Raw genomic sequence first — 72,089 nt, forward strand, 5'->3', positions numbered from 1 at the left:
TAACTTTGACACGCGATTGTGCGGTAACTATTCGGCCTAAGGGGGTACGGATTGCGTTGTCAGGTGTGTAAATTCTTCCTCTTTGGCCAGAACATACTCAATTTGCCCTTGGTGAAAGTCACCAAAACACCCCTGATTTGCGGTTCTGGGAGGTACCCTGCCTGAAACAATTGCGAACTTAAGGGGTTAACCCTGCCAGAAACCCCAATTGTATGGTTACCACCCGGTGTAGTAAATGGTTTCCTGGGTACAGGAAACCATTTAGCTTGTCACTCAGTGTAGAGATCATATAGCATCTTTATACTGAGTGAGTGGATGATGGGCACCCCCACCTTCTTTGCAATAATATATATATATATATATATATATATATATATAGATACATATATATAGATAGATAGATAGAAAGATATGTCTAAGTTACACAGTAATGCAAGAACAGTTATCTGGTAATTGTTTATCAGATCTATCATAATGCAAGACGAGTGCATTAGGTAAAATTATGCTTCATTCCAATGGTACTGTATGAGCAGGGATATAATTAAAATGGAAAGCTACGTCAGTGATAGAATAATGCACAAATAGTCATTATTTCAAATGGTACCTCTTTGCTGTGGTAATATGAGAACATAATATGTTCAAACTGTAGAGTACCTAGTGCTACAGTAACGCAAGAATAGTATATTAGTATAAATTATACCTGTGTTTAACCCGCCCCGTCCCGTCGACGTATGGGTACGTTGCAATATTTTGCATTTGCCAGTTCCGACGATGTACTGGTACGTCGTGCAATTGCAAGGTCCCTAATTTGCACAATTTTCAATTTCCGCGCATGATTTTTCGTACGTATACACGGGACACCTTCCTCTATTCCTCTACAAGATGCCAAGCAGGGACAATGCCTTACACCGCATAACCTCAACCCCCCCCCGCACGCCATTGTCTCGGCAATTCACCTTTTACCAGTGACCTGGCTAATAAAGACATTCAGGGCCAGAGTGATTCCCCAATCGATGACAATGTGGAGGACAAAGTTTACATAGCATTAGAGGAAGAAACAGTCAGAAATGATGATCAGGTAATGTGGTAAAAGAAGGTCATTAATGGTGATGAGTTAGTGAGTGAAACAATGCTTATAATGCCTATATTTCTGTTTGAAAACGAATATACTCTCGTACTACATATAAATTCATACCAAGTAAATAAATAAATACCGTTTATGAGTGGTGTGAAATAGTTACCCTCCCATAGAACTCGTTTTCTTTGGTACCAGCCTGTTAGAAAACCCAGTCAGGGAAGGAGGTACTGCTATCTGGATCGAGTATTTTAAACCTCAGGTGAGCGATTTCTCTATGAAATTTCGATGTTTCTCACCAAAAGTGGAGGTTTTAGCAAAAAAAAATATTTTCGAAAATACCTCGGGATTGAGGGGTGTCGGAGGTGCGAAATAGCTCAGGACGTGACGGGTTAAAGTAATGCAAGAATAGTATACAGTAATCCCTGTACTATCCGAACGTCCAAAATCAGGATTCCCCACCTTACTGGACATTTTGGGCCGGGGCCTTTGGAACCCAAAAATGGCCAACCCCCCCCCCCCCAAAAAAAAAAAAAAAAAATCCAACAATTTTCCAACCATACTTTGAAAGTGGCATGCAGCGCCAACCAGCTGTGTTTACCCTCGCTGCTTGCTTCTCCCATCCCTCCCCAGTACCACCTAACAACCATCCTGACTAGACACTCATTCAATGGATGCCGCACGTGCTCGTTTTTGTGAATAAACAGTGAATATATTGCAATACCTCACCACTAGACCACAAGGAAATTTATAGTGTTGTGCAATGTTATGAAATTAGAAATCAAAGTGCAAAAATTAAGTATGGGGTGTAAACTGGTGGTTGAAACTAGCATGGTGCAATGAAGAACAGTATGTGCAGTGTTAAACAATTATAATTCATAGCACAAAGGATTAAGTGAAGCACAACACTGGATTACTGTATGTGCTTCAAGAGCATTTTCATCACTGCCAGAGCCTTAGAGGAGACTGGTTAACCTTCGTAACGAACGGCCACAGACGTGTTGAAAGTTCCCTATACACTGCTAAATATTTTCCCCACTCACTTCTAATTCATCATTCTTTGGTTCCTTTTCATTTATTTCATACTTTGTATCCCTTATTTGTGTGAATAGGGTCTTAAATAGGTGCTATGCATGTCCGGTAGAGAGTTGTGTATGTGGTTTTCTGAGTTAGACTGGGTTAGGGTCCATAAGTACCAGCCCAGGAGGCAGGGGCCCACTATCTGGAAGGACCCACATTCCGGACATGCCTTTGCCTCTGTTACATCAGGTAGTGGAGGGATTACCGTATTAGTTTAAATTATACCTGTGTCATAGTAATACAGAATGTGAGTCAGGTGAAGTTGTACCTCAGTACTGTAGTAGTGCAGGAATAATTCAGAAAGATGTTTTCATCCACTTACTTTGAATGGACATAACTGCACCATCAGGCAGAAAGTTATTGACAATGTACTTCACCATTAGCTATATGATATATTTTATTTATTGCTTCAGTCAAACGAGATACTGAAAAAGAAGAAATTTCGAAACTACTAATGACAAACCGAAAAGGATGAAAAACATCATAATCAAGCTACTCAGGCTAACTGTTTCCATATAGTAATGTCAAAAGTATTAATAATGTAACATTTATGGCATCTGTATATTTATTGGCACCTGCTTCTTACAGATAGTTATAAAACCCCTACTGCCCACACACACCTTGACCCCCTCGGACTCCATCAGCACACTACTGTACTTGTCGAAAATTTGCTCATAAAAATGTCCAGATGAAGGCCACTATATAAAGGACTGACACCGTAAAGTTTAGTTGCAAAAGCAAGAAGTATGTAGAGAAGGAAACACAAAACTAGCAAAATATATATTTGAAAGAAAATTGCGCACATAAAAGTCCAACACTTACAAGCGCACCCATTTACAGGTTTCCTGGTTTATGATGTCATTATGCCACAGTAAAGATGTTTTGCTTAGAGATAAAATATAATTAGAAAAATAACAAGTGTTAGCTGATTCAGAGAAATGCTGAATGATTAGGTACAAGAAGACACCTTCCTGACAACTGCAGAAGGATGTAATGGAGTGAAAAAATGAAGTTAAAAGCAGATTGAACCAATTCTCCCCCTTGATTACTGACTTTCTAAAAAACATGACCATTCAAAGTCAGTTTTTAGATGCAATTCAGATATAGAGGTAGGGTGGGTTGAAAGCATAAGAAAGTAACCAGCCGGAAACACTCCCAGTCAGCGATGCCAATAGAACAAATAAGGATTTGGATAGCTTAACCCTCTTGTGCACGGATAAGTTTTAGAAAGTTTTCCGGTGCACAATTTTATTCCACCACCTTCCCCTCCAGCCCCACCCCCCGTGTACCGCTGAAAACATGTATTCTCGCCTTATTTTCGCCACCCAAACATCTATATATTTCAATGAAACCTATGTCATCTTATTCCCCGATGTTTGTTCTAGCCGATAAGCAAAAAAAAGAAAAAGAAAAAGAAACGAATGAAAGTATATTAGGCCGGTGTGAATAAACAATTTGGAACGTCAATCTCACCTCCCAGCATCCTAGTACGAATTTTTTCCATCAAAGTTTTGATGTAGAATTTCATCAGCTTTGTAATGAGATTTGTCCGGTTGTGATACGATTTGAAATTTTTGAGAAAACCGCAAAAAAGCTAAAAGCTATATATATATATATATATATATATATATATATATATATATTTTAACCCCTTAACCGCGGGGCATCACTTTCGTGATGCTTGGGAGCAAGGGATCATACTGCGGGGCGTCGCTTTTGTGATTCTGTGTTATTTTGAATTCACCCGGGCTTCCAAGTGGGGGCTTGTATCATCTATCAGTACTGCCAATGTCCAACACTAGTCAGCACTCCTAATCTCATCTGTACTCCCATCCATTGTTGACAATTTAGCTATTTCTCCCCGTTCTTGACTCCCCTCCCTACCCCCCCTCCATTACCCTATCCTCTCGCCTGCCCAGCCGTGCTACGCTAAGTAAATCTTCCCTGGAATTTTTCACTGATTTCATCCATTGAAATAAGCCCTATGCCCTATTCTTATACCAAATAATATATACAAGAAAGAAATAAGGTAAGTGAGAGTGCCATACACCTGGAATTGGCTAATTATCACCTGACAACACCTCACGTGCACTCGTTCACTAATTTTCGCTGTTTTTTTCCCCTTGAAATATGCCGTATTATCTATTTTCGTAATAAATATACATGTAAGGAGGGAAGGGAGAAGCCTAAGTGATATTTACATTCACCTGGAACTACCTAATTTATAATGTATTGTCTAGATTTCCTGCCAATCATTTCAGTGCTAGACATAGCTGTTTCAAGAGCTAACATTGGTAGCACTGAATATCCCCTAAGTAGGCCTCTACCCCGGCCCCCTTTATCAGTTTACTCTTATCTTCCAAAGTGAGGGTACGTATGTTTCTTCTTGCTGACTTCAGGGACTTTTTCACCCCCATGCAAAGGGCCCTGTGACCTTTACCCCCTACTAAACCTCGTGTGGAAAGAGGTAAAGGGCTGACAATTGATAAAAGAGTAACTACGATCTTTCTATTGAGTAAAACAGTGCAAGTGGAATTGTAAATGTGTAAATAATGTGTAAACAGCAAGTGAAAGTAATGAATGTAAATATATGTGAACAATGGAAAATAGTTTTATAAGTTACTTCAAGTGACAGTGCATAACACAGTGTAAATAAAATAGTAATGTAAATAACGTAAATAAAATAGAGAACGTAAATAGAAATGTAAATGAGTAGTATTATAAGAATACGAGTATATACCCTAGGAGTAATGAAAGTGAAAGTTTCACTCTAGCATGTCTGAATACTATGAGTTATGAGAGTGAAGATGAAAGTGACATTCACTCTCAATGCTAGTATACAGGACGAGAAAGTGAATGCTATGTATTTTACTGAAAGAAATTGACCCTACAGTGACAATAAACTAATACTACTGAAGGAAACTTATGGATAAAGACTGTAGATATATATAAGTGTTATATAGTAATAGAAATATAAAGTGTGAGGGGTTTTATGAATAATAAATGACAGAGTACCAAGAGCGAACTAGTGCCATTGCAACGGTCAGACACGCTCGTAATTTTCATTGCTTTCACAGTGTTTTTTTTTTTTGGAGTATGGATCCCAAACTACTTGCAAATCATAGAGTAGTGTTTATAGTGTTAATATCTGGCTGTGGTAATCATATTACGGGTTGTCAGGAAGTGTAAAGTGGAGACTTCGTTACCCAACTTCAGAGGTCTCCACAAGTCTTACGGTAACTGACGAAGGCTCAACAAACATTCCAGGAGAAAGCTGAAGGTATGTGCCATAAGCATATGTAATTTTAATATTCTAGGACTAATAACTGATTTTTGGCAAATATTTTTTGAGAGTCTGTCAGAGCCCAAATAACCCCGCGGCACATGCAAAACATCGGTAAACATGCCCGCGGTGTAGGGGTTAACCAAAAATTGATTTTTTTTCAGGGAGCTCTACTTCAAAAGTTTTCATGCACAGGTTGTTTTTATTTCATAATCTTGTGTAGAATTTCATGAGCTTTCTCATGGTACCCGCAGATTTTTCATGTGCCTCGTAGTTTCCGAGTAAATCACAAAAAACTACTGGGAACCCACGTCATGCTGCACTTTCGTCATGCACGCACAATAACAGTTATATTCCCGCCTATGTAACAATGACTTTTCATCAGAGATATTACACTGGTATGTCTTGTACATACGTAGAATTCACTGAACTCTATCATGGTTCTTACAGGAAATCGATATGTCCAATACTTTTCGAGTAAATGGACGACAAACATAGAATACTCCTCCGAGTGCTGCATAGTTTTACTGCAAGCCAGAAAAAAACACTCTCTTCCCCCGCCTTTACCTTAAAAATATTCTCGCAACAGCTTATATTTTGGTTATATTCATATATAGAATTCACTGATCTCTATCATGGTTCTTACAGTAAATCGATAAGTCCAATACTTTTCGAGTAAATGGACGACAAACGTAGAATACTCCTCTGAGCTCGGCGTAGTTTTACCACAAGTGAGAAAAAAGAAGAAGAAAACTTTCTTCCCCTGCCTTTACCTAAAATATATGCTCCCAAAGGCTTATATTTTGGTCATGTACATACGTAGAAGTCACAGATCTTTATCATGTTTCTTACAGGAAATCGATACATCCAATATTTTTTGAGCAAATGGATGAGAAACAAAGGATAGTCCTCCTCGCCTGCAAGCGACATAAAAACACTCTTTCCCTGTCTCACCCACGCCTACACATTTTTTCTTGATAAGTTTTATTATTTTCTTTTTTAACTCAAAATATACACGTAAAATATTATAAGCTTTTTGATAGTGCTCTCGGAAACTTGACATGACCACTAGTCTTTTTGCTAGGTTCTAATACTGAAGCTAAACTTTCTTCCATCTCATATGTGTATATGTAAAAAACAATACTTATTTGTGTAAGAAGTATAGAAATATAGAAACAGGTCAAAATTCAAATCAACAAAATATGGATAACTCACTTCCTCCAGAGGTGTTGAGATGCTGGCAGGACTTTGAAGGGTTTGAAGCTGAGGAGTTAAGTAGTCTGCAGGCGTGTGTGTGTGTGTGTGTGTGTGTGGTGTATTTGTTCTCTCCTCCTTGCGCTACATTTGCCTAACACATGCAATGCACACAATAGGTTTCTCCACAAACATTCGCTGCACGAGATACGTACATATATGTGGCTGTGTGGCGTATTTCTTGTCTCTCATCCTTGTGCCAGGTTTGCGCTAAGTCAGTCAATGCATGCAATATTTCTCCATGAACACTCACTGCACTATTTTATAAGTATTTTCACACTAAACATGTGCAATATAGTGCTGTCTGAGACTGGTACAATATCTTTTACTGAAGTCTATGATTGTGTGGCATATTTGTTGTCTCTGATACTTGCGCTAGGTTTGCGCTCAGTCAATGCATGCAATATTTCTCAATGAACACTCGCTGCACTTATTTTATATGTATATTTCACACTAAACCATATGCAATATAAAACAGTATCACATGATTCCATCCTAACCTCCTTTATTATTCCCTTCCTGACTCTACGGTGCACGTGACTGCCTGTTCCCATAGCGAATATGGCATATCTCTATGGCGTACATAAAGCCTGCTATGGTAGGTCAGTTATTTCACTAATCCAGTCACAACATGTTTCACATACTGTATATAAGTATTGGCTTCACAATAAAGATAAAATACACACAACATTTACAGGCAGGGTGAAGTAAAGTGGAAACCCCACTAGGACAAACCAGACTCCTGCCTCTAGGCTTAACAGCTGATAACGAGCCCCAATGTTATACAGACAACATATCGATTTTCCATAGACACAGTCACTTCACAGTATAGTCAGATACACTGTACAATCACAATATTTCAATAATGGCTTCTGCTGCGAGTGGGAGGGGGAAAATGGCAGATTTAAAGGGACTACTGAGAGCAGCGTTACCTTTCAGCCTGGCTGGTCGTAAGGTACTGAGGTTTTTCTGCGTGACTTGTCTCATTATAGCCATCACAGTGTTGCCAAGTATTTACTTTGGAGGCGAGACTGGCGTGCTAGAACGCACCAAAATTTGAAACAAATTGACCGAAAACTTAATTTTTGATTTTTTTTTTTCTCCTTTTTCATGTGATTCGTGTCAAGGTGCGTATATCAGGAGAAAAACATGGAACGCAATTTGCATCAAAGTGCTCGGCAGGGTTAAACCACAGAAATTGTTGCAGTTGGCAAGTTCTCCTGGCACAAAACTTTTGTGGCTAAGAGAACGGGATAGTTAGTTACATATTATTTTCATCATCATCATCATCATCATCAGCCGTTGAGGTCCAATGCAGGACCGACCTATCCCTACCGAAGCAGGGATGATACAGCCTATGTATCTCTACCAAGTGACTTAGGCTGTCTGGTAGAGATTGTATGTAGGGTGAGAAGTGCTTGTGTGATTGTAGTGTTGTAGTGGCTTTGGATGAGTGTGTAGTCTGTGAACCAAGTGTAATCGGCCCACGCAAGCCGACTGGGTGCAAACATACTTTACAGTATACGACACTGCTTCAACCACAGCACCCTTGGTGCCCACTAAAGCAGTACATGGCCAAGAGAATGCTTCCAAAGTGTATTTCCCTGGCGGGATGCAAACCCTCACTCTCCAGCGTACAAAAATGCACATTTACCACTGTACCACAGAGGCTCCTACATATTATATATATATATATATATATATATATATATATATATATATATATATTAATTCTCTCTCTCTCTCTCTCTCTTTATATATATATATATATATATATATATATATATATATATATATACATATATATATATATATATATATATATATATATACATATATATGTAAATATATATATATATATATATATATATATATATATATATATATATATATATATATATATATATATATATATATATATATACATATATATATATATATATCTATATATATATATATATATATATATACAGATACATATATATACATACATATATATATATATATATATATATATATATATATATAGATAGATAGATAGATATAGATATGTGTATGTATATATATATATATATATATATATATATATATATATATATATATATTCATATCTATATCTACATCTCTCTCTCTCTCTCTCTCTCTCTATATATATATATATATCAGACCGTTTTTATCCATGGAATTTGCATCCGTGGATTTAAGATTTCTTGGATCAAACTTATTTTACTACTGTACTATACACTGTAACCTAAATTTAAATTGGTGCACAACGCACACTTCTTTTGTCGCTACAGTATGCATACCCGCACCCATGGGCATTCCCGCCACTCCTCCATTCTTATTGTAAATACCAGTCAGTTCACCCTTCTCGTGTTTACAACTCTATTGTACTTTCTTTGTGTAAGTGAAAAATGGCTCTCTAGAAACAATTAATGGATAAAAGCAATCCTTCTAAGCCAAAAAGAGAGTGTAAGGTGTTATCTGGCGTCCTGTCAGAAGGGTCAGCCTAGACTCACAGCTTACCTACAGTGCTTCCACACATCTCGTCACCTCACCACATTGGCACTGTAGGAACTGCACTACAATCATCGTCGTCATCATACAGCAATCATCATCATCTATACAGCAATCATCGTCATACAGCAATTATCATCATTGTACGAAGGTTATAAAGAGAACACACACACTCTTTTGGCGAGTGTTAATATGTATTTGTAATATTTTTGAGTATGTTTTTATTTTTTCAGGGATGTGCTTAGCTTATGTGGAAATAATATATCATTTTGTGATGATGACTTGAGTATCTGCAGAATCTGCCTTCCGAGGGAGGTTCTGGAACCTAATCTCTGCGGATAACTAGGGTCTACGGTAAATATATATGTATGTATATATATATATATATATATATATATATATATATATATATATATATATATATATATATATATATATATATATATATATATATATATATATATATATATATATATGTGTGTGTGTGTGTGTGTGTGTGTGTGTGTGTGTAAGGGTTAGTGGATGAGTTTGGGAGAGTGTGTAAGAAGTGGAATCTGAAGGTGAATGTAGGGAAGAGTAAAGTGATGGTCTTTGAGAGAGGTGAAGTCAGTGAATGTACAGCGAGGTTGGATGGTGAGGAACTTGAAAATGTGAGTACGTTTATGTACTTGGGTAGTGTGATGAGTAAGGATGGAGGTTTGGAAGGTGAAGTGCTTGAAAGGGTACAGCAGGGAAGAATGGTTGCTGGTTCTTTGAAAGCAGTGATAAGAAACAGGGAATTGATCATGGAAGTGAAAAAGTTACTACATGACAGAATTGTGATACCAACTCTAACGTATGGAAGTGAAGCTTGGACGTTGTTGGAAAGACACAAGTCAAGAGTGAGAGCAGTGGAAATTAGTTATTTAAGAGGAGCCCATGGAGTCACATGGAGAGACAGGCTGAAGAATGAGGATATAAAGAAGCGTTGTGGTGTGGATGTGGATGTGATAGGAAACATTATGAGGAATACACTGAGGTGGTTTGGCCATGTGGAGAGGATGGAGGGTGAAAGACTGACGAAGAGAGTGTATGTGAGTGAGGTGGAGGGGGGAAGAGGGAGGGGGAGGCAGAGGATGAGATGGAGGGATGGGGTGGAGAGGTATATGAGAGAAGGGTGTGAGTTGGCAGCAGGGCAGTGAAATGGTGGGGGACAGGGCGACGTGGAGGCGTTTTGTTTGTGGCCACCCCAAATGGGGTTGAGGCTTTTGGCCATAGATAGAATATATATATATATATATATATATATATATATATATATATATATATATATATATATATATATATATATATATTATATCCAGTAATCTTCCCAATATCCAATGTAATACTGCCAAAGGCATATTCGGGAAGTGGGTTTGTCTGGATACTGGGACCCTGCCTCCTGGACTGGTACTTATGGACCCTAATCCAGCCTAGCTTTGAAAGCCACCTAAATATCTACCTACCTAACATGCATAGCACCTATTTTAGACCCTATTCACACAAATAAGGGATATAAAGCATGAAATAAATGAAAAGGAACCAGAGGATGAGGAATTGGATGTATGGAAAATATCTAGCAGTGCACAGGGTACTTACAGCATGTCTGTGGCCGCCTCCTCTACTGTAAGGCTCTGGCAGTTTTGAAAATGCTCTTGAAGTACGTACAGTAACCCAATGCTGTGCTGCACTTAATTCTTTGCAATGTCAGTTGTAATTGTTTAACACTGCACATTCTGTTTTTAATTGCACCACGCCAGTTTCAACTGTCAGTTTGCACTCCATAACCCGTAAGCTTCGAAACACCCAAATCTGGACATTCTTGAGTGCGTGCGATACACCCATATCTAGCCCGGACCTACTTCCCAAAGTGGGACAGATTGTAGGTCACAGTGACTCCTGCCAATCCCTTCTCACCGTCTCCCAGGTCAGTCACCTGCCAGTCACGAGGGAGGGTGGATGTAACGAGCAGTCATGGGAGTATTCTACCTCCAACCATACTGTTCCAATACATGTTATGTTCTAGGTTAAATTTTTTATGGCTAGGAGAGTCTAAGGGTATAAAAAATAAATAAAATAATAAAATAATAACTAAGATTATATTAAAAAAAAAAACATTTCGGGTTCTTCAAACACGTGTAATTTTCCTGAAGAAAATGAACTCGTGTCATTTTCCTCAGGTAAATTACACGAGTTTGTAAAAAAAAAATCAATCGTAAGACAAAATGATAAAAAACCCTTGATGCACTTCCATAGCCAACCACCTCTCATTGTCACAACTCAATCATTTACCACTGAGCTACCACGGTCCTTGGAAATGAAAGTCAGACATTCAAACCGTAGTTTCCTATATGCCTTTCAGTGAAAAAAGAAAAGAAAGTATAATGAGACTCTTCCACCATTTCGCGATTTACAGCTAGCTATTCTCCCATGCACGGTTATGTATGTGTGTATGACTTGACCATAACCCTGTAATCCATAGCCATGCTTATTGCATTCAGTACTGTACAGTTTCAAATGAACCTGAGGAAGGCAGGATACTTTATCTGAATCTTGACCCAGTTTTAGTGAAACCACCCTTATATAAGCCACAACGATATAATAATGACAGCTTTTTAGCCAGATGTTATCCCATCTATATGCATGTGTGCCGACATGACTTGAACATAACTCTTTCATCCATATCCATGTCTTCCGTACTATACAATGTCAAAGGAATGTGAGGAATGCAGGAAATCTGAAACTTAACCCCACTAAAGTGACAACCCCAATATATCACCAACAATATTTGAACATTAGGCTTCCTCGACTTCATCCGACTGCAGATTGTTAGTCATGTTCTATATTCACATCTCATGAGTATGGAAATGCACACACACACACACACACACACACACATATTATATATATATATATATATATATATATATATATATATATATATATATATATATATATATATAATTATTTATTTATATAGACTGTAGCACCAGTCGAGCAGGGTAGTACTCCCAAGGTGTGTGGAAAGCTGATGACAGGGAGAGTTGAAGCTTCCGTTTCATCAGTCCTCGGGACTAGGTCCTTACCATCCCCCTTTGTTGAACTTTTTCAGTGTCTCAGTAACACAGAGAGTAGGCCAGCATGCTCTCTAATACATATTTCTCTAACTATCAGCACCAAACAACATGCACAGTACACATTACACTTCCTTTTGAGAATTGTAAAATAAAAAATGGCACATGCTGCTGATGCCTCGAACTCCCCAGGGGGGGGGGACCATAAATGCCTCCATCATCCACCCCTCTCCCGGTAATGACTCTTTGAGCTGCTTGGAACCACTGTCTGACTTCTTCACTTTTGCAACATTCGCAGCCTTTCCTCTAACTTTCTCTCTGTTGAACATCATCTCTCCTCTAAACCTCACCTTCTCTTCTTTACCGAGACTCAGCTGTCTGAGGTAACTGACAGCAAACCCTTTTCTGTATCCTCCTACTTTCTCTATACTCATTTCAAAGCCAAAGGTGGCTCTTGTGTATGTGAATGCAAAGACTTATCTTGCTCTCGTGTTCCTGACCTTGATTCTTCTGAAATCTTTACTCTCTGGCTTCGGCTCTCCTGTCATTCTCTGACTAAATATATCTGCGCTCTTTTTTTATCCCCTACTTCTACTGACTATCAAAACTTCTCTGACTGTCTTACTTCTACGATGGAACACATTCTATCCATTTCTCCTTTGTCTGAAATCACCATTCTAGGAGATTTCAATGTTCACCACCAACTTTGGCTCTCCTCTCCTTTCATTGATCCACATGGTGAACAAGCCTTCATCTATTCTATCCTTAATGACCTAGAGCAGCTTGTACAGTGCCCACTCTATATCCCTGACTGCCTTGGAGAGAGCTCCAATATACTTGACCTCTTCCTTACAACCAATACTTCTGCTTATGCTGTTAATCTTTCCTCTCCATTGGGCTCCTCTGATCACAACCTTATTACCTTAACCTCTCCTCTCCCTCCGGTACGGCTTGCGGACCTTCCAAAGAAAAGTCGACTGTGGCACTTTGGAGCTGCAGATTGGGAGGCCCTCAGGCAGTACTTCTTTGATTTTCTATGTAATGATTAGTGCTTCTGTGATCGGGAGCCATTTGAGTGTGCATTGCGCACTACGAAGGATATTCTCTCGGGCATGGAAGCATACATTCCTTTCTCATATTCTTTGACTAATGCAAGAAACCCTTGGTTTAGTCATGCTTGTTCTAATGCTGTTCGGAACAAGGATAGGGCCTATAAAAGGTACCAGAGCCAACCCACCCCTGAATTTCATCTTTTTTATGTTTCTGCCCGGAATCGTGCTAAGTCTGTTCTTCACTCTGCTAAAAGTAATTTAATCTGTACTAAATGCTCTTAATTCTCCAGCTTGAATTCCTCCTGCATCTTCTGATACCTTGCCAAAAACCTTTCTAACAACTTTACCTCATCATCCTTCCCTCCACTTTTCTACTCTGATGGCTCTGTAGCTATTTCTTCTACTGATAAAGCAGATCTCTTCACTCAGACTTTCTCCTCCAATTCCACCTTTGACGATTCCGGTGCTGTTCGTCCATCACTTCCTCCCTCTGACTTCCTCATGGCTGACATTAAAATTTCTTCAGCTGATGTATTTTCTGCCATCCCTGGCCTCAACACTAACAAGGCATATGGGCCTGATGGAGTCCCTCCTGTTGTGCTTCTGTGCTTACACCCTGCCTAGGTAAGCTCTTTCGCCTTTGTCTTTCAGCTTGTACCTTTCCTTCTTGCTGGAAGTTTGCTCTCATTCAGCCAGTCCCAAAGAAGGGTGACCATTCCCAACCCTGTAACTATCGTCCAATTGTTTTAACATCGTGTGTCTCAAAAGTTTTCGAGTCTATTCTTAATAAAAAATTTTTTAAAGCATCTTTCCTATCACAACCTTCTTTCTGATTGTCAGTATGGATTCCGTCAGGGACGTTCCACTGGCGATCTTCTCGCCTACCTTTCTGACTCCTGGTCATCCTCGTTTTGGGACTTTGGTGAAAGCTTTGCCATCGCACTTGACATCTCAAAGGCTTTCGACCGAGTCTGGCATAAATCTTTAATTTTCAAACTGCCTTCTTACGGTTTCTATCCTTCTATCTGTGCCTTCATCTACAGCTTCCTTTCTGGTCATTCTATAGCTGCTGTTGTAGTTGGCCATAGTTCTTCTCCTAGATCTATCAACAGTGGTGTTCCTCAGGGATCTGTCCTTTCACCAACTGTCTTCTTTTGATTCATCAATGATCTTCTAAGCTGTACATCTAACCCTATCCATTTGTACACTGATGATTCCAACTTTCATCTTTCCATTCGGTCCCCGCAACGTCCATCCCAACAGTTACTTCAACAAACAAGGGATGAGGCTATGGCACATCTAATGTCTGACTTGGTTCGTATCTCTGACTGGGGTAAAAATAATCTTGTTGTTTTTAATGCATCAAAGACTCAGTTTTTACACATATCAACGAGACAGAATCATCCACAGGGTTACCCACTAAAGTTTAATAATATCCAGCTCAAGCCTGCATCATCCTTCAACATGCTTGGGGTTTCATTCACTCGGGATTTATCTTGGAATGATCATATTACATCTCTTGTAAAATCAGCTTCCAAGAGATTAGGTGTGCTAAGCTGACTCCGTGCCTTCTTTACCCCTGCACAGTTGTTGACTTTATACACTGGTTTTATTCATCCCTGTGTAGAGTACAACTCTCATGTGTGGGGAGGCTTCCCACATAGAGCTCTTCTCAGTATGGTGAAGTCAAAGGCTTTTCGTCTCATTAGCTCTCCTCCTCTTACTGGCTCCCTTCAACCTTTGTCCCTTCACCGCATTGTTGCCTCTTTATCTCTTTTCTTTCGCTACATCCATGGTCACTGCTTCTCTGAACTGTCTGCTTGCATCCCTCCACCTCTACGATGGGTGCATAGCACCCATCTAGCAATAAACTCTCATCATCTTTCTGTTCAACTCTCTAATGCAAGAGTTAACCGTTACTCCCAGGCCTTCATTTATGCAACGGGTCATCGCTGGAGCTGTCTCCCTATGTCTGTATTTCCTACTTCCTATGATCTCCAGTTTTTCAAACGCAGTGTGTCCAGGCATCTCGAAATTAACAGATCTTGATTTTGGCTCAGTTTTGTATTTTTTTTTCTTGGAAGATATTGTATTGCGGGCTCCTGGCCTTCGGTTCCTTCTTATTCGCATATATATATATATATATATATATATATATATATATATATATATATATATATGTATGTATACCTAGGCTGCTTCCCCCAAGGAAAGGGAGGTAGCTGAGACAGGACGACACACTCCCCATTTACTCATCCATTCAAACACATTCATTCGCATCTTAGCCCCAAAGGGGAGAACGGACAGATCCTCACCGCACCACACCGCACAAGGGTCAACTGCGCAATGCAATCAGTGACATCCACAGCAGGGCCCGACAGCAGAACTGGTTTACCCCTGCCACATCATAACAGACCCATCCCCTTACCCGCACCTGACCTGACTAGCTGATCAGACCAAAATGCGGGAGAATATCCCCTCAGGGCTGCGTCATCACTTATTCATTCACAATTTCTCTCCATTTATTTCTGTCACGCACAGCCACTCTTCCTTGCTCAACAAACATCCCTCTCGCATCCAGCGCTCTCTTCACACTGTCCATCCATCCTATTCGTGGTCTTCCTCTCAGCCTTACACCTCTCACATCAGATCTAGTTATCTTTTTCACCAATCGCTCATTATCCATTCTCTCCATATGCCCAAACCATCGCAACACCCTCTGCTCAACTCTACCAGCCATCTCCCGAACAACTCCAGTTCTCCTTCGCACTTCATCATTTCGCACCCGATCCATACGAGTCATTCCACACATACTCCTCAGACACCTCATCTCCATTACATTCAAACTTTTCCTCTCTGCTACACCCATATTCCATGTTTCAGCCCCATATAACGCAGTTGGTACCACAACACCCTCATACAGCCTTCTCTTTACATCCATTCTAAGCGAACGACATTTAAACACTTTTTTCATTCCTCCCAGCACCTTTCCTACTTCATTTATTCTAAACTTCACTTCTGCATCTATTCTTCCATCCACAGCAACATGTGACCCTAAATATTTAAAACAATCTACCTCCTCAAGCAACTCACCATTCAAAACTATATTCATCCCCCTACCATCTATCAACCTCGTACACTTCATCACTTTACTCTTATTCTCATTTACTTTCAATTTCCTCCTTTCACACACCCTTCCAAACTCCTCTACCAACTGTCTCAATTTCTCCTCTGAATCAGTCACCAGTGCAGTATCATCTGCAAACAGCAGCTGCTTCAGATTCCACTCTCCACCATCAACATTCACTAGACTCTGACCTCCACCTAAAACTCTTGCATTCACCTCCCTTACAACACCATCCATATATATATATATATATATATATATATATATATATATATATATATATATATATATATATATATATATATATAGTGTGTGTGTGTGTGTGTCTAGGTCTGCCATAGCTCAGACGTCTTGCATGAGGGACGTGGTTTAGCCAGTGGGCTTTTTTCTTTTCACAGTACACTCTAGCCTTTTCATCAGTACTCCCCTTTTTCCCGCATGGTTTGTGTTTGCACCGACTTGCACAGTTTAGTGGCTGTTCTGGACGTATAGACACACACATATATAAGTTTATATCAGGGAAGGAGAAAATAGACATAAATGATTATTTAACATATGGAGAAGCATCAGCAAGAGGACACTGCAAAAAACTGCATAAGAAGAGAGGTGATAAAGATGTAAGGAAATTCAGTTTCCCAAACAGAGCAATTGATCAATGGAATGCACTACCGAATGAAATAGTGTGTGCCAAAACAATTCACAAATTTAAGGATATGTACGATAAAAATGGTTTAAGACACGGGACAGTACGAGCTTGACTCATTCCTGTAAAGATACAATTAGGTAAGAACAATTAGGTAAGAACACGCCCATACCCACACCCACACCCACACACACACACACAGCAAATTCTCAGTGTCACTAACTAGCTAACAAACATGCCATCGACGAGACATCGCTTTGGCATCAAACTGATTGTGCTGTGTGACTGTGAGACAGGATTTCTGCTCGACATGATCGTGTACATAGGGACACAGATATACCAAAGGTCAACAAGAAAGACCCAAAGGGCACGTCTGGTGCTGTCCTCAAAAACATGATGGCAGGCTCCACGGGCAGGGGTCATAGTCTTTACACTGACGGTTGGTATACTAGTCCTTCTGTCTGTCAGTTTCTACTTGACAACAAACCTGGGTCATGTGGAACTGTACGGACATACAGGAAGTTTATTCCAAAGTTCAACGGAGAGAAGACCCTGCTTGATACCCCAGTTCGAGTGATACATTAGATGATGAAGAAGCAGCTCAAGCCCACCACTAGAGAAGACGGAAGCAACGAAAGGGACGGGAAAAGAGGGATCTATTCATCCAGAGCGAGAAGTTTGGGAAAGCTGTCACTTTGACGCAGCATGACAGGCGTGCAGCGCACCTACTCTATGTGTGTGTGTGTGTGTGTGTGTGTGTGTGTTTGTGTGTGTGTGTGTGTGTGTGTGTGTGTGTGTGTGTGTGTGTGTGTGTGTGTACAAGTGTTGTATAGGTGGGTACAAATCTGAGTGAAGTGAGGGGAAAGGATGGATGGGAAGGAAAGAGGGGTGATGTTTTGAGTTTAGGGGTGGTGGTGTGAGGAACTTCAAAACATCACCCGTCTTTCCTTCTCATCCATGATTTCTCCTCTCTTTACCCAGATTCTTACCTACCTATACAACACTTGTATGCACACACACACACACACACACACACGTTACGTTATAATGTACATATTTTAAATTTGACTTTATTTCCACACCACCCAGGAGGTAAAAGTCTTGGCGCGTTTTTTATTAAGAGGTGTCCCCAAACAGGTCCCCGGGTCGGACTGGGTCTGTGTGAGTGTTGCCGCTCACGAGGGTTTAATGTATTATTTTTTCTTTTACTAAAAGTTTGGCATATTTTTACTTATATTCCTGTACATTATCTTATAATCATAATTGTGACATTATTACCAACCCCAGAAATACAGTAACCGCCAATAAAAGTGACTACTTTTTTTTTAAGCAACACTGTAAAATATTTATGCCACGTTTCTGTACTGTCGTATAAATATTTTATGCATAATAAGTTTACTGTTCTTTCATATATTATAATACACACGTTACCATTATATTCTTATGTGTTTATCTTATTGTGATGCCTTTTACATATATCAGAGCCGTACACATAGCGGGTATGGAACACGTGGCACACTGTACAGAGGTTCGTGCCCCACCCAAACCGCCACTTAAGATTGGTACCACCATAGTAAAGTAGTTGCTGCCTCTTCCATTGAGAGTTTCAAGCATAGGCTAGATAAGCATATGACAAATAAGGGGTGGGTATAGAAAAAAAAAATCTTATAACCAATACTAATTCATAATTTTTCCTTTTCAGGTTACACAATCATAGTCTCTATTCTCCTTTCACACTTTCCTATAAAATGTTCACGCCAGTTTTTCTATACTGCGTGGTGTTCTTTCTGACTTTTTCCTGCCGGTCTTTGCTGGAGGGTTTGGACGGCGGGGGAGAGCCTTCTTCTTTGCTATCCTTATCTCATTCTAGTAGTTCAGGTACTCTTCTAGGAGCTGCCTAGCATGGGCCAACCGGCCTACTGCAGTTATCCTCTCTTATTATGTTCTTAACTTTTATTGCCAAACTGAGGGGGTGGCTGAAGTGACCTACAGCCCTAATGGACCCAGGTTCGAGTCCCGGCTAGGGCAGGGAAAAATTTAAGGATGTAAATTTCGTTAAAGCAGACTTTACTGATCTGCCAGAAGGCCCACCAATATGTCATAAAAATACCCCAGCTAATACCAATACACCAGTCTTGTATGAGACAGCCCTGGCATGTATTCAATATGAACGGTGGGTGTTAGCGCCGAAGTGGTGACGTGGAGGTTTATGGAATATAGGAGGACTACTGGGCCTTGAGAAAGGGCTGTGGAGCCTAGTCCCAGAGCCGGACACATTAAAAAAAAAAAAAAAAACATTAACTCAGTACACATTTCAATGGATAGTTAAGTGCTGTAAATAATTGGTAACCTCTCGTTAGGAAAAAAAAAAAATGTTTATCCAGGCCCAAAACACTACCTTCACACACACACACACACACCAGGCAGTGAAGACGTTCGCCGAGTGTTCCACCGAGCCAGCAAGGCCAGTGGCATTACCTAAATTAGTATCTTTATATGAGTCAAGCTCTGTACCAGGTTAGACTAAATGGTTGTTTATTATTTAAAAAAAAATAAAAAGTTTAAACAAGACTTGTTTAAACAGAAAAGAGAACCGAGTGGTGAAAGAATGCATTCAGTCAGCCGATGTTTGTTTAGACTACAAAGGCCCCAGGGAAGGTAAGTACTCCGTACTTTTAGTATTCCAAAATGGACACATACTTTAGTGAAGCAAATTTGGAAAAGAAAAGGGATAAAGGTAGAAAGCAAGATGACGATTTCTACCAAAAACTGGTTGAAATGGAGACTCACAATAGACTGGTTGAACGTGTACACAAACTAGAGATGGCTTTCAAAAATGAAATTGATGAAATAAAGACGCAGAGGTACTTGCAAATGGAAGAAATAGAAAAACTAGGAAGGGAGGTCAACAAGAAAGACACAACCATCAGTGAATTAACAGTGGAACTGAGTACACTTAGGAGGAAAATGAGTGAAATGGCAAGTACAGTAGTCAATCACAAGAGTATTATGGAAGAATTCAAAAATGATATGGAGACAATTAGGCAAGTAAGCAGTCTGATAGACCAGAGCAGTGATACTGAGGAGAAGATAACACAGGTGAATGAAGTTGTGCAAAGCTACAAAAATGATGTGGAAACCACGTATGCTGAAATGGTGAAAGTAAAGAAAGACTTAGAAACAAGGGTGGAAGAAAAAAGCATTAAACAGAAGTGCAAAGAATAATCCCAAACAACCCAAAGTTAGTCAGAGATTTAGTAGAAATCAACAAATCTATAGTAATCACTGGTATAGAAGAGGAAGAAGTAAAAAACAAGATCACAAGAGACAAAAAGGAGATGGCAAATGTAATGAGCTTACTGAAAGAAGTAACAGACGAAATCTGTAGTAAAGACATAGAGGAACACAAAAGGTTAGGGAAATACAAGAAAAGCAAGTCAAGACCTCTAAAGGTGACTTTCCAGAGTGTAAACACTGTGGAGGAGATACTAAACAATGCAAAGAAACTTATGGAAAAAGAGGAGTTCAAAAATGAATGGATAAAAAGATGCCTAACACAAGAGGAACTGGAATTACTGAAAGAGAAGAGGGAGGAAGCAAAAACAAAAAATGAGGGAAGATCAGAGAAGGCGAAGAACACATTTTTTTTTTACAAAGTACAGTAATAGGATTGCAGGTACGAAAGTGGTACACAACCAGGAGGAAATAAAAAGGAGGAAGGTAGTAGAACCATGTCATGACAAGTATATAAACAAGATTATTAAGTTGATGTACTCAACTATGGATGGAATGGTATCTAAATTACTAGAGATGAATGATTATGTCAGAGAAAATGAACCACATATAATCTGCCTAACTGAAACAAAATTAACACCAAGGATATCAAATGACATACTAAAATTAGAGGAATATAATATATGGAGAAGAGACAGAAATTTAAAAAAAAAGAGGAGGAATTATAATATTAACTAAGAAAAATCTAAAAGTCAATGAAATAAAGCTAGATATACCATCACAAGTAGAAATGAATGCAGTAGAGATCAACACATCTGAAGGAAAAGTAATTGTAGCCAATATGTACATGCCACCCAGATCAAACACATGGGAAAGAGACGAATATGAGGACTTGGCGGAGAGTACAATTCAGAGTTTTGCCACCCAGATCAAACACATGGGAAAGAGACGAATATGAGGACTTGGCAGAGAGTACAATTCAGAGTTTAAGAGCATTACTACATAAAATGGAAGAGAAATCGGAAAGAATTATACTAACTGGAGATTTTAATACAAATATAAATTGGAATACTCTAGATATAATTAGCCAAGACCAAAATCTCCTGGATCTCGTACAAGAGTTTTTCCTAAAGCAACATGTGAGGGAAACCACCAGAAAAAGAGGACTCGATGTACATTCAATGTTAGATCTCACATTTAAAAGGCAAGAAAATGATATTGACAATTTAATATATCACCCACCATTCGGCAAAAGCGATCATGCAGTGCTAAAATGCAACTTCAGGATAGCTTATGACATAGTTAACAGCAATGAAAGATACAAAAAGAGTCTAAACTATAAAAAGGGAAATTATCATGACCTAAAGAATTATTTCTTAGAAGTTGATTGGGAAAATGAGCTTAGAGGACAAGATTTAAATGCTGTATATAAAAAATTCTGTGAATTTTATGAAATAAGAGTCCAGAAATACATCCCACAGCACAAAAGAAGCAGATAAGAAAATACAGAAATGGTTCAATACAAAATGTAAAAAGTCAAAAGAAAGAAGAGATTTGTTGTGGGATAGATACAGAAGACACAATAGTGAAAGGGCATATAATAATTACAAATAGGCAAGAAACGATTATACAAGAAAAAGGAGGGAAGCCCAAAAACAGTTTGAGGAGGATATCATAAATAAAAGTAATGATCAACCGAAGCTATTTTACAGCTACATCAGAAGCAAAACCATAGTAAAAGATAAAATACAATCCATTACGGATGAGGGAATCACCTATACACAAGAGAAAGATATTTGTGAAGCACTAAATAAGAATTTTCAATCAGTTTTTACAGAAGAAAAATTTTTTGAAAGGGACTATGTGGAACATGCATGCCCACACATACTACCAGATATACAAATATCAGAAAAAGTAATACAGGAGGAGTTAAGTAAATTAGACCGAGGAAAAGCAAGTGGTCCTGATGAAATTTCATGTTGGCTACTACAAGAATGTGCAAAGGAGTTAAGTAAACCATTATGTTTAATTTTCAAGAAATCCTTAAGTCAAGGTAAACTACCTGATATTTGGAAGAAAGCAAATATTGTCCCCTTATTCAAGAAAGGGAATAGACAAAATCCACTCAACTGCCGACCAGTATCACTGACCAGTGTTGTAAGTAAGGTATTAGAAAAGCTTATAAGAAAAGCTTGGGTAAATCATCTAGAAGAACACAATATGATAACAGAAAGACAGTTTGGTTTCAGAAAAGGAAAATCATGTGTTACTAATCTGTTGAGCTACTACGACAGAGTAACAAACACAATACAGGAAAGAGAAGGATGGGTGGACAGTATCTATTTAGATTTCAAGAAAGCATTTGACACAGTACCACACCAAAGACTTTTATGGAAACTGTACCATCAAGGAGGAATTCGAGGCAAACTGTTTTGTTGGATGCAAGATTTTCTTAAAATAAGGGAAATGAGAACAGTACTAAGGGGAAACTACTCATCATGGAAAGAAGTGACTAGTGGAGTACCACAGGGTTCAGTGCTGGCACCTATCATGTTTTTAGTGTATATAAATAATATGGACAGTAACACTGGAAATGAAAGCTATCTAAATATGTTTGCAGATGATGCAAAAATACAAAGGAGAATTACTAACACAGACTCTTGTAAAGAGCTACAAGAAGAATTAAATAAACTTCATGAATGGAGTAATACATGGCAAATGGAATTCAATGTGGACAAGTGTCATGTAATCAAGTTTGGTAAAAGTGGACAAAGACCTGATCGGGATTATACGTTAGGAAATAAAACCCTACACACATCAGAAAGAGAGAAGGACCTAGGTGTGATTATCAATAACAGACTATCTCCGGCTGACCACATCAGTGAGAAGGTACGGAACATGTATACACTGCTTGCAAATATGAGAATAGCATTCACATACATAAATGAAGACATGCTAAGAGGGATAATAACATCACTCATCAGGCCAACCCTGGAGTATGCATCAGTAGTCTGGAGTGTACATCACAAAAAACACATAGACAAGATTGAAAAAGTTCAAAGGGCCTCTGCAAGATGGATACCAAGCTTAAGGGATCTAAGCTACGAAGAAAGACTAAATAAACTGAATCTACCAACACTACAGGAGAGAAGGAAAAGAGGTGATATGATAATGCTATATAAATACATATCGGGGAAGGAGAAAATAGACATAAATGATTACTTAACATATGGGGAAGCATGAGGAAGAGGACACTGCAAAAAACTGCATAAGAAGAGAGGTGATAAAGACGTAATGAAATTCAGCTTCCCAAACAGAGCAATTGATCATTGGAATGCACTACCAAATGAAACAGTGTGTGTCAAAACAATTCACAAATTTAAGGATATGTACAATAAATGTGTTGTAAGACACGGGACAGTACGAGCTTGACTCATTCCTGTAAAGATACAATTAGGTAAGAACAATTAGGTAAGAACACACACACACACACACACACACACACACACACACACACAGCACACACACACAGCCGGAGAGAGAGGACGTCCCAGGCATCGCTCCTGACCTTGAGTAGTTTCAGGAATTTTGTCTGTCCTGTCTCCTAGGGTCTTTCTTTAAATTTAAAATAATGAAAGTTGGTAGACTACCAAAAATGTAAAGATTTGTTGGCAATAGTATACATGAATGTTTGTGGCTTATTGGTAACAGCTGTTTAGGTACTTGATCGGTACGTTAAAGATGGCCGAAAATGTAAACAATGAGGGAATGGAATTTCAAGGATTTGATGCTAATACTAATTTCATGGACCTAGTGAAAACATTAATTATGAGGATTAGTGAACTCGAAAAAAAAGTAGAGAATCTAGTGATAAAGGATGTGTCAGTAAATACGGAAAACACCATACAGAGTCTAATCAAGTCCAACGAAACAGCCAATGAAGAGATTAAGAATTTGAAAGGGGAAAATGTTGAACTGAGGAGGAAACTTGAAGAGAGTACTAATAAAACGGAGAAGGTGAGTAATGTACTAGAAGAACACAAGGCAAAGTGGGCACACGTAGAGGAAGAACAGAAAGAAGTGGTCAGCTTAAGAGAGATCATCCAGGAAGAAAGGGAAATGAACAAGAAAGAAATGGAAGAAAATGTAGTGAAAATACTGAAGAAAAAAGAGAAAATAGTGAGAGAAACTGTAGAAAGGAACAGATGTGTGATAGTATTTGGAAAACAGGAAGAGGAAGAAAAGGTTAGGTTCGCAAGACTCGAGAGAGACACGAACATGGTGAGAGGAATATTAGGCAAGATTGACCCTAAGGAAACAAGTGGTAAAAGAAATTGAGGAAGTAAGGAGGATAGGGCCTTATAAGAAAGGGGAAACAAGACCAATGAGAGTCAAGTTTACATCAGAAAGTGTAATAAATGAGATACTTAAAGTGACCTGAAATTAAGCAAAGAGGCGTGGGATGGAAAATATTATAATAAGAAAAGATCTGAATGAAGAAGAAAGAGAAGCTTTAAAATCATTAAAGGAAGAAGTAAAGGAAAAAATGATAAGAGGACAGAGGAAGAACGTAATACTTTTTTGGAGAGTATTGGATATGAAAGTAAGGAAATGGTATTTAAGGAAATAGAAGTGAAGAAATTAGGGGGGATGGTTGTGAAAGATCAAGAAGTTGAGGAAGTGGTACGGACAGAGAGTAGGAGAGAAGAGGTATTAATAATGTCAAAAATAATTTGAAGGTGATATATACTATTAATGTTGATGGTTTCATACTGACAAGGATCGAAATTAATGATTTCTTGAGAGAACATGAACCTGATGTCATGTGCTTTGTAGAGACCAAATTAAGAGAAGATATTGATGTTCATTTGGGAGATGGTAAATACAAACTGTGGAGAAAAAGACAGAAAAGAAAAAAGGGAGGAGGAGGAGTGATGATAGCAGTGAAGAACAACATAAATGTAGATACTGTGGAAATGGGAGAAGGCAGGGCTGAAGTGATATATATGAAATTAGAAACTGGAGAGAATGTTAAGAGAGATATGGCGGTAGTGTATGTTCCCCCAAAGACGAGAGCATGGAAGGATGACGAATACCATGAGATGTTGTCAGATATGGCTAGCTACTTGCAAAAAATAATTGAGAAAAGCAATAATATAATTTTGGTGGGTGACTTTAATTGTAAAGAGGTGAACTGGGAGGAATGGTACTGGAGGCGGCGAGGATTCGTGGGGTACTATGTTATTAAATATAATAATGAATAATGTGATGACGCAGTGGGTCAAAGAAGAGACACGGTTTCGAGGTGGAGGACACACCAGCAAGGTTAGATTTACTGTTCACCAAAGAACCTGATGTAATAGAATCATTGGAATATCTCTGTCCTTTGGGAAAAGTGATCACGTGGTCATTGAGTTCCAGATGTTAATAGGAAACGTCGAGCCAAGAGACGAGAGCTTCATAGACAGGGAAGATACAACTTTGGCAAAGCAAATTTTTTACAGGATTGAGAAACTTTTTTTGAAAATGCGGATTGGAGAAAATTCAGAGAAACAAGAGAGATACAGAGGAAGTGGGATATCTTTCTAGACCTCTATAATTTGGGAGTGGAAAATTTGTACCAAGAGTAAGAGGAAAGAAAACAGGAAAAAGGAGTGGTTTAATAGAAGGTGTATGATAGCCAAAAAAGAGAGAGATAAGGCGTGGAACAATTGGAGAAAGAGAGGTAACGACAGAACAAAGGAAGAATATAAAAGAACAAGAAACGAATACACAAGAATACGTAGGGAAGAAGAAAGGAATTTTGAAAAAGGTATAATTGACAAATGCAAGGATGAACCCAAACTGTTTTATAGATTTGTTAATGGCAAACTGAAACAAAAGGAAGGAATCACCAAGCTGAAAGTAGATGGAGAGGTCTTTAATGATGCGGCAATGCAAGCAGAAATAATGAACAAACGTTTCCAGTCAGTTTTCACTAAAGAAAAGGAGCTTGTGGAAGGGGAGGGAGTGATTAGAAATGTTCCGTGATGAAAGATATAAAAGTGGAGGTGCAGGAAGTGTATAAATTACTGGAAACTCAAGATGTAAGGAAAGCCCCAGGACCTGATGGAATTTCTAATTGGGTACTGAAGGAATGCAGAGAAGAACTGGCGGATAAAATTCACAGCTTAATTGTATGCTCACTGGAAGAGGGGAAAGTGCCAAAAGAATGGAAGAGGGCAAATGTGGTACCAATTTACAAGGGAGGAAACAGGGAAGAACCCCTGAATTATAGACCAGTGTCTCCTAACCAGCATGGTCGCAAAATTGTGTGAGAGAATCCTGAGGGACAGATGGATAAAATATCTGGAAGAGATGAATATTTTGGCTGAATGTCAGTTTGGATTCAGAAGTGGAAGGTCATGTGTTTCAAACTTGTTGAGCTTTTACTCAAGAGCGATTGATGTGGTACAGGAGAGAGATGGTTGGGTGGATTGTGTGTACTTAGACTTAGAGAAGGCCTTCTTGACAAGGTACCTCATAAGAGACTAATGTGGAAACTAGAATATATAGGAGGACTAAAGGGGAAACTTCTGGAATGGATGAGAGACTTTGAGAGACAGACAAATGAGGACAGTAATAAAGGAAAAGATGTCTGGATGGAGGGAAGTAACAAGTGGAGTCCCTCAAGGCTCAGTGTTGGCGCCAGTAATGTTCCTGATTTATGTAAATGATATGGTAGATGGAGTGAACAGTTATGCGAGTCTGTTTGCTGATGATGTAAAGATCTTGTGGAAGATAGAGGTTGAGGAGGATTGTAAAAATACTGCAGGAGGATTTGGATAGGATACACAATTGGAGCCGGACGTGGGAAATGAAATTTAATGTAAAGAAATGTAAAATATTGGAAATGGGTAAAAGTACCAGGAGACCATCACTAAATTATTTTTTGGGTAATGAATTAATCACAAAAAGGAGAGAAGAGAAAGATTTGGGAGTGCTGGTCCAAGATAGTTTGTCACCAGAAAAGCACATTAACAAGATAGTTGGAGAGACTTATAAGCTCTTGACTAACATAAGAGTAGCATTTCATTATATGGATGAGGAAATGATGAAAAAATTGATAGTGGCTATGATCCGCCCCAGGTTAGAATATGCAGCGGTAGTGTGGTCCCCACACAAAAAGAAAGATATAAACAAGATTGAGAGAATACAAAGAACAGCAACCAAGATGGTCCCCAGTCTGACAGACCTGTCATACAGAGAGAGGCTGGAAAAACTGGATTTGCCTTCGTTAGAGGAAAGGAGAAAGAGGGGAGACATGATTGCGGTGTTCAGGACCATGGTGGGAGTAGATAAAATTGACAAAGAAGATCTGTTTGTATGGGATAAGAGAGCAACAAGAGGACATGGAATGAAATTGAAAAAGTCAAGCTGCTTGAAGGATATCAAGAAATATAGCTTTCCTTACAGAAGTATAGACTTATGGAATAGCCTGGACAAAGAGATCGTCCAGTCTAAAAACATAAACGAGTTTAAAGTTAAATTCGACTTATTGAGAAACAGCGACGGAAACCCACGAGCATAGTACATTCCGTATATATCACAATTAGGTATATTCTTAAATATTTGGAACGACTTAGACAAAGAGGTGGTGCATGAGAAAAACATTCATGTGTGTAAAGGTAGACTTGATAAATGTGGATATGGAGACAGGACAACACGAGCATTGCTCAATTCCTGTATACTACAAATAGGTAAATACAAATAGGTAAATACACATGAAATATAATTGTGAATGTATGAGTAATTCTGCACCAGATATGTTTAAGCACTTTTATGATGAACATATCTCTGTTTAGGGATACGAATAGCCATTCATTATTGATAATATACTTTGTCTTCATTAGTTGCACAGATAGTGCGGAATATATAAATAGATAAGTATACTGAGTCATCATAATGAAATTACTTAGAGCCTTTTTATAACATAATAGCGCCACATGTTCTAGATGTTTTCATCACAAATAGGCTAGTGTGAGTTTGCCCTTTGGTTTTGTAGAACCATTCCTAATTATCATTTACTTTTTGCTTTGGTAGAGTTACTTTCGAATATCTTGTTTTGTATTAAGTAAACTTTTAATCTGATTGACAAAAGTACTCACTGTTTCTTTTGTGTTAGTCATTATTTGACGTTTGCATTAATAAAGCTATCATTGCAGAACATCCATAGCTGCTTTCCAGTGTAAGCAGCAGACACTGTGCTACCTCATTTCATTACAGTCAAACATACCATTATATTTCCATTCCCAGATGCTAAATTCTGCTTTTCATCTAAACTGACACTGTGTGCTTATTATAGGTTTTGGTAACATCAGCCTATTGATTTCAAAATTCATAGTTCACACGTATATGTATTTCAAGTATTTAAAGTACAGTTTATCAGTTTCTTTCAGTGTGGGGTGTTGGCTTCCTTGAATCATCTTGGATCAATGTCACATTCTCTCGTCAGTGGAATGAGGACCTTTGCGTTAAGATCCAGTGCAGTTGACTAACTTAGTTCACGATTAATGCGAGTACAGGGTTATATCATTGTAAAAAATCTCTCCTCCAAACACATAGCATGGCTGCATTTGCCAACAGATACCATTATGTGTTGCCAGATTTATTGTCCTGACCAATTTATGCCATTAACTGAGCCAGCTGCATAGGTGTGTGTTGTTCGTTCATTACTGGACTGAGGAGCATTAAATTAGAATAAGATACTGTCTTTGTTTAGACTGCAGCCTTGGAGAGGCACTAGAAAGCATATCTCCACGAAAAGCGCGAGAAAGCTGGCGATCCATCCTCCCGCCAGCAACAAGAACATTCCCTGCAAGAATAACATTAACAAAGAATTAGTGATTTATTGAGTATACATATATTCTAACTCTCTCAGTACGATAATGTCTGTTTAAGTTGCTCTTTTTCAACATCTTGATGATTGTATTCAGCTTTGAGTAGATTCGTCAGTCTAAAGAGGATGTCTTTCAACTAATTGCGATCAGGTGGCAGCAAGATGTTATTTAGAGACGTTCTTGTACTGAGTAGGCTAAATACCATAATTGCTAAGTCATAAAAAATAACAATACGGAATGATGGATTTGGCGATGCTCGCAGAGTACAGAGAAACAAGTATGTTCCCAGGTCCGTCTGAAGAAAATTGACAACTGGCGAAATACAATAAAAACCCTGTCTACCAGTGAGTTTTTCAGATGGTTCGACTTTTCCGCTATGTATTCATCAAACTTTGAGAAGATATTAGTGTCTCTGACTGTACAACACATGAAGAAAATGAAGGAATTCGGTGGTGTAGACTTACACCATTAAAAGTTTCATTAATCTTGCACGAATTCGCTCAAAAAGGCTAAATGCGAGTCGTTTTGATATTTACAATCTATTATTAAGTCAATATGTAAAATTTTTTACGTTTTTAATATGGCACGAACCTCTCCGACCTACATGCAGTGTTACAGAATGATAGGTCATTTCCAATTCTGTGTTTTAAAATGTGCTAAAATAGTTAACATACCCCATACGTAACTGACACTGAAACTTGGATATATTATGGCGGGTTCCGAGGCGCCGAGTCCCAGTAAAATGTAAGGCATATAGTAAAACATATTATCTGAGTAAAAACCTGTTTAATACAGGTATATAGTCATGCATTCCATGTGATTATTCCCTGCACCAATATAATACATACGTCGGGTTTTGTTAGGTGTACAGACATTACTTTATAATTCATCGACTGATAATTCCTAAACACACACACACACACACACACACACACACACACACACACACACAAGACCATTACAAATATTTGGTCGAAATTCATTAATTTTTTATTCATTTGCACAGTATGTTTAACATTGTCCCAGAAACTAAGGATCTCTCTCTTTCTCTCTCTCTCTCTCTCACACACACACACACACACACACACACACACACACACACACACACATCCTAATTTCAAGTTTGATCACACATTATAACTTACCCAGATGTTCCTAATGGCCAGAGGAGTGGTAATGGCAAACTTGGTGGGTGAGTTGAGACAGCTGGTTAGATTAGGGAAGAATTTTTTCTGCCAGTAGTCGTACAAACCGGACTGTGTCATCTGCACGATCCTGAGACAAAAACAGGTAAGTGTGTGTGTACAGCTGGAGTTCAAATAGTCCATTAATAATAATATTAATAATAGTAATAATGAAAAGTAAAATAAATAATAAATAATAATAATACTAATAATAATAATGAGTAATAGCAGTCCGTTCACTCAGCCTTTAACCCCTTAACTGCGGGGCGTCACTTTCGTGACACTTGGGAGCAAGGGATCATACCGCAGGGCATCACTTTTGTGATTCTGTGTTATTTTGAATTCACCTGGGCTTTCAAGTGGTGGCTTGTATCATCTATCAGTACTGCCAATGTCCAACACTAGTCAGCACTCCTAATCTCATCTGTACTCCCATCCATTGTTGACAATTTAGCCATTTCTCCCCGTTCTTGACTCCCCTCCCTACCTCCCCTCCATTACCCTCTCCTCTCGCCTGCCCGGCCGTGCTACGCTAAGTAAATCTTCCCTGGAATTTTCCACTGATTTCATCCATTGAAATAAGCCCTAAGCCCTATTCTTATACCAAATAATATATACAAAAAAGAAATAAGGTAAGTGAGAGTGCCATACACCTGGAATTGGCTACTTATCACCTGACAACACCTCATGTGCACTCGTTTGCTAATTTTCGCTGTTTATTTCCCCTTGAAATATGCCGTACAATCTATTCTTGTAATAAAAATATATATACGAATGGAAGGGAGAAGCCTAAGTGATATTTACATTCACATGGAACTACCTAATTATTGCAGGCCACCACACTGTATTCTACGCTAAGTAAATCTTCCCTGGAATTTTCCACTGATTTCATCCATTGAAATTAGCCCTATGCCCTATTCTTATACCAAATAATATATACAAAAAAGAAATAAGTGATAGTGCCATACACCTGGAATTGGCTAATTATCACCTGACAATACCTCACATGCACTCGTTTACTAATTTTAGCTGTTTATTTCCCCTTGAAATATGCCATATAATCTATTCTCGTATTAAAAATATATATAAGGAGGGAAGGGAGAAGCCTAAATTATATTTACATTCACCTGGAACTACCTAATTTATTATATATTGTCTAGATTTCCTGTCAATCATTTCATAGCTATGTATTAGCAGCTGTCAAAAGGCTGACGTTGGCAGTATTGCACTCTTCCTAGGCAGGCAGGCCACCAGTATCAGTTTACTGTCGTCTTTCAAGGTGAAAGTACGTTGGATTCGCGCCTGCCAAATTCTGCCACTTTTTGGCCTGATGCAAAGGGCCCTGTGACCTCTACCCCCTACTAAACCTCGTGTGGAAAGAGGTAAAGGGCTGACAAATGATAGAGAGTGACTTCGATCCTTCTAATGAGTAAAACAGTGCAAGTGGAAATGTAAATAATGTGTAAACAGCAAGTAAAAGCAATGATTGTAAATATACGTGAACAGTGGAAAATAGTTTTATAAGTTACTGCAAGTGACAGTGCCTAACACAGTGTAACTAAAATAGAAATGTAAATAATGTAAATAAAATAAAGAATGTAAATAGAAATGTAAAGAGTAGTATTATAAGAATAAGAGTATATATACTGTACTAGGAGTAATGAAAGCGAAAGTTTCACTCTAGCATGTATGAATACTATGAGTTATGAAAGTGAACGTGAAAGTGACATTCACTCTCAGTGCCAGTATACAGGACGAGAAAGTGAATGCTACGTATTTTACTGAAAGAGAAATTGAATGCCTACAGTGACAATAAACTACTATTACTGAAGGAAACTTATGGATAAAGACTGTAGATATATATAAGTGTTACATAGTAATAGAAATATAAAGTGTGAGGGGTTTTATGAATAATAAATGCCAGAACACCAGCGGCAAACGATCGCAAGTGGGAAGGTCATACGCGCTCGTAATTTTCGTTGCTTTCAGTGTTTTTTTTTTTTGGAGTATGGATTCCAAACTATTTGAGAATCATAGAATAGTGTTTCTAGTGATAATATCAGGCTGTGGTAATCATATTACGGTTTGTCGGGAAGTGTAAAGTGAAGACTTCGTTACCCAACTTCAGAGGTCTCCACAAGTCCTACAGTACTCACGAATGCTCAACAAACACCCCAGGAGAAAGCTGAAGGTATGTGCCATAGGCATATCTAATTTTAATATTCTAGGACTAATAACTGATTTTTGGCAAATATTTTTAGAGAGTCTGTTGGAGGCGAATATGCCTGAGGGAGCCGCAAGTCAAAGCAAAACAAGCCTGCGGCTTAGGGGTTAAGCATTATGATAAAAAAAGATAATAAATAAGGTGCATACTTGTGTCCGAGGGCAGGAACGAGGGGACTGTCCTTACGACCCGCCATGGCCTCCACAGCAGGTATGTACCGCATATTGCCCAGGCTAAATATACACCTGCCTGTGAGGTACCAGAAGTAAAGAGTGGATTGTTAATATTATACACCAGTCTCACACACAACATGCTATAGTTGTAGGTTAGAATCGGTAGAGGCTACCTGCAGTCCTAATGGACACAGGATCGAATCCCGGCTGGGGTAGGGAACAGTTAAAGGATTTGAATTTCCTAAAAGCAGACTTTCTTTATCTACCAGATGACCCGCCGACATGTCGTAAAAATACCCCCGCTGTTACCAGTACACCAGTCCATATGAGACAGACCTAGCATGTATTCAATATGGATGGTGGGTGTTAGCGGCGAAGTCGTGACATGTGGAGGTGTAGGAGGACCACTGGGCCTTGGGATAGGTCACTGCCTCCGAGAAATAGGCCCTGAAGCCTTTACCCCGAGTCGGACATGTAAAAAAAAAATCCTTCATGAAACGAACAAATGAATGGATGAGAAATAGGGGCGTGGAAGAAGTTCAGAGGCGGAAGTGAGAGTTATATGTGGAAAGAAAGAGGTGAAAAGATTAGTAAGAGAGAGCAAGAAGAGAATGGATGAGGAATTTGGAAGGAATTTGAGTGTAAAGTGGAGGGACTGTAAGAAAATGTTCTGGAGAGAGGTGAAAAGAGTAAGACAGGGTGAAAGTGAAGTTAGCAGGGGAGTGAAAGATAAAAATGGTAGATTACTAGTGGAGAAGGGAGAAAAAGTGAACAGATGGAGAGAACACTTTAAGGAATTGTTGAACATAGAGGATGGAAGTAATGCGAGTATAAGTGGCTGGGGAATGGCTGGGAGAAGGAGGGAGGTGAGAAGACAGGAAGAAATCAGTAGGATAGAAGTTGTGGAAGCAATGAAGAAAGTTAAATCGGGGAAAGCCCCAGGAATTGATGGAGTGTGTGGTGAAATGCTGAAGCATGGGGGAGAGATAGTAGTAGAATGGATGTGGAAGATGTGCAGATTGGCCTGGGAGGAAGGTAGAGTCCTGGAGGATTGGAAGTCGGGTATAATTATTCCCTTGTACAAAGGAAAAGGGGAAAAAGAAGTGTGTGGTAACCATAGGGGCATTTGTCTTCTTAGTATAATAGGAAAAGTGTATGGTAGGATACTTATAGACAGAGTTAGAGAAAGAACAGAGAAATTAGTTGGAGAAGAACAGGGAGGCTTTAGGAAGGGAAGAGGTTGTGTAGATCAGATATTCATTCTTAGATCTTTAGTGGAAAAGTTTCTAGAGAAGGGAAAGAAGTTGTATGCAGCTTTCATGGATTTGGAGAAAGCATATGACAGGGTGGATAGACAAGGATTGTGGAAAGTGTTAAGAATATATGGAGTAGATGGGAAGTTGTTGAATGCTGTGAAGAGTATGTACGATGGTGCGAAGGCTGCAGTGCGTGTGGATGGTGAACTAAGTGAAATTTTCTCTTTGAAAGTTGGTTTGAAACAGGGATGTGCCATGTCTCCATGGTTGTTCAATCTGTACATGGATGGGGTAATAAAAGAGGTACAAGGTAGGGTAGTGGATGTTGGAGTGGCCCTGGTGAGAGAGGATAGTGTTTGGAAACTCCCTGTACTGTTGTTTGCAGATGATACTGTGTTGTTGAGTGAAGACGAAGGGGAGCTGCAAGGCTTGGTGGATGAGTTTGAGAGAGTGTGTAAGAAACGGAACCTAAAGGTGAATGTAGGGAAGAGTAAAGTGATGGTCTTTGAGAGAGGTGAAGTTAGTGAATGTACAGCGAGGTTGGATGGTGAGGAATTGGAAAATGTGAGTACGTTTAAGTATTTGGGTAGTGTGATGAGTAAGGATGGAGGTTTGGAGGGTGAAGTGCTTGAAAGGGTACAGTGGGGAAGAAAGGTTGCTGGTTCCTTGAAAGCAGTGATAAGAAACAGGGAAGTGAGCATGGAAGTGAAAAAGTTACTACATGACAGTATTGTGATACCAACTCTAACGTACGGAAGTGAAGCTTGGACATTGTTGGAAGGACACAAGTCAAGAGTGAGAGCAGTGGAAATGAGTTATTTAAGAGGAGCCTGTGGAGTCACGTGGAGAGAGAGGCTGACGAATGAGGATATAAAGGAGCGTTGTGGTGTGGATGTGGATGTGATAGGAAACGTTATGAGGAACACACTGAGGTGGTTTGGCCATGTGGAGAGGATGGAGGGTGAAAGACTGACGAAGAGAGTGTATGTGAGTGAGATGGAGGGGGAAAGAGGGAGGGGGAGGCCGAGGATGAGATGGAGGGATGGGGTGGAGAGGTATATGAGAGAGGGGGGTGTGAGTTGGTAGCAGGGCAGTGAAATGGCAGGGGACAGGGCGACTTGGAGGCGATTTGTTTGTGGCCACCCCAAACGGGATTGAGGCGTCTGGCAATAGATAGATAGATAGGATAGATGCCAAGGCACAACAAACTCATCCCCGGCAGTCATCTTATTGCTGACGTATATACACAATAGAATATCTAGTCAAAGATATCACATATATTTAGAGTATAATTGGGAGAAAATTGACTATTTTATGCCCATTGGAAATGTTAGGCCTGACCCACCTAACACTGACCCCTCTACCGCCAACTAGGGTGATTCCCCTGATGTACTGAGGCATGTTAGAGGATGCAGATATGAAAGATGCACCTTTAGGTTTTGGTTTCATGTCGATATGATGAATTTGAAAGGAGTTATGGCGAAAAGACGATCTTTACCCGTCTCTCTCTCTCTCTCTCTCTCTCTCTCTCTCTCTCTCTCTCTCTTTTACATTTTTGGGGCCTATGACCTGGGTCTGGGCCCAATTTGGCCCAAAATTTAATTGGGTGATCAGAAGGTCGTAGGTCATCATCCTTGTAATTTTAGTAAAAGTCGCACCAGTAGTTTTCGTGTAAAGTAGTTAACAGGCAGACAGAGAGACATACAAACAAACAAACCGAGTGAAAACAACAACCGTCCTCGAGCGCCTCCTGGGCAGAGACGGGTAAAGAGTCTTCGTCGAAGGACCTAATGAAACTTTTAGAGTGCAGCAGTTTTCACTAATATGAAAAAAAAATAAAAAAAAAAGGAAACCATCTCTATCCGTAAATCAGATAACTAAGTGAGAACCTGCCAATTTGAGTGAAAAGTAGAGAAGGCGAGTTTTTACTTTCATGATTCATACTATTTAGTTTACAGAAGTTAAGTTACTAAGATTCTTATGTCAAAGAATTTAGAGGCACTGATCAGAGAGAGAGAACCATAATACCTGTATTAGTAAATTCCGATGCCATTATCTTCTTCAGGTAGACATCCAGAGTGATTAAGGCAGACTTGCCCTCCAACAGAATGGTCTCCACAACGTACATCTGAGCGACACCAAAACGGATGATACGATTCTCCTTCCTCAGGTTCCAGATCTTTTGTTTGATGCCACTTGTAGCTGTCTGGGGAGTAGTACCAACATGCCTGTCGTAATTACATGGTACCATAATTCATTTTCTTTAACCTGAAGGAAATGTTCGTCTTTTTGCTGCATATTATGCATATCTCGGTGGCAGCCAAAGATAACACTATGGCCTTGCATTGTGTCCACAGCACTTTCGTAACCAGCATCATATTCTACTATTAATCTTTATATATAGATCAGCTGTCAAGCTGGGGAGATGCCAATACGCCTAGTTAAGGTGAAGAATGTAGAGTAAATGAACAGAAGTATTACTATATTCTTCACTTTAAACAATGCCTAAAATTCCCATTCTTCCATCTTCAATGCAGAGCTATAATAAGCGACTAACACTAGACTATGTTGCAAGTCTCGAGGAATCGTATTTGGGGGACTATCCTCTTATTAACGATTTTTCATTGATAATAGACCTAGCTTAACCAAATTTTTACACAAAATAGAGGATGTAAAATGAAGACTTTTGAGCGCTTGTTTTTTGTAACTGGTCAATTGGGAATAGAATAAGAGGCAATACTTATCATTAATTATTTTTTACCCATTTTTGAATCCCTACTCCTCCAAAAGTACTGGGCCTATAATAATCATTTAGGTCTTGTTTGAAAGGGCATGAAAGGTAGATTTTTGTAATAAGTCAGATTTTTTCTAATTCTTCAGGTTTTGCAGTTATGGCCCGCTATATATCCTTGACCTGCGCTACCCCATTTTGATTTATTTTTTTTGTACTTAGTACATAACATTGAAACTATAATAGTTGGGAATATTATTACTTGTTACAGTAATCTACATTTCATGTCCTTCCTAACGAGACCTAATTGATTATTATAGGTCCAAAAGTTTAGGAGGAGTAGGGATCCAAAGTTAAAAAAGTTATGTTTTGAGAGAAACGCAGAGTTATGGAAGCGAGTTTTTTGTTTTGCATTATTTGAGTCTAATGGTTGTAATTCGGGCACCTGGTAGCCTCTTACTGGTAAAACTCCCAAATTCAATATGTATTATGAAATATTGAGCTCTGAGTTGTGCCAGTAATATATTCAAAGGGTATCATGGGTCACCACTCCCACTCTCTGTCACCAGGATGAGACACTAGAAAGCACCTGGGCAGTAGTCACCTTAAGTCGACACATTCAGATGCTTAGCTGGGGTGTGTTGTCTTATGCATTCTGAATCTTTTTCCATTTTGTTGAGTTGCAGAGACTTGCTCTCTGTAGCACCAAATCCAAGGTGGGTGAGAATGCAGGCATCTTGAAAACCAAAGTTGTGATCCAGTATAACGAGTTGACACGTAAAGTTCACTCTGTAGAGTCCTACAAATTTGTGTTTGGAGACTTTCATCCACAACCTGGAATGCAGAGATTCGTTGTTTTGGGTCCTCTGCTTCAGGCATCTCCGAAGAAGTTCTTCTGCTGTGAGATCATTGTACACTTGTTTAATGTGGTGCCAAAGATTGCTGAAGATGTTACTCAAATATCCTGACGTCTCACTGTGTGTCTTGCAAGGTTGGCCTAGGTTGAACTTTGCCCTTTGAAAGAAGCACAAGGAGTCTCGTCTTGCTGGACAGAGTGTGTGCATGGGCTGCTTGTCTGTAGAGATGGTATGAAAATATGATGTCTTGATGATGTTCCTCATCTCCCAAATGGTCACATAGGGATGTTCAGGTTTTCCTCATAAAGCCAGACCAAAGAAACGAGTAAGGTTGTTGATTACATTGTCAGTCAACATCCCTGCCCCTCCTAGTAGACTTTTCCTGTAGGTCTTGCCACTCTTGTTTACTTCCTTAGTAGATATCTCCTTCCTCAGTTTCCTAAGGCCCGAGCCTTTTGCAGACATAGTTTACACACTTCTCTTGACCACTGGCACATCATATGGCTTGAGTTCCTTGATTCCCAGGTATGTGCTTGAGTCTCCGTTACCCATGAAGGTAGTGTATCTTAGTCCTTTAGCAGTACTTTGCTACCATATTCGACAGGCTGCTTCCCTCTCCCTGGCTGCTGAATTTCCCTCAAAGTTTTTTGTGACACTTCTTGTACTCCTTCCTCCACTCAAGGGTCTTGGCGGTCTTGTCAGTGCTCTCACAAACTCGGGAAAAATTGGAAAGCACTTCACAGTCGATGATAACACCAGTGTTAACTTCTATGATGAATACTACTCCTATGTGTGAAGTGTGTCCTAGCTTCATCCACGTACCGTCATAGGAAATGGTAATGTCTAGCATGCCAGTAGTAGTGTCGCGAAGGATATCAAACTTCCTGTAGTAGCTCTCGATGTCCTCATACCCCTTTTCCATCATCTGTCTGTAATGCAGGTTCATGAGATCATAAAGGTTGTTTGCTATTCTGAGAACTTGCTGGAGGAAAATGGTTCAAATCCTAGAGAAGTTGATGGCTGATTCAGTCCTGCAAGACCAATGTTGTTGTTCAGGGACTCATAAACTCCTTTGATGTTTAGTTCACATTGACGTCCTTGCCTTGTAGGTAGTTGGATTGGTTTGTCTGTCAATTTACAGGAAACGTTGCAGCAGTTACAATAAATGGTTGATGAAGTGCTCAAGCCATCCTTGGTCGCATCTACAGACAAACCACTGTAACAGCCCCTGCACACAGCCAGTGTTCAGTGCGTCTTGTGGTGATCTTTTATGTGCAATAAAACACTCCATCTGGTCTCTCTCAGTAGGTTGAAAAGTATTCTTGAACAGTTCCCTCCGTATAGCCAAATTAGATGTGGAGAGCACCTCTGAGGTAGAAGACAGTGAGGTAGACTGTGAAGGTGAAGGTGGTGGTGAGGTAGACAGGGAGGTAGACTGATCTGATAAGCTTGACTGTGATGTTGAACGTTGTAGGGAGGATGTACTCTGTGAGGTAGACTGTGAAAGTGAAGGCTGTGGCGAGGTAGAGTGTAAGGTTGACGGTCGGGGTGAGATAGGTGAGGCAGGTGACTTGCAGGAAAGATGGGTGCGGTCAGAGACTGGTGTTGCCACACTCTTTTTTCTTGGATTGTTTATAATATTCTCTCTCCTTCGAACCATTCCTTTTTTCTTTATCCATGCCTTTCTTCTGGGCATCTTCAAAGCAAGAAATAAAGTGCCTGGGATGGAGGATAAGAGAGAGAGATGCCGTTAGGAGTGCACAGCATACCTCCTCTCTCTAGTGTTGACAGGCACTGAGGGATGGTATGTGTGGTAGCCTTGTCAGTCCTCCCTTCCACCAACATACAAGGTGCCAGTGAGTGCTTTCTTACTTCTCATTTAGTTATATATTCTAAGAAAAAACACAATTTTATATGATTCTTTCATTACACAGACGATGACAGGCATCATCCTCGCTACCCACGACACGCTGGCACTAGCTGGCGTATGCGTAACATGTAATAAAGATTGATTTTCACCAACTTAGAGGTGTTGGATGCGGATATTTAGCCTCGGGTGATATTCTATGATACTTCAGGCACGCTTCTACATACAGAGTGGAAAATCTAAAGATGGTCAGATTTTCGACCCAGATAAGCAGATAGTCCTCTTAGGCTCTTTTCAGTGTGTCTTATATTTGCCTACCCTCCGTCTCTAAACCCTCAATGGCTGACAGTGTCAAATGATGTTTAGCTGATAAATGGCTGCAGACGTCGTTCGGCCTATAAAAAACTGCAAAAATTTTTGGGAAGTGAACGAATGCTCTGAATGTCCTCAGACTGACCTACACTACACTTCCATACAGGGCATCAACCAGTTCAGAGCCTGCTGCTGTGATGAGTGGATTTTCAATTTTTTCGCTCCTGGCCATGCTAAACAAGCACAACTACACCCATTATCTCGACCCAAACTACATCCATTATCTCTTTTGCAAAATACACACAACCACCTATTTACTATTATGAATTAAAACAGGCACAAACAAAAAAGACATGATAATAAGTGATAAATACACTTTTGTCTTGGTCTCTTTACCTATTTGCTCAGGTCTGTTGTACTGGTTTGGATCAATCGATACTAATCGGATTTGGCCCTCCAATTTTATCTTCCATGGGAGAGCCTAGCGTGGGGGGACGGGCAATTTTCTCATTTAGGACTGATAATTCACTCCCTTTTCCAAGCATGGGCACAACGATACAGTAAAAAAATAAGTCGACACTACCATAAACATATTTGTATCCAAAAGGTGAAAAAATATTCAAAATAATTTTTTAAAAGCCAATCCTAACATATTATGTAGGTACTGAAATCATTCGATATCATCATATCTAATATGTGCACAACATTTCAGGACCATTCACATTGTTTTGTGGAGTAAAAAAAATGATAAAACGTGTGATGTTGCAGTGTGGCAGCACCTCTCGGTGGCAGATTTCGGTTGCCAATATTTCTGCAACTTTCATGCTCCATTGCAAGCCACAGAATGGGTCTAGGAAGCTGGGATTTGCACTGTTAAGTGCATCTGAACTTTCTCTTCAATATGACAAGAAAAAAAAATCAATTTTCGAAACTTCAGAAAATGGCCCTAGTGTCGGCCTGGGGTGCACATAAAATTCCAGGCCCATGGCCATGGAGGGGATAGTCCAGAGTTGTAACAAGAGATAAACACTAGTACATTTTGCACCTGATATTAAATGCTATGGATCGGATGTAGAACTTAATATTGTCTTATTCTGTCACTGAACTGAGAGAAATAAGCTTCAAAATGAATATAATTTCCACTTAATTCTGACAAACTAAAGACAGTTTGTATTCCTAAGAGTATTTCTATATATGCAGGTCACTAAAATTCCCATCCATCTTTATCACATTACCTCCCCCAAACATCAAGTATAAATCATTCGTTTTCTTCTCAAAATTAAAATGTAAACCCTTTTGAAAATTTAACTGGACTTATCTGAATATGTTAACTTTAATGCATTATCTTGTCTCCTACATGCATCAAAAAAAAAAAAAAACGATAATAATACAGAGAGAGAGACAGAGAGAGTCTCTTAAACACAAAATACCAGATACTTACCCTAAAAGTCTGTTCCTCGGCGGTTCCCTTGATTATAATGATCTGAACCGGGTGTTCGAGCAGGTCTTCGAGTGCCTGGAAGGGTTCAGGAATCAGCCTGACCGAAAGGAGAGCCATAAGGTTGCCGGAGTAGCTCCGCGTCAGCACCAGAGTCATCAACATCCACACTCCCAGCACCACACGCTCCCACCACCACCAGCTCGAACCTTCATCCACATCTAAAGCAGAGAGATGATGCAAATTTGATCCAAGTCTGGGGCAGGAAATAATTATAGTGCATAGTTTCAAAGATATTTCTCTATAGTACACTGAACGAGTAACCCACAGTCACCTACAGTAGTTTAAACTGTATGCACAAAGCAAGGCCGTCCCCCTGATTACCGACCTCTAAGCACTTGACTACCAGAAAGTAAGAATTGCTTATTCTGCTTACTTATAAATAATGGTAGGTGGTGGCGACCATCATAGTCTCACTTAATGTAGTGCTACCTAGTTCTTCCTTCGCTGTTATCATTCTTTTTCTGCGTCTACCCTCCTCTCTTCCTATTTCTTCCATCCTTCCTGTCTATTTTCATTAGTATTCTTTCCACTTCAGGTGGCTCTACACTGAGTAAAAAACCTACTGATTTCCTATAAGTCAGGAAAACATTTACGACGGTGAGTGGTACCCATACACCCCAATAAAGGGGTGATGTGGAAGCTTTAATGAATGTCATTGTTAAATGGGTAGAGATAAGCAAATGTGTCACCCATCTGGGAATCAAACCTTTATATTCTTCCTCACGCCTTGCTGTGGCAAGGCGTTGCCTACCTCATGGAAGCATCGATTTACCATACAGGGTGGCCATGGAAGGGCGGTTGCTTGCCTGCTGTCAAAGGGTCCGCTTGATCATCACACCAGGATTATACTCGGAAACAACAGCAACTTACTCATGATTAAAAAGAATTCGTTAGAGTGTGTTGGAAGACTGTACCTTATGAATCAGTCATATCTGAAGTATGCTGAGTGTGTTTTACCCTACCTTGCTGCAGCAATACACGAACACAGTGGAAAGAGCTTCTCATCAATCTGGAGCGAGTGAGAGTCTTATCGGGGATGCAAGAGGGCATCACCATCACCAACATGTATACAACCAGTGCAGCCAGGATGCCAATCTGTATTGGATTTATGATATGATATAATTTGTCTGTTGAATTTATATTTGTTCAGGTACTCTCAACAACAAAAGTTCGGTTGCCTCTCTAGCTTTTCTCTCCACAGTGTTTGAAAATTTATCTAGTAAATACAAAGCAAAGGACACTGATGAAAATTATCTTCATCCAGGTGAAATCATGTGTTGCTTGCAGCTGATTAGTCAAATGAACTGGGAAAAGCGGCAGGAGTTTTGTTGTCGATTACTTAGATTAGGTTGTTTGACTAAATAACAAGTTTTAAAAGCAAAAACATTAGGTAGTGCAGACCATGAATATGTTATTTTGTGTTGGCTTTCATATATCCATTGTTTCGAGCTTTGTTCCAGAAATCGATTATATTTTATCCCAGAAATAACTCTATTTTTTTACAAACTCTTGGTAAAACAGAACATTCATATTTTTTGTCGTAATGGTCTTCACTCCGATGCCATCGGTCTATAGCCAAATATATACTCTCCAACTGATCCCAGGAATGTCTCTTCAATCTTATTCTTGTCAAAATCTTGAATATTTTAATCAGCTTCAAGTATAGTAATTTGAACTACAAATGTTAGGTAAAACGTTATTCAAGCGCTTCTGTACACAACAGACCTTTCCTAAGTTGAATAAAATCGTCTGTTAGGAGAAAAAATACTGAAAAGAACGTCATCTGATTCATAGAGAGAGAGAGAGAGAGAGATCCTTACCCACACATTCGTCGTCAGGGGCTGCAGGAACCCCCACAGTGTAACCTCGGGACTTCCTCGGGCTGCTAAGATTCTGGCGTAGTTGATGGACACGTGGTCTGTGAAGTCGACTGCTGTTGCTCGCTCGGTTGTCATTGTAAACAGTCCTAGGGCAATGTCTGCTTCCTATTGAAGTGGGCAATATACTAAAAGTTATGATCCTTGAACTGTGTGGCGCCTCCTATTTATTTTATTCAGTACTTACCACATCCAAATGTTCTCTTCAACTTAGGGTTGACCTAAGAGCTCAACTGTAATTCTGTCTTTTGTTGGGGTTGGGAATATGGAAGCATTCTACAGTATAATATTTTCACTAACGTATCTAGCAGTATGCACATCGAGGCGATGTTAATGATTGATTTACAAAATGGAGAGGAAACTTTCCCAGGAGCAAAAAATTCCATGGAATGAAATGTAAATCGCAATAGCCTTTAGAGGTGCCTAATATACTGCTTGCAGGTAAGATCCATCTTCCTCTCCATGAAGTTTATGGAGGGATGTGAATGACTATAGAAGTAGAGATTAAGCAAGCAAGTACTTCCTAAATTATCAGTTTCCATCAAAAAATCAGTCAGGCTAAGGAGGCAAGTAATTTCCTAAACTTCCAATTTTCATTTCGTAAAATCATTCATTTTCTTCCCTGATCTGTCATATATATACAAATTAATCAGTGCCCTTATATCAAAGCTAATCTAATTTCAAAATACTACTTGCTATGTGAAATCTCCTTGAATACCAAGTATTGAAAGAGTCAATGTTAAACGAGGGAAACCTTGCCCACCTCTCTATACACCATGCCAATCATGCCTGTCCACACCCCGTCACTGGTCAGGTACCCCCACTCCCCATCTTCTGATTCGATAAATTTGATCCTGGAAAAGTTGAGAGAGAGAGAGAGAGTAAACTAGGTACTGTTCAATACTTCTTATATTTCACACAAATCACTGCCTTGTGAAGAGCTGTGACACCTACAAGCGATTTTATTCATCACTGGGAAACATCTCGTCCTTTTAATGCTGGTATAACGAGAATGAATAAAACATCTGGCAGTTCAGTGCTGGCGAATGTGGAGAAAAGTAGTTAAAATTTAGGCATTAAAAATAATTATATAAATCAATTTATATGACACTTTACATCCACTGATTTAATTTATATATCGAGATACCACGTCCTTGACTATGACCTGCACACATGCTGCTGCTGTTGTTGTTGTTGTTGTTGTTGCTGCTGCTGCTGGTGATGATGATGACGATGATGATGATGATGATGATGATGATGATGATGATGATTACAACTGTTTATGATAAAAGTCTGCCACAGATATTACTGATGCAACATTACGTGGATAGTTTAGGATGTAGACCTGAAACAGAGTAAATAATAATTGACATTATCGCCCATTTCACTGGACAGTTAGTGGAAAGAAACCTCTTCTTTTCTTATATTATTTCCATCTTTTATATAATGTATCTAAGTCTACTCTGTAAGGTGAAATGTAATGGTAACAATGATTTATAATAATCCCAATTCTTTTGCAACTCTTGTAAACACACACACACACACACACACACACACACACACACACACACACACACACACACACACTACCTCCGTCAACACGTCAAGGCTTACTTATCTTACGTGAAGTTCATAGATTTGGCGATGGCCTCGATAAGAGCGTTTTCAGCGTTGTAGGCGATGATTTTCTTCTCCCCAGGGTGGTCAGGGTCGTCCACGGTCTCAGATTTCTCAGTGGCAACCACGACTCTGGACACTGCTAGCCTCGGTCGATGGACAAACCTAAGCAAGGGATTAGTTACATAAAACTTTGTCACCACAGTCGGCTTTTCACCTGACACTCATAGGCAACCCTTGTGACATTAGTTGATGGTCAAGTGTAGTCAAACTTGAGGATAACTTTGGCTACCAACCAAGGAGATTCCTTCCTTCCACAAAACAAAATTCATCCAATTCCTTACAACCACGTCTTAGATTGTGAGAGGCCCATTTCCCTCTGATGAAAACAAACCAGCTAAAGTCTAACACACTCCCTGCTGTTTTCACTTTAATATGACCTAATATGCTTTATACCCATCTTGATTGCTCATGTGTAACAATAACGCAATACACTAGTCATGAAGAAGTGCTGTTTAATGGATGAATAACCGTATCATCGTCTAATTTATGCCTGACCTATGTGAAATAATCTACACAAGAACAATAATCAAGCCAGGTTAGCCAAAAAGATCTACAAAAGTACCAGATGCAGGTACAAGTACAGAGCACTCAGAGCGCATACCTTCGCCAACGCCATTGTCACCAAAACTTTAAAAATCAGACTGCAGTTTTCAGGCTACGCCATGACAAAAAGCATGACAGTATCAGTTTTTCATCAGACGAAGATCATCAGTGATGGTTTTAGAAATAACTACAGTATATCCGAGAAAACAGGAAAACAATTATTTTCAAAATTTTAACATTTTTTTATTGTCCGACACAAAAATAAATGAAGTTCTATGCATTAGTTTTATATAGATTTAATAAAATCCGCAAAATTGCCCCATCTGGCAATGTTAACAAAACCAAAAAAAAAAAAAAAAAAAAAAAATTGATCCTAATCTGGATCCAGATCCGCCTCAAAATCTAATAAACTTTCCCTTGGTCAATGGCATTCCCCTAGAGGAATATTTCATGTAAATTTGGTTGTAACTTTTTGAGATATTTTGTGGATAAACAAACAGACACACACGAGTGATCACATAACATATGCAAAACTTCTATGGCAGAGATAACAGCACAATTCAGAGTAAACCACAAACACGTCATTCACAAAAGCAAATACACAAAATAAGTATCGGTAGCCTACAGAAAACTACCACACAGTAGCGTACACAATAAAATTCGTAGTTACCTACACACACACACACACACACACACACACACACACACACATGCCAAATGGAATTCAATGTGGACAAGTGTCATGTAATCAAGTTTGGTAAAAGTGGAAAAAGACCTGATTGCGATTATAAGTTAGGAAATAAAACCCTATACACATCAGAAAGAGAGAAAGACCTAGGTGTGATTATCAATAACAGACTATCTCCGGCTGACCACATCAGCGAGAAGGTACGGAACATGTATACACTGCTTGCAAATATGAGAATAGCATTCACATACATAAATGAAGACATGCTAAGAAGGATAATAACATGATTCATTAGACCAACCCTGGAATATGCATCAGTAGTCTGGAGTCCTCATCTCAAAAAGCACATAGACAAGATTGAAAAAGTTCAAAGGGCCGCTACGAGTACAAGATGGATACCAAGCTTAAGGGACCTAAGCTACGAAGAAAGACTAAATAAACTGAATCTACCAACACTACAGGAGAGGAGGAAAAGAGGCGACATGATAATGCTATATCAGTGCATATCAGGGAAGGAGAAAAAAGACATAAATGATTACTTAACATATGGAGAAGCATCAGCAAGAGGACACTGCAAAAAACTGCATAAGAGAGGTGATAAAGATGTAAGGAAATTCATTTTCCTAAACAGAGCAATTGATCAATGGAATGCACTACCGAATGAAATAATGTGTGCCAAAACAATTCACAAATTTAAGGATATGTACGATAAATATGGTTTAAGACACGGGACAGTACGAGCTTGACTCATTCCTGTAAAGATACAATTAGGTAAGAACAATTAGGTAAGGTAAGAACACACACACACACACACACACACACACACACACACACACACACACAATATCTATCTATCTATCTATATGATCATTTGCTTTAGCTTTCATCTTAAGTAACAGGAAAATTTCTTGAAGATTTGGTCATAAATTTACTTTAATCTTCATCTTCTGTAACAGGAAATTGCTTGTAGATGCGATCACTGGTACATTATTTAATTTTCCAAGGTTAATTATAATTTACACTTTAGTTAGAAAAAAAATTACTAACTCTCCATGTTGATTTCCATGCTGTAGCAACAGATTAACGCTTGAATTTAATCCTAGCCACAATGAGCCGTCGTTCTTGCCTGATTCTGCCACAGAGTTACGGAAAATAAGCTGCCCTAAGTCGACAACCCCCGCCCTGTTAAAGTGAACACACTGTACAATAACTTAGAATGACTATGATTTATTAGAAAATACTATGTTACGAGAACCTACTTGTTAAATTTATCTGGATAATATGGAATGCGCGCTTTCTTAGATAGTCCTTTATTAGATGACCAGCGCGCCATAGTCACTGGTGGGGTTTCCAGAGGGAAGTAAGGATGGTCCAGAAAGACATTCATTCTGAAATACATAAAATAATCTTAATATCTTTAGATGTCTGCATTGGTATATTGTTTTTCTCTGGCTTAAAACTGCCATCTCTCCAGCTTCAATGCTGAGGTGTAACAGAAGAATAATACTGGAAAATAATACTGATGGCGAAAAAGTGCTACGAAAATGATCCAGATCCGTAATAATGTCTATTACTACCACAGGCATAGTGAAGTAAGTAGAAAAAGTACGTAAATCTGGGCCAAGTTACGGTAAATCATTTAAAATAAATGAACGGTAACACATAAACGACTGAGCATTTCAGTTTAAGATTTGTTTAAGATCTCTTAGAGACATTATACCGAATGGTAGCACATCTTACACCTTACAGACTCCAAACAAGTACCGAAAGACAGTGGCATAATTGAACAAATTTACTGTTTCTATAATGATAAGATAATACAGTCAGATGCAGAGGCATTTCGATGTAAAAAAATATTAATATCTTTCTCTGCCATATAATAAGAAGGAATACTTGTTTTTAGCTCATCACGGGCTTTGACTACTCAGGAACATTCATTCTAGAATGTATGCGTTTGTTGCGTTACTATCCTGCTGTAATCAGTCATACTATCTTCTTCAGCAGTTCTCTTTTCAAAAAAGAAAACTTACTGATTCTCTTGTTGTTCAAGAAAATATAAGTAATGAAGGTGGTCACTCATCATGGGGCAAAGAATGTACCTGATCATCTTCTTGTGGCATCTAGTATTCACAGACAATAGCTCGTAAGAGTAAATAAAGGTGAATGTAGAAAGGCAGTCTTGTATTTCTACATTCAAAAGAAGCTAATGAAGAGGAACCTGTGTTAGACGGTACTTCAGCAGCTATGGAATCAGTAAGCCTATAAAATATGAGAGAGTAGTGCTAACCAAAGGTGTTCATTAAGAGAACACAAAGTACTCTTGTGAATTTGTGGACAGGATTTGAATTAAATTTGCAATCTATTTGCATTCTGTGCTTGTGAGCTTACTCAAGTTTCATCCCACTCCACCAGAAACTATCTGTTTTACCTAATTTAACAGTGGTAATAATTTGTATAAAGCTTTCTTTATTGTTGTAATTCTGAAATCAGTCATACTGGTTTCTTTCACAGTTGTTACACATTATGGATTTGTTTTGCATAAGGCACCATCTTATGGGTATAGGAGTAGTTAAAGAGAAGGTTGTCAAAAACGTATTCTCTCTCTCTCTCTCTCTCTCTCTCTCTCTGATAAATGGATATTTTATATATATACATGCATAGCATATGTAGGTAGATAGACAGATACATAATTATTTATTCATCATCTGCAGCTTGTAACATTCCACTGTAGGACACAGGCATTTCTTGGCGGGCTCTAGCCCATGAGGATCTTGGGAGAGGTGGGGGACTAGGCAGTTCTGCCATCCTCCACACCATCCTCATCCCCCATCCCAAAAGGGCCACCACTCTTTCTGACTTGGGCTTCAGCTCTAGAAGGTCTGTGAGAGGCGGGAGATGAGGTGGCTTTGCCATTCTCCTTCGCGCCCTCTCCGTTCCCCACTCCCGAAGGGGGAATGGGGGAGTGGGGGGAGTATGTTTAGTCTGACTGCTGCTAGAGGCGGGGAGACGGTGGCTCAATCGGTAGAGAGATGGCCTGCAGTCCAACCGGACCCAGGTTCAAATCCCCGCTGGGGCAGGGAACAGTTTAAGGATTTGAATTTCACAAAATTCAGGCTTTACCGATTTACCAGAAGACCCGCCGACATGTCGTACAAATACCCCCGCTAATACCAATACACCAGTCCTGTACGAGACAGCCCTAGCATGTATTCAATATGGACGGTGGTTGTTAACGCCGAAGTGGTGATATGTAGAGCTGTATGATACGCAGGAGAACTACTGGGCCTTGAGAGCAGGCTGAGAAGCCTATGCCCAGAGTCGGACACACACACACACACACACACACACATATATATATATATATATATATATATATATATATATATATATAAAAGATCTGGCTGCTGGTAGTCTGACCGCTACTAGGTCAAAGGCTCGACGCAGCACTTAAGCCTACTCACTTCAGAAAGATATCATTCAACAAGCCTGGAAGTTGGATAGTCTGTCTAGTGCCAGATGTCTCAATGGAGTGGTTGACAGGCGATTTTTTTTTTTTTTAGGTAAACAATTTGTGATAAATGTGCCGAATTATCGAATGATATAGTTAATTTGACAAACCAAAGTAGAAATTTGGAGATACAAGCCTTCAAAGTTGCACAGAAAGAGGTTGATGACAGCGCCAGCCTCAAGTGGCCGTGACGTTATACATCACCAAGCCTGGGGACAAAACAAGACTGTGATCCCCAGCTAAGTTGTGTGGCTGTGATTCTGCTGATTAGCCAAACTTTGCTTTGGCATGACCAAGTCAGCAAATAACCACTACTGGTGCTTAAAATGTGTGGCTTAAAGAACAGTGCCCCCGAGAAATACCATAGTACCCCCGACGACAGGGCAAGCCAAACACAGCTTAATATGAACAAGGATGCGCTGACACCCCCACACGGACCCCACGGGGTAGCCGCCACCAGTCACCACCACTCCCGGCAACAGCGACATATGTCAGCCCGGGCCGTGCGCCCCTGTGTCATGCAGCCACCACGCCGTCGCAACCGTAGAAGAAGGACACTACCTTCGTGGAGTGGAATTATTGAGTCAGCTAGGGGTGGAGTTAGAATAAACACTCCAGACGGCGCCCCTCTGGTAGAGACGATCTATGGTCACTCCCAAAGTGTTCCGGTAGAGACGATCTATGGTCGCTCCCAAAGTGTTCTGGTAGAGACGATCTATGGTCGCTCCCATCCTCGTGAGATGATCTATGGTTGCTCCGAAAGTGCTCCGGTAGAGACGATCTATGGTCGCTCCCTTCCTTACGAGACGATCTATGGTCGCTCCGAAAGTGCTCCGGTAGAGACGATCTATGGTCGCTCCGAAAGTGCTCCGGTAGAGACGATCTATGGTCGCTCCGAAAGTGCTCCGGTAGAGACGATCTATGGTCGCTCCGAAAGTGCTCCGGTAGAGACGATCTATGGTCGCTCCGAAAGTGCTCCAGTAGAGACGATCTATGGTCGCTCCGAAAGTGCTCCGGTAGAGACGATCTATGGTCGCTCCGAAAGTGCTCCAGTAGAGACGATCTATGGTCATTCTCATCCTCGTGAGACGATCTATGGTCACTCCGAAAGTGCTCCGGTAGAGACGATCTATGGTCGCTCCGAAAGTGCTCCGGTAGAGACGATCTATGGTCGCTCCGAAAGTGCTCCGGTAGAGACGATCTATGGTCGCTCCCATCCTCGTGAGACGATCTATGGTCGCTCCGAGAGTGTCTTGGTAGAGACGACCTATTGTCGCTCCCTTCCTCGTGAGACGATCTACTGTTGCTCCAAGGGTGTGCAGAGAGAGGTGAGTGGAGAGACGTCCCCACGGCAGGAGACTAGAGCCCAGGCTTCCTGTCCTAGAGTGACCCAGACAGGCCTCACAGCCTCCCCTGGTCTCTGTTCCCTACGCCTGGCTCTAGAGCAGACGCACCTGATGGACCCCAGTGGAAGTCGCTGCCGCAGCCCTCCCCTGTTGGCGCTCCTAGACGCTGGAGACTGCAGCCCACAGTCTCTCTCGGTTCTCCCCAGGACACCCGGGCGTGATCTCTCTACGCCTCCACGACGCCGGGACTTATCACAGAGGTTCCTGGAGCTATTCGGCCCCAGTCCCGAGGGCCACACACCTGAGCCAAGCCCGGAAGCCACGGGAAGCCCAGGACGTGAGAGGATGCCCTTAAGAGTTATCCCGTGCCCTCTCGGCACGCCTCGCATTGGCTGTGCCCCTAGCCAGGCAGGATCACCGACGACATGTTCCTGCCTATCCCCCTGATGAATACGTGTGATATTGTAGCACGAGTGATTTAGGTTAAGTGTGATTTCCCCTAATGTAAGTATTGTGCAGTGATCTCATATAGTGAATATCGGTGTGAATAAGATCACAGTGAGAAGTTAAAGGACGAGAGTGTGGAACAAGATCTGATTGACTATACGTGTGAGTGACATCCCTGTTATACAATTAATAAGCCTGTGCTGCCGGGAGATTCCCCTATAAAGACATACCCCCATTACTGTGAAGGAATATTGTGAAAGGAAGTATTAATGGTATTCTCTCCCTCCCCCACGCTACCCATAAATCTTGTTTACCACCCTCTCTCACTCCCATATCTCAAGTAAGTGTAAATCAAGAATAAAATCGATTACCGAAGTCTTTTGGCTAATGGAAACCATATAAACTTCACGGCTAATATCTGCCGCCCTCCAGTATTACCATAACTTTCCCCTAGCCGTCACAAGTCACTCCCCGCACCTCCCCTATCTCCTCCTAGTGAGACTGAACTCCCCTTCCGCGCCCCCGCACGCGCCTATATTTACTGCACTCCTGATACACTAGGATTGTTTGTGTTGTCATTACTATCAGAGAAGCAAGTATCCTGCGAGATACACATATCCTAGATAAGGTTTTATATTGCTATATATTGTGCTGTAATATCTGCTGATTTGTCCTGTGTCTGACTGTGGTAATATACGTGTAAAGGTTGTTGCCTAGAGTTTTTGTGTCCTGTCTTTATTGCACTAAGCTCCGGTCTCGAAAGAGGACCCCGCTCCACGTTAGGTGAAATAGGAACGAGAAGTCGAGCCTAATTCCACCTAGCATTACACTGGTGGCCAGCGGTGGTTCTAGACCCGGGCGTAAGAGAGAGGTAATCAGGAAATATTTGGCAAAATGGCAACCAAACTGCACATTCAGTTACCCAAGTTTGACCCCGACCAGTATGATATACACACATATCTGGCAATAATTAAACCCTTACTGGATATTGGCTTTGAAAATGACCAACAAAAAATTGCAGTCACACTACCACTATTGGGTAAAGCGGCAGCGAACATAGCGCCGAAAATCGTCCCAGAACTCACCTGGCAGAACTTTACAAAGTTCACTGTACAAGCCATCACCCCATCATTAGGGAAAGTAGTGGCTCTATCCAAATTGGATAGTTTTGCATTTGACGGGGATTTAGATAATACCCTGATACAGGCAAGACTCCTGGTTACTGCTGCCTACCCGGAGGCAGATGAGGAAACCCGGGATCAGCATACATTTAATACTCTGGTCAGAGTACTCCCAAGTGTTGTGAAACAACACTTCACTATCCATGACCCAACAGGAGACATGGATAGAGATATACAGCTGATGCGGCGCCTCCTGACCGCCTGCCCTTCTCCACAACAAATTAACATTGTTAAGAAATTCCCCACCTGACCCCCGGCTCCCTCAGCCACACCGCGTCCACCTTTGCCTCACACCAGCCCAACCCCGACGCCTAGCCCGCCCAGGGCACACCCCTCCCATCGGCGCCCCACCCCGCGAGAAAACCCGAACCTAATTCTTATCAACCCATGGGAATTCACAGCCTGCAACTCCCGCTGCCCCCTTCATGACATACAGGACCAGCTTAAAGCTGCTCGCCGCAGAATCACAGCCCCGGGTTCGCGTAAAGTGTCCGCCTTAGAAGGCGAGGCCCCAGGGGACGAGCTGACGCCCGTGGACGAGCCCCATCCAGGAGAACTAGAGCAGGAACAGGAGAACGAGAGCCCTAGCCAGCTGGATTTTTAGGCCCGCCCCTGCACCAACCCACGGTGGCTGGGGCCATCACCCCTTAGTATCGCCCCCCAGTATACCACAAGATGAACATAAACGGCGTGAAGGCCAGACTACTAGTCGATGCGGGAGCGGCCAGGTCCTGCCTTTACAGCCACTATTTCTCCCGCTACAAATCGCGGTTTGGCCCACTCCGCCCTACTACCACCCACCTTGTGGACGCTGGGGATGGCCCTCTGCCCATCCGTGGGGAAACTCGGGCCCTACGGGTCGACACCCACCAGCCAGTGTCCGTCCAACATCCATTCATCATTTTTTATTCCTCCTGCCGGAGTTATGAAGGGCATTTAGGGCTAGACTTGCTCCAAAAACTCGGAGCCATGATCGACTGTCGCCACCGACAACTCCAGTTCCTCCCCCCACCCCGTTCCACCCCAGCCATTTGCACATGCACGCCGCGGCCCTGGCCGGAGGATTCGCCCTCTTCCTCCCCCCAGTGCCCCTCTTCTCCCCCCCTTTTTCCACCTCCCTCTCCTCCCCCTCCCATGCCTTTCCACCCCACTCCTGCCCCCTCTTTCCCTGCCACCATCTCCACCGCCATTACCATCCCCTCCCACCATGAAGCATGGGTGCCCCTTAACATGCCCTCAGGTCCATCCGTTTTGTTCTCCCCCTCCTCCCCTCCGGACCCCTTTCTGCCTGCCTTGTGTCCTCCACCTTCCTCCCTCCCCACCACGCCACCATCCGCATCGCCAATCTCGCCCCGTCCCCTCTCACCCTCCCCAAAGGGCTTATCATCGGAGAGATGGAGGAAGCCGAGCCCTGTGCCCCATCCTCCTCCCACCACCCCACCCCTCTACTCCCCATCCCTGACGATCTCTCCAACCAGCAGTCAGACACCTTACGCCACCTCCTCCTGGATTTCCAGGATTTGTTTGCGACAGGACCAGCAGATATAGGGCATACTACATACCTGTCGCACGAAATCCATACGACAGGCCCACCTATACGACAACCTTCCCGATGCAAGAACCCCTGACAGAGAGAAGAGGAGGACCACCAGGTGTGCGAAATGGAAGAGGCAGGTGTTATCTCCCCCTCCACCAGCCCGTGGTCCTCCCCCATCGTTCTAGTAAAAAAGAAAGACGGCACAATGCGGTTTTGCATCGACTACCACTGTGTGAACGACGTCACCATTAAAGATGCCACCCCCCTCCCCCGCAGTGACGATTCCCTAGACTCCCTCTACGGGGCGTCTTGGTTTTCTACCCTCGACCTCCAGTATGGATACTGGCAGGCACCCGTCCACCCGGACCATCGAGGCAAGACGGCCTTTTCCACCAGTAATGGCAAACATTACGAATTCAATGTTCTGCCATTCGGCCTCTGCAACGCCCCTGCCACTTTCTCCAGACTAATGGAATCTGTCTTGAGCAGCCTCACTTGGGAAATATGTTTAGCTTATCTTGACGACGTCATTGTTTTTAGCCAGACCTGGGCCAACCACTTGCAGCGCCTCTGTCGAGTTTTCACCAGAATTCGCCAGGCAGGCCTCAAGCTACATCCTTCTAAATGTGTCCTGGCCGCTAAGACTGTCTCATTCCTAGGACATACTATTTCCCAAGCAGGAATTTCCCCAGATCCCGACAAGCTCCATGCCATAGCGGACATACCACCTCCGCAGGATGTCCACGGCATCCGCGCCTTCCTGGGACTCACGTCCTATTACCATCGCGTTGTGAAGGGATTCGCACAGATCACTAAGCCTCTTCACGACTTGACACGAAAAGGGGAACCTTTCCTCTGGACCGAGGATCGGCGAGCTGCTTTTCAACAGCTAAAAGACAAGCTTGTCTCGGCCCCCATCGTGGCCTTCCCCGACTATGCCCTCCCTTTTCGCCTCTACACGGATGTATCCCTTACCGCGATAGGCGCCGTCCTAGCCCAGGTACAGGCCGGCCGGGAACACATCATCGCCTGAGCCAGGCGCACTCTGAACCCAGCCGAAAAAAATTATGCCGCCACCAAGCGAGAATGCCTCGGCATAATCTGGGCCCTCCAATATTTTAGGGCTTATCTTTCCGGGACCCAAGTCACGATAATCACCGACCACCAATCACTCCATTGGTTGCGTCAATCAGACTCCCATAACGCCCAACTCGTCCGGTGGCATGACACCCTAGAGGAGTTTCAGTACGAGATTTCATACAGACCCGGAAAGCTCCACACCAATGCAGATGCCCTCTCCCGCCTCCCCATCCACGCGGTACAACCGGACCCCGACCTACTACAACTCTGGCACTACAAGGAACGGCCCCCCTGGATCCCTGCTCACCTATTCCCCAAGCTGTGCCGACAGGGCGACCGCCTTCTAACCCCGTCTGGACACATCCTCTTGACCCCCGATGCGGCACGTGACACCCTGCGTCACCTACATGCTCACAACAGCATCCACTTGGGCACCAAAAAAATTACTACAGGTGTTCAATGATATTTACTGGGCCCCAAATCCCTCCACCCTTGCCAAGGAAATTATCCAGACTTGCCGTGCCTGCGCGCTTGGGAAAGATATCACCCAGACCACTGGGCCATCTGGCCATATCACCGCCCACAAGCCCTGGCAACTCCTGGCGATCGACGTAGTAGGCCCTCTTCCCCCTAAATCTGGATATAAATATGTGGTCACTTTTGTAGACACCTACTCCAAATTCGTAGTAGCCTGCCCAGCTAAGGAACATCATGCTATCGCTGTCGCCGATGCCCTGCTCCGACACGTGTTCCCTTACTTTGGCATTCCTCAAGCCATCCATTCCGATAATGCCCCAGAGTTCTCAGGAAAAGTCTGGGAAGAACTAGCCAGGATTTTCGGATACAAGATCTCCCACTCCTCACCATACTGGCCACAAGGGAACGCGGTATGTGAACGTAGCCATCGTACCCTTATCAATCAGCTACGCACCAGAATCGAGGCTACAAAAGATGACGATTGGCCGGCACATGTAAAAATTGTCCAATGGGGCATGAATTCGTGCCCCTGAGAAGACGGGGTTTCCCCCCACGAAAGAGTCTTTGGTGAAACCCCCCTCCTACTACCCCTACGCCATCACCTGCAACCGCCCGCTTCCGCTCCCACTACAGACTCACACACCTGCTAAAAGGGTGGATATACCACCTACAAAAAAACCTAGACCTTGGACCCGACACAGCCTCCAACCCTTTCAACCCGGGTGACACAGTCGTCGTCGCCCAACTTCCCACTCCCCACAAGCTCGCCCCACATTTCACGGGGCCCCACACAATCACCAAAGTCCCCAACCCATACAAAGTAGTCGTAGACTATCACGGCACTCCCCGTACCCTCTGCAACCGTCACGTGCGGCCTTTCCGCACGCCCACCTCCCCCGCTCCGGCCCCACACCCCCAGCCCCCTCCGGCTCCCGCACCACCCTCTACAGTCACATATGAGTGCTATGTTTCCTCCTCACCCTCCCACTCCGCCCACCCTACCATCTCCACCTCCCCGGCCACCACCACCCCCAGCACCTCACCTGACGCCTCCCCCGCCACTCCTCCCTCACCCTCACCCCTTCCTTCCATGGCCTCCCCCTCAACGCCCACTCCCACATCTTCCGCCCACGCCACCACACCCTCACCACAACCCACTACCACCCCCCTCCCCCACCCACCATCTGTACACCCACTCCGCCAACACCGCGCCCCACCGCGCCCACAACACGCAAAACAACCTGCCCATCCCAGACGCCCACTTCTCCCCCCACCCCGACCCTCAAGACCACCACCACCTGCTCGGGCCGCCTCTCATGCCCGCCCGCCCGATACTCACACACCCCTACACCACCCACCTCACCACGACTTCACACCGTCAAGCTACATCAGGCCCAAATCCCCTCTACCTGTACTCCCCAGAGACTCAACGCCGCATTACCATGGCACAAAACCCGCCCCTTACACGCATTATCTAGCATTCAGCCCCCAACCACACCGACAGCCACACCAACCAAGATGAGAGTGAAGCGGGCCGTTTGGGCACCTACCCTTGGCAGGAACCACAGACTCCGCGGGCCACACCACCTGCTAAACCTCCTCCAGTCTACCACCGCCCCCTCCACACTCTTCCTCACCTGCGACCCAGCACAAGAAGAGAACCCCTACACTGTCGCCTGACAAACCACGCTGCAACACCTCCAGCCCGTCTACACCACCTCCAACACACAAGCGTTCCACCTCCAGCCAAGAGGACGTGACTTTTTACAGGGGGAGAGTGGTAAAACGCATGGCTTAAAGAACAGTGCCCCCGAGAAATACCATAGTACCCCCGACGACAAGGCAAGCCAAACACAGCTTAGTATGCCCAAGGATGTGCCAACACCCCCACACGGACCCCACGGGGTAGCTGCCACCAGTCACCACCACTCCCGGCAACAGCGACATATGTCAGCCCAAGCCGTGCGCCCCTGTGTCATGTAGCCACCATGCCGTCGCCACCATAGGAGAAGGACACTACCTTCGTGGAGTGGAATTGCTGAGTCAGCTAGGGGTGGAGTTAGAAAAAACACTCCAGATGGCGCCTCTCTGGTAGAGACGATCTATGGTCGCTCCCAAAGTGTTGCGGTAGAGATGATCTATGGTCACTCCCAAAGTGTTCCGGTAGAGACGATCTATGGTCGCTCCCAAAGTGTTCCGGTAGAGACGCTCTATGGTCGCTCCCATCCTCGTGAGACGATCTATGGTTCCTCCCATACTCGTGAGACGATCTATGGTCGCTCCAAAAGTGCTCCAGTAGAGACAATCTATGGTCGCTCCCATCCTCGTGAGACGATCTATGGTCGCTCCGAAAGTGCTCAGGTAGAGACGATCTATGGTCACTCCAAAAGTGCTCCGGTAGACGCGATCTATGGTCGCTCCGAAAGTGCTCAGGTAGAGACGATCTATGGTCACTCCAAAAGTGCTCCGATAGAGACAATCTATGGTCGCTCCCATCCTCGTGAGACGATCTATGGTCGCTCCGAAAGTGCTCCGGTAGAGACGATCTATGGTCGCTCCCATCCTCATGAGACGATCCATGGTTGCTCCGAAAGTGCTCCGGTAGAGATGATCTATGGTCGCCCCCATCCTCGTGAGACAATCTATGGTCGCTTCAAGAGTGTCTTGGTAGAGACAACCTATTGTCGCTCCCTTCCTCGTGAGACAATCTACTGTCGCTCCGAGGGTGTGCAGAGAGAGGTGAGTGGAGAGACGTCCCCACAGCAGGAGACTAGAGCCCACGCTTCCTGTCCCAGAGTGACCCAGACAGGCCTCACAGCCTCCCCTGGTCTCTGTTCCCTACGCCTGGCTCTAGAGCAGACGCACCTGACGGACCCCAGTGGAAGTCGCTGCCGCAGCCCTCCCCTGTCGGCGCCCCTGGACGCTGGAGACCGCAGCCCACAGTCTCTCTCGGTTCTCCCCAGGACACCTGGGCGTGATCTCTCTACGCCCCCACGACGCCGGGACTTATCACAGAGGTTCCTGGAGCTATTCGGCCCCAGTCCCGAGGGCCACACGCCTGAGCCAAGCCCGGAAGCCACGGGAAGCCCAGGACGTGAGAGGACGCCCTTACGAGTTATCCCGTGCCCTCTCGGCACGCCTCGCATTGGCGGTGCCCCTAGCCTGGCAGGATCGCCGACGACATGTTCCTGCCTATCCCCCTGATGAATACGTGTGATATTGTAGCACGAGTGATTTAGGTTAAGTGTGATATCCCCTAATGTAAGTAGTGTGCAGTGATCTCATATAGTGAATAGCGGGGTGAATAAGATCACAGTGAGAAGTTAAAGGACGAGAGTGTGGAACAAGATCTGATTGACTATACGTGTGAGTGACATCCCTGTTATACAATTAATAAGCCTGTGCTGCCGGGAGATTTCCCTATAAAGACATACCCCCATTACTGTGAAGGAATATTGTGAAAGGAAGTATTAATGGTATTCTCTCCCTCCCCCACGCTACCCATAAATCTTGTTTACCACCCTCTCTCACTCCCATATTTCAAGTAAGTGTAAATCAAGAATAAAATCAATTACCAAAGTCTTTTGGCTAGTGGAAACCATATAAACTTCACGGCTAATATCTGCCGCCCTCCAGTATTACCATAACTTTCCCCTAGCCGTCACAAGTCACTCCCCGCACCTCCCCTATCTCCTCATAGTGAGACTGAACCCCCCTTCCGCGCCCCCGTGCGCGCCTGTATTTACTGCACTCCTGATACACTAGGATTGTGTTGTCAGAGAAGCAAGTATCCTGCGAGATACACATATCCTAGATAAGGTTTTATATTGCTATTTATTGTGCTGTAATATCTGCTGATTTGTCCTGTGTCTGACTGTGGTAATATACGTGTAAAGGTTGTTGCCTAGAGTTTTTGTGTCCTGCCTCTCTTTATTGCACTAAGCTCCGGTCTCGAAAGAGGACACCGCTCCACGTTAGGTGAAATAAGAACGAGAAATCGAGCCTAATTCCACCTAGCATTACAGTGCTTTGTTCAACTGTGCAAGAACCAAGAACACAGGTAGAATCACACCAGAAACAAGATTCATCAGTGTTCCAATAGACATGAAAACCAGGAATATGTGGTGGCGAGCAGCACGTCAGGAGTACCCTATCACATCGGGCAGTTCCTTCTGTTGCGAAGAGGTGCAAGGAATTACCGGATCGGCGGTCATTTACTGAATCGACACAATTATATGGAAAATATTATGATTTTTATCACCATACAGATCATGTACTACTGCGGCCAGGAGTTGTTTGCCACCCTCGTCCAGCCAACTCGTGTATGTGGCAGTGTCGCATTCACGAGCATAGAAGTTGCCTTCGATGCATTCATGTCGAAAAATATCATCTCAGCTTTGGGCTTGTAGTAATGGATAATGCAGTAGTAATATTTACTTTGAAGGTTTGACTCTGATAATACGAATATGTCATATTGATTATTTATAACTTGTTTCTCGTATAGAGCCAAGCAAGTGACAAACATGTATATTTGGTTCCACTCCACGATTTCCTGTAGGTTTGAACCAGCGAACACAGGGAGAAACAAGTTCGAAGCATTCATTTGTTACCAGAAGAGAGATAGAGAGAGAGAGAGAGAGTAGTGGGTGCCTGCGAATTTTAGAAAATGAGGTGGAGAAATGAGATGCTCAGCACAGTCAAACAGGGATCTTTCCTTTCGTTTCGGTTGGCTTTCTGTGCGTAAATTACTAAATGAAGGTAAATTATGAAATATAATAACTGGATGACGAAGTGGTAATAGGGTCCGGCTAATGGTCGTTTGGTCCAAGGTGTGCAGTGGTAAGTCTAATTCCAGGCAACGGTCACTGTTAAAAGTTGGTTATTTTAAGTCAATTTTTTTTTTTAAATATCTCCATGTATGTTTACAGTACATGTATGCCCCTATGGACCTATTTTCACCCCATGAATATTTTTATCAATGGACATTTTCACCACTCGGAACAATCCCCCATGGACCTATTTTCCTTAATGACTTTTTTTTTTTTTTTTTTTTCAAAGACGCCTAGTTTTCTACGTAAACCTACAGTATTTTCCCACAAACTAATTTTCCCCATTGATGTAAGAAAATGTTCTGGAAAGAGGTGAAAAGAGTAAGACAGGGTGGAAGTGAAGTTAGCAGGGGAGTGAATGATAAAAATGGTAGATTACTAGTGGAGAAGGGAGAAAAAGTGAGCAGATGGAGAGAACATTTTAAGGAATTGTTGAACGTGGAGGATGGAAGTAATGCGAGTATAAGTGACTGGGGAATGGCTGGAAGAAGGAGGGAGGTGAGAAGACAGGAAGAAATCAGTAGGATAGAAGTTGTGGAAGCAATGAAGAAAGTTAAATCAGGGAAAGCCCCAGGAATTGATGGAGTGTGTGGTGAAATGCTGAAGCATGGGGGAGAGATAGTAGTAGAATGGATGTGGAAGATGTGCAGATTGGCCTGGGAGGAAGGTAGAGTCCCGGAGGATTGGAAGTCAGGTGTAATTATTCCCTTGTACAAAGGAAAAGGGGAAAAAGAAGTGTGTGGTAATCACAGGGGCATTTGTCTTCTTAGTATAATAGGAAAAGTATATGGTAGGATACTTATTGACAGAGTTAGAGAAAGAACAGAGAAATTAGTTGGAGAAGAACAGGGAGGCTTTAGGAAGGGAAGAGGTTGTGTAGATCAGATATTCATTCTCAGATCTTTAGTGGAAAAGTTTCTAGAGAAGGGAAAGAAGTTGTATGCGGCTTTCATGGATTTGGAGAAAGCTTATGACAGGGTGGATAGACTAGGATTGTGGAAAGTGTTAAGAATATATGGAATAGATGGGAAGTTGTTGAATGCTGTGAAGAGTATGTACGATGGTGCGAAGGCTGCAGTGCGTGTGGATGGTGAACTAAGTGAATTTTTCTCTTTGAAAGTTGGGTTGAAACAGGGATGTGTCATGTCTCCATGGTTGTTCAATCTGTACATGGATGGGGTAATAAAAGAGGTACAAGGTAGGGTAGTGGATGTTGGAGTGGCCCTGGTGAGAGAGGATAGTGTTTGGAAACTCCCTGTACTGTTGTTTGCAGATGATACCGTGTTGTTGAGTGAAGACGAAGGGGAGCTGCAAGGCTTGGTGAATGAGTTTGGGAGGGTGTGTAAGAAACGGAATCTAAAGGTGAATGTAGGGAAGAGTAAAGTGATGGTCTTTGAGAGAGGTGAAGTCAGTGAATGTACAGCGAGGTTGGATGGTGAGGAATTGGAAAATGTGAGTACGTTTAAGTACTTGGGTAGTGTGATGAGTAAGGATGGAGGTTTGGAGGGTGAAGTGCTTGAAGGGGTACAGCAGGGAAGAAAGGTTGCTGGCTCTTTGAAAGCAGTGATAAGAAACAGGGAAGTGAGCATGGAAGTGAAAAAGTTACTACATGACAGTATTGTGATACCAACTCTAACGTATGGAAGTGAAGCTTGGACGTTGTTGGAAGGACACAAGTCAAGAGTGAGAGCCGTGGAAATGAGCTATTTAAGAGGAGCCTGTGGAGTCACATGGAGAGACAGGCTGACGAATGAGGATATAAAGGAGCGTTGTGGTGTTGATGTGGATGTGATAGGAAGCGTTATGAGGAACACACTGAGATGGTTTGGCCATGTGGAGAGGATGGAGGGTCAAAGACTGACGAAGAGAGTGTATGTGAGTGAGGTGGAGGGGGAAAGAGGGAGGGGGAGGCCGAGGATGAGATGGAGAGATGGGGTGGAGAGGTATATGAGAGAGGGGGGTGTGAGTTGGGAGCAGGGGAGTGAAATGGCGGGGGACAGGGCGACTTGGAGGCGATTTGTTTGTGGCCACCCCAAACGGGATTGAGGCGTCTGGCAATAGATAGATAGATAGATAGATGTATTTTCTCCCCACGGATCAATTTTTCCGCCGACCTTGAGTCTCTCCATGGATGCAGGTTTCCTAAATGGACGTATACCCATGGACATATTATTCACAATGAACCTATTTTCCCCATAAACCTGTTATTCGACGTGGTTAATATCACCCACTGATGCGTACAGTTGAAACACAGACCTCTTAACCGACAGACGTATTGCACTATGGACCTGTTGTAACCCACTGGATATATATACCTACTTCAGCATGATTCCAGAATAATATCCTCTGTGGACCGATTTTCGGCACACTGATCTATTCCCAACTCGGACGTATTCACTCAAATGACCTAATCCCAGAGGCCTGTTTTCCCACAATCCGTCCATCCACCTACACACCCACCCATCAACGCATATACCCACAACCTTACTCAGTACAATACTGTATGTCTCAAAAATAGGACAACATAAACCCGTCTTTTGCCTTGTCGTACAGGTAGCCCCACCACCCACCCCACTAAATGCACGAACCTCATTCCACCCCACTTAACCAGACCAACAACGCTTTCCCTCCCTCTCGCCCACGCACGCCACCTAATCCGCCTGTGAAACCACCAGCCTATAGTAACCAATCCACCCATCCACTCACCAGCCTACCAACCCGCATACCGTGCTCCAGAAGTCAGATGACTGGCAATCCAACACACACACACGCGCACACACACACACACACACACACACACACACACACACACACACACACACACACACACACACACACATACAGGCGGAGTGGATTTCCTTACACGAAAGATGAGCCTCACCGCTTAACTCAGTCTGTCGGTAGAAAATAGTACTCTTTACAGAGAGATTGCCAGGCCGTAGATAATGGGCTTCATTTCGTCTACATACACATGATTTTATGCAATACCAGTAAATAACGTGCTCGAGCTAAACAGTGAATTTTTCCTTTGCCTGATAACGAAGGAGTTTATTTATCCCAGTATAATGTCTCGTCGGACAAAATGAAAGATGGGTTTTATTCTGGGTAACGCCAGTTGATTTAATCAAATTATTAGGCAGGCCGCGTAACTTCTGTTAAATGCCATATGTTCGCTTTTTTTTTTTTTCTCTGGTGGTTGGCACCTGGAGATTTCTGGCAAACTCATGAGTATTTTTCTCATTAGCTGGTTATCTCTCTCTGGACAGAGAGGCAAATTATTTTCTTAAGCACAGCTTTTTGTTATATCAACAGCATTTATCTCGTAACTCGTTATTCCTCCAATAGCAATCCTTAAAACAAAACAAAAAAGACCATTTATCACAAAGCAAGGCAAGTTCTAGTAACTGATGGAAGAAATATTCATACTGTGGCCTGTTTTCAACTAAGCACAGGAATCCAGGGTTTCTCATCCCTTGCATTTCCCTGTGCCAGTCTGCCTCCACCTCATTTCTCCAAAATTCAAAGGCGCCCACCATACAAGTCTCTGTCTCTGTCTGTCTGTCTGTCAGTCTGTCTGTCTCTGTCTCTCTCTCTGTCTCTCTCTCTCTCTCTCTGTAACAAATGAATGCTTCGAACTTGTTCATTCTTTGTGTTCGCTGATTCAAATTTACAGTACAGGAAGCCGTGGAGTGAAATCAAAGAAATATATTTGTCACTTGAGAAAAAAAAAAAGTTACTAAATAATAAATGTGATATATTCGTGTTATCAGAGTCAAACCTTCAGAGTAAATATTACTACTGCTTTACCATTAGTGTCCCCTCTGTGGCGGGGGGTACACAATCTGGCCGCACTATGGAGTGGTACTATTACTCTGCGGTCAGGTTGTGTTAGGAAGAACACTGCGTGTCGTAAAAGGCGACTAAAAGGGGCAAGGTTAGGGGACTAGGGACCCCCTCCTCTGTTTTTTAGTTCCTAAAAAGAGACAGGCCAAAGAAAGAGATGGGGGATTGAAATCCCAGTACCCTGAAGATTGGGTCTATGAATGTGCGTGGATGTAGTATGATTGAGGCTAAAAGGGAGGAGACTGGGAGAATGTTTGTGAGAAGAAAGTTGGATGTGTTAGCTTTGAGTGAAACGAAGATGAAAGGGAAGGGTGAGTCTATATTTGGAAGTGTGAATGGAAGATTGTCAGGTGTTGACAGAGGAAGGGCAAGAGAAGGTGTGGCCTTGTTGGTGAGTCCGAAAGTACAGCAGTGTGTGATTGAATGGAAGGAGATGTCATCGAGACTGATGTGGGTGAAAGCGAAATTTGAACGTGAGTTGTGGGTGTTTGTGAGTGCATATGGGCCTGGTAGTGAAAGGGATGAAGAAGAGAGGGAGTCTTTCTGGAATGATGTTGATGAGTATCTGCAGAGTTTTGGAGCGAATGTGAATGTGGTAATGATGGGAGATCTGAATGCTAGAGTGGGAAATGTAGCATTTGAAGATGTGGTTGGTATGCATGGTGTGTCTGGAAGAAATGAAAATGGGAAACGAATGACAGGGATGTGCGTTGAGCGAGAGATTGTGATTGGAAATACGCTGTTTGAGAAGAAAGATATTTATAAGTATATATGGGTGAGACAGGAGGGTGGAAGGGTTGTTGATAGAGCTTTGATGGACTACGTGCTTGTGTCCAAGAATGTAATAGGAAGATTGTTGGATGTGAGAGTTCTGAGAGGGGAGGGTGGAGGTATGTCTGACCACTATCTGGTGGAGGGAAAGTTAAGAGTAGATAAGAGATGGGTGACGGCTAGGAGGGTTAAGTGTGGGAGGGAAGTTTTGAAAGTGAGTTGGATAAAAGAGAGAAAGTTATAGAATTTCGGGAGAAATTGAAAGATGAGTGGAATGCAGTGAAAGATCAGGAAAATGGCAGTGTGGAGGAGGAATGGCAGTTGTTTAAGAGTGCTGTGGTGGGGCATGCAGAAGAGGTGCATGGTGTGAGACGTGTGGGTGGTGGTGTAAGAAAAGGAAGTGAATGTGGTGCGAGGGAGTAAGTATGGCTGTGGCTGAGAAGAGACGTACATATAAAGTGTGGCTGCAGAGGAAGGATGAGGTATCATATGAGAGGTATAGGGAAAAGAGGAATAGGGCGAGAAGGCTGTGCGTGATGCTAAAGTGGCAGCAGATGAGAGGTGGGGTAGGCGGTTAACTGAGAATTTTCAACAGAATAAGAAAATGTTCTGGAAGGAGGTGAAAAGGGTGCAAAAGGGAGAGTTTGGGAAGGAAGAGCGAGTAAAAGCAGAGGATGGAAGGATGCAGTAAGGAAGAGATGGGAAGAGTATTTTGAAAGATTGTTAAATGTAGAGGAGGAAAGGGTGGCTGAGATTATGGCAGATGGAAGGGTGCAAGGAATAAATGTGTTGGGAGAGTTGAATGATTCTTTGATCACGACGGAGTAAGTGGAGAAGGCAGTAAAGGAGATGAAAACAGGGAAAGCTGCAGGTATGGATAGGTGTGCCGGGGAATGCCTGAGGGGTGGTGGAGTAACTATTGTTGACTGGTTAGTAAGATTGTAGAATGTGTGCTTTGTGAAAGGTATGGTGCCAATTGACTGGGCAAGTGCTTGTGTGGTCCCGGTGTATAAAGGCAAGGGTGATAAATATGAATGTACTAGTTTTAGGGGTATAAGTCTCTTGCGTGTTGTAGGTAAGGTGTATGGTAGAGTGTTAATTATAAGAGTTAGAGAGGGTACAGAGGGAGTGATTGGTGATGAGCAGTGTGGCTTTAGGAGAGGGAGAGGATGCGTGGATCAGGTGTTTGCTGTGAGACAAGTGTGTAAAAAGTATTTAGCGAAAGGCAAGGATTTGTTTTGGGCATTCATGGATTTAGAGAAAGCATATGATAGGATTGATAGGGAGGCTTTGTGGACTGTTTTAAGATTGAATGGGCTTGATGGTAGGTTACTAAAAGGGGTGAAGAGTTTTTATGTAAATAGTATAGCATGTGTAAGAGTGGAAAATGCTGTGAGTGATTGGTTTCCTGTGAGAGTGGAGTTGCGACAGGGATGTTTGATGTCGCCTTGGTTGTTTAATATTTATAAGGTTGGTGTTGTAAGGGAGGTGAATGCAAGAGTTTTAGGTGCAGGCCTGAGTCTGGTGAATGTTGATGGTGGAGAGTGGAATCTGAAGCAGCTTCTGTTTGCAGATGATACTGCACTGGTGGCTGATTCAGAGGAGAGATTGAGACAGTTGGTAGAGGAGTTTGGAAGGCTGTGTGAAAGGAGGAAATTGAAAGTAAATGAGAATAATAAGAGTAAAGTGATGAAGTGAACGAGGTTGGTAGATGGTAGTGGGATGAATATAGTTTTGAATGGTGAGTGGCTTGAGGAGGTAGTGTTTTAAATATTTAGGGTCACATGTTGCCGTGGATGGAAGAATAGATACAGAAGTGAAGTTTAGAATGAAAAAGGTGTTTAGATGTCGTTCGCTTAGAATGGATGTAAAGAGAAGGCTGTATGAGGGTGTTGTGGTACCGACTGCGTTATATGGGGCTGAAACATGGAATATGGGTGTAGCAGAGAGGAAAGGTTTGAATGTAATGGAGATGAGGTGTCTGATGAGTATGTGTGGAGTGATGTATATGGATCGAGTGCGAAATGATGAAGTGCGAAGGAGAACTGGAGTTGTTCTGGAGGCTGACAGAGTTGAGCAGAGGGTGTTGCGATAGTTTGGGCATATGGAGAGAATGGATAATGAGCGATTGGTGAAAAAGATAACTAGATCTGATGTGAGAGGTGTAAGGCTGAGAGGGAGACCACGAATAGGATGGATGGACAGTGTGAAGAGAGCGCTGGATGTGAGAGGGATGTATGTTGAGCAAAGAAGAGTGGCTGTGTGCGACAGAAATAAATGGAGAGAAATTGTAAATGAATAAATGATGACGCAGCCCTGAGGGGATATTCTCCCGCATTTGGTCTGATCAGCTAGTCAGGTCAGGTGTGGGTAAGAGGATGGGTCTATTATGATGTGGCAGGGGTAAACCAGCTCTACTGTCGGGCCCTGCTGCAGATGTCACTGATTGCACTGCCCAGTTGACCCTTGTGTGGTGTGGTGCGGTGAGGATCTGTCCCTTCTACCCTTTGGGGCTAAGATGCGAATGAATGTGTTTGAATGGATGAGTAAATAGGGAGTGTTTCGTCCTGTCTCGGCTACCTCCCTTTCCTTGGGGGAAGCAGCCTAGGTATATAGATAGATAGACAAGCCCAAAGCTGAAGAGATATTTTTCGACAGAAATGCATCGAAGGTAACTTTTGTGTTCTTGAATGCGACGCTGCCACATGCACGGGTTGGCTGGACGAGGGTGGCTTACAACTCCTGGCCGCAGTAGTGCACCTACTGTAATTATGTGAAATTCGGTAAAAAAAAAAAAAAAAAAAAAAAAAGTGCTTAACCCTTATCTGTTCGTGGAAAAATCTACTGTGCAAAATCTACTGAAAAATCGTGGGGAGGCTATATAGAGGCTTCCCCCCAAATTGTCCCCTGTAAATCATAGCAGATAATATAATTACATAGTCGACAATGTGTAAGTGCCCTTAAGCCTCAAGTATCTGTAACTAACAACATACAGGTCGCAGGTGTCTTATACAAGGTTGCTCACTTAGTAACCAAAAAAACTGTTCCCAGCTCATTGAGGGGATACAACAACTCTTTGTTTCTCCTGTAGACCTTCATTTCTAATTTTCTTTTGAGATTTGGATATTGTAGACGTAATCATGGTCCACACAAGGAGGAACATTAGTGATGATGAGATAAAACTTATTCTAGATCAGGATTTGGATGATGATTACATTGATGATATTACTCGTGATTCAACATCAGATAGTGATGGTGTTGACACTGATAGTGGTGATGAACCACAACTTGAGATTGCTGAGGAGCCAGATGATAATCTGTCAAGTGTTGAAGTTGATGGCAATGATGACAGTACTCCAGCTGGGTGGTTAAGTTATTCTCCAGTTAGTAGAGAACGATTGCCATTTACTGGATACACAGAGGTCAAAGTAGTTTTGCAAAATCCTCAAAACCCATTGGAGATTTTTGTGTCTTTTATAGACAGGGATAGTGAGAGAAACATACAACTAAGCTGCCAAGGTCTGTGAAGAAATAGAGTAGGAAGGGGAAAATGATGAGAAAGAATAGAGATCTGATGTGAAAGGAATGTTGGAGAGATGTATACATTTTTAGGTTTGGTCATTTTACCATGCTTTGTAAAGAAGCTTACAATCTACTCAAACCACTCCACCAACCAGATGCTTCCAACACCCTTTTTCCTATGTTAGCGAAATATGGCAACTGTTCCACATTGTGGTAGAGTTTATGTATTGATTATGTTAAAACCTAACATGCGGTAGAGTCCTTATATGGATTATGTTGAAACCTTACATAATGTGGTGTAACTATATTTGTTTCAGTCCTGTGGTAGGGGACGTCTATACAAAGGGTTAGTATGACTATTAATAAAAAAAAAATCAGGTTTCAGAACTAAAACATGCCGAAGTTTGGGGATATTTATTTACCTTCCAGATTGTAAACACGCATTGTCGGACTTCCATTATGCATAAATACTGATTTAAACCAGAAATCAATGAGTTTGCATTGTAAATCATTTACATAAAACAGAATTCTGTCAAGGGGAGATGTCAAACTAGCGGTGAATCTATCTACTGTATCTATCTATTGCCAGACGCCATAATCCCGTAAGGGGTGGCCATTTGGCTTTAAGTTATTGTTTTACGGGGAGGGGCACTAACCCTGCACCAGCCCATTTGCTGACACGTAGGGAACACGTATGGTTTGGTTATATGGTTACCACCCAGCGTTGTACAGTAAATGGTTTCTTGGCTTACAGGAAACCATTTGGCTTGTCACTCAATGTAAAGCCACCTGTAAAGGAAAGAAAAACAATAAGAAGTGACAGGAAAGATGGGAGAAATAGGAAGAGAGGAGGGCCGGCACAGAAAAAGAAAGATACCGGCTAAGGAAGAAGTAGGCAGCACTACATCAAGTGAGTGGATGATGGTCGCCACCACCTACCACTAAGCCAGTGGTGAAACACTTCTGCTATATTTAGCAAATTTTGGCACTGATTCCTTGAATTTATATTAATCCAAATTAAACACAAATTTTTGACCGGATTTCAGATAATTGTGTATGACATTAAATGGTGATAATAATTTTAACTTCCGCCGAGGTCATCACCGCATATGAGGCAATGTGCAGACCAACCCTGGCTTTGCTGATTGACTCATATGAGGTGATGGGACTCTGTGCCATAATTTCAAGCGCAAGGAAGTGTCAGTGGTTTTCCATGGGAATGGTGAGTCTCCTTCTACACCTTCAGAGCTGTTGCCAATTCCTGCTACACCGCAGTTGCCAAATACCGAATATTTAGTAGTTCAGATATGCAGGTCACCCCAGGCCGCGCTGATCTCACCATATGAGGCGACTGGTCTCCTCACCATAACTTCAAGCAAGAGGAAGCGTCAGTGGTTTCCATGAGAACATTGAGTCTCCCTCTACACAATCAGAGCTGTTGACAATCCCTGCCACACTGCAGTTGTCAAATACAGTATATTTAGTAATTCAGTTCTTGTTTGTAGCCCAGCAATGGTGGATTCACGCCTCTCTACCTCCCATGGTGCTGGTGCCTCATTCCCACCCTAACACCCACCCAAAAGGCATAAATTACAAAAAGACAAGGGAGATGAAGAGTTCGAGATCAGAAACACTTGATCTGATGACAAAAAATCAACTTAATATTAAAAAGAAGTGTCCAAAAAATAATAAGGAAGGTAACTGGGTTGATAAAATTAGTGTGGCGGGGGTTAATAGCCTAACATACACAGCTTAACCTACCGTAACTGTCACCTGTCAAGTAAAACTAGCCCTAACTTTGGCTGTAAGTCATTGGTAGGGATGTAAAAACCTTATTCTCCAGATCAGACTGGACGTTACTAAAAAGATGTTCAAACATCAGGAGTACATAAGGCAAGGAAATCAGATAACTAAATACTCCACGGAGGTCTAAGTGTACACAGTCAGACCAAACTGCAAAGAAAAAACATTGAAATATTTCGGTCTTTGTGACATCTCCCCTATGTATTATTGCCCAGTTTCACGGCTATATGCCTCTGGAGTCAGAACATAGCAATACTTATACTGATTCAGTTCATAAATCACATCATTACAACTTTATCAACGCTAGTCAGTGTGCTACCGAGGTGACCTACATGTACCTGGTTGTTGCGAGGTTCGTTGTCATTACTAGTCTCTCTAAAACCAACAAAACTCTTCGCCATAGCACAAACATAGCATACTTCATCTCTAAGAGGGTATCGCACTGTCTTACAAAGCTAGCATGCTAATAACTGAATATCACAGAAATCTTACTTGTACTGAAGTATGATTCCCAAGCATTGTTGTGAGTGGCGGTCAGCTGTGGCCTTGGTATGGTTTGTGGTGTCACAGAGAGGGTGAATGTTTCTCATGAGGTAAGAATATCTCCAACTTTAATTGACTGTTATTTTTCACATATCAGAGAGAAAAAATAATGATATTCCAATGATTGTGAGTGACCAATTCATTACTTTATGAACCTTGTACACGACCATCAACGAGTCCATCCCGTAAGTGTTGGCCATAAACAAATAGCCTCCACGTTGCCCTGTCCCCTGCCATATCACTGCCCTCCTCCCAGCTCACATCCCCCTCCCTCATATACCTCTCTACTCCATCCTGCCATCTAATCCTTCGCCTTCCCCTCCCTCTCCCATCCACCTCACTCACATACAATTTTCTTGTTAGTCTCTCGCTCTCCATCCCCTCCATATGGCCAAACCACCTCAGTGCATTTCTCCTAACTTTCTATCACATCCACATCCACATCACAAAGCTCATTCACTTTCTCATTTGTCAGTCTGTCTCTCCTTGTAACTCCACAGGCATCTCTCAAATAACTCACTCTTGACTTGTCCCCTCCCAACAAGGTTCAAGTTTCACTTCCATACGTTAGAGCTGGTATCACAATATCATGCAGTGACTTTTTACTTCCATACTCACTTCCCTCTTTCTTATCACTTCTTTGAAAGAGCAAGCAACCTTTATTTCTTGTTGTGCCCCTTCAAGGACTTTATCCTCCAAACCTCCATTCTTACTCATCACACTTTCCAAGTACTTAAATGAACTCACATTTTCCATTTCCTCATCATTCAGTCTCACTGTACATGCAGTGACTTCATTTTTCTCGAAGACCATAACTTTACTCTTCCCTACTATTCCGTTTCTTACACACTCTCCCAAACTTATTTACTAAGCCTTGCATTCCCCTTTGTCTTCACTTAGTAATGCAGTATCATCTGCAAACAATAGTACAGGAAATTTCCAAACGCTGCACTCTCTCATTTGGGCCGCTCCGACATCCACCGCCCCACTTGTACCTCTTTTATAACCCCATCCATATAGGCCTACAGATTGAACAACGGTGGAGACATAACATCCCTGTTTCAATCCAA

The 72,089-nt window shown here is 42.0% G+C and overlaps 1 protein-coding gene across 1 annotated transcript; it reads right to left on the reverse strand.

The window, feature by feature from the left end:
- Positions 1-28,959: 28,959 nt before the first annotated feature.
- LOC145402676 (putative glutamate receptor) lies at positions 28,960-44,008 on the reverse strand. The gene is made up of 8 exons (XM_080274654.1): positions 43,985-44,008; positions 43,165-43,329; positions 42,307-42,439; positions 41,285-41,502; positions 36,105-36,282; positions 32,797-32,896; positions 30,385-30,514; positions 28,960-29,214 (listed from the first exon to the last, which is right to left on the reverse strand). The coding sequence occupies exons 1-8, from the start codon at positions 44,006-44,008 to the stop codon at positions 29,095-29,097; spliced, it is 1,068 nt and encodes a 355-aa protein (XP_080130780.1). The 3' UTR covers positions 28,960-29,094.
- Positions 44,009-72,089: the final 28,081 nt, after the last annotated feature.

The sequence above is a fragment of the Coenobita brevimanus genome, chromosome 58 (genome assembly GCF_032717465.1).
Source record: "Coenobita brevimanus isolate Jiangsu-jjx chromosome 58, ASM3271746v2, whole genome shotgun sequence".
Lineage (NCBI taxonomy): Eukaryota > Metazoa > Arthropoda > Malacostraca > Decapoda > Coenobitidae > Coenobita > Coenobita brevimanus.

Bases quoted from the DNA above. Each gene is read 5' to 3' on its own strand.
- LOC145402676 (XM_080274654.1), bottom strand. From the start codon at position 44,008: ATGATTGGCATGGTGTATAGAGAG. The intron at 41,503-42,306 runs GTAGGGTAAAAC...TCTCTGCTTTAG, and splicing joins TCGTGTATTGCTGCAGCAAG to ATGTGGATGAAGGTTCGAGC. The intron at 29,215-30,384 runs GTAAGTTATAAT...TTATTCTTGCAG, and splicing joins TGGCCATTAGGAACATCTGG to GGAATGTTCTTGTTGCTGGC.